Raw genomic sequence first — 72089 nt, 5'->3', positions numbered from 1 at the left:
CGTCAAACAGACTTACAGCACGCACGGAGATGAAAAAGGTATGTATGGACTTATCTAACTCGGGGGGCTACGGTGAATAAGCTAAAGTCCCAAAAAGTCGAATTGTTCCTTTAATGTCATGAAGATGATTTGTGTTATAAGTCCCTAGTTTGGTCATGAAACAATGTAAATCTGGTGAGCATCAACATGTCATAATAATGAGATACTTTCTCATAATGAAAATTTTTTGTAATGATGAAATACTTTGGTAACACTTTATTCTGATGGTCCCTTTTGAACATTATGTTGACTATAAGTAGCTACATGTCAACTAACTTTCATTAGAGTATTAGTAGAGTGTCTGCTTAATATCTACTAACTCTTTATTGTGATGCTCCTCCAACAGACATTCTACTGACTATAAGTAACTTTACAACTACATGTCAACTTATTCTAACCCTAACCCTACCAGTCTACTAATACTAGGGCTGGGCGATTTAAATCGCGATATGGTTATGCGCATCTCGTCAGTAAAGCCGGTTCCCTTGATTAGTAGTAAATCACCATCACCTGCTTTCAGATGAAGCGGCATTTAGGGCTGAGGAGATAATTAAGTGATTAATTTAGTGATGATTGAGCATTATTGAAGACACCTGATGTTAACAAGCAGAGTCACTGAAGAAGAAAATCACAAATTGTAAGTTACCATTAAGGTGATGGGTGTTTGCTTTAGTTGGGTTCTAGACCATTATATGTTTTCTTTAATATTTACTGATGTTTGTCTGCTGTTATTGATTTATAACAGATTTATAACAGTTAAATGAATAAAGTAAAATGTTATCTTATAGTGTTGGTTATGTTTAAACATAATCATGCTGTGATCTGATAAATGAAACATATTAAGATAGTTTGGTTTAACTTGTTAGCAGCAGTTTAGTGATATTTCAGCCTATGATTATCAGTACTTTACTTATAATTTAAAATATTTAATAAATATTGTTCTGATCAAAAAGATGTTCAGACATATTTATTTAAAACACAGATATCAATAATCAGCCTGTGAATCTCAACAATGGTGACAATAATAAAGCATGTTGCAGTGGCTGCCACCAATCACAACTCATTAATGGCTCCCATCATGCATTGCGGTATGAATAAATTATGATCTGAATTGTCTATGTAATTTACTTTTCCTCATTGAATATTCTGCTCCTCACCATTGTTGAGATGCATAGACTGAATCTTGACATCTGTGTGTGCCTAAAAGAATGATTTTTTTTAAAACAACTTTTAAGAAATCATTTATATTATATCAAAAATTCTGGCCATTTATTCAGATTCACAGTTATGCTGTAATCAACAACATAAATCGAAGTCAGAATGAAGGATTTTAATGAGTTCAGTGATCAAGGTCAAATGATGATTGTCATAATATAACCAACACCATCAGATCACTTTTTATTCTTTGTTCAACTGGCAGTTTTAACCCAGATACAACCGCCAAACAAAATCTAAAGTACATATAAAAGGGTCAGAGCCCAACTAAAGCAACTACCCATCACAATAATGGTAACTTACAATTTGCGATTTTCTCCTTCAGAGATTCTACTTGTTAACATCAGGTGTCTTCAATAATGCTCAATCATCACTAGTCTAAATTAATCACTTAGTTATCTCAGTAACTTAAGCACTCTTGAGTGTGGACTCATACACTCCCAGGAGTGTTAATTTAACACTGGAGGTTTTGCTGTGCCGTAGTTAACTGACAAGCTGAGCCATATCGCATTAAATATCGCTGGCGATTCGTCCGCGATATTGATGTGATTTGGCTCAGCTTGTCAGTTAACTACGGCTCTTTGTAGTAAATGCCGCTTAATCTGAAAGCAGGTGATGGTGATTTACTACTAATCAAGGAACCGGCTTTACTGATGAGATGCGCATAACAATATCGTGATTTAAATCGCCCATCCCTAACTAATACTCTACTAACACTCTAATGAGAGTTAATAGACATGTAGGTGCGACGCTACTTATAGTCAACAGAATAAGGGACCATCAAAATAAAGTGAAACCGATACTTTCTTATAATAATAACTCAGTACCTCATAATAATGTGAAAAATGTGAATCCAATAGCAAGCAATCACCAAGATGTCCTGTTGCTCATCATGGCTGTTAGGAAACTAACTTACACAGAAGAGACTTTAATGCTCAGCACATAAAGATGAACTACTTACTGTGATCTCAGACTGTGATTGTTTTCCATTTGAGTGAGTCACTGAAGATAACTGAAGGAAGCTCTCTCCACATGGACCATGGTGATCCGGTTTCTCCACTGCATGGATCTTCATGTGTCGCTTCAGGTGACTTTTAAAAGAGAAAATCTCTCCACACTGATCACACGTGTGCGGCTTCTCTCTGCTGTGGATCCTCTCATGGGTTTTCAGATGTCCTGACTGACTGAATCTCTTGTCACAGTGTGAACACTTGTAAGGTTTTTCTCCAGTGTGAATTCTCTTGTGTCGTTTTAAACCGTCCGCTGAAGTAAAAGTCTTCTCACACTCAAAGCACATGTACTCTCTCACACCAGTGTGAATTTTCTGATGTACTTTTAAATTGTGCAGCACTGAAAAACACTTTCCACACACAGAACATGAATGCGACTTCTCCTTCGTATGAACTCTCAGGTGGGTCTTCAGGGCTGATGCACAGAGAAATGTTTTGCCGCATTGATCACATGCGCAAGGCTTTTCTCCCGTGTGGATCCTCATGTGAGACTTAAGATGTTGTTTTTGTGTGAAATCCATCCCGCATTGATCACATGTGAACGGCTTCTCTCCGGTGTGGATCCTCATGTGAATCTTAAGGTATGATGATTGTGTGAAACTCTTCCCACACTGATCGCATGCGCAAGGCTTTTCTCCTGTGTGGATCCTCATGTGAATCTCAGTGTGTTGTTTGCGTGTAAATCTCTTTCCACACTGAGTGCAGGTGAAAGATTTATTGTCTTTTCTTTTCTTTAAAAATTTATTTTTAGTCTTTGAGCAACTCGAAGGTTTTTCTCCAGGTTTGACATGATGTTCCTCCTCCACTTCACTCAGTTCTTCACTCTCCTCCTTCACTTCACTCAGTTCTTCACTCTCCTCCTTCACTTCACTCAGTTCTTCTCTCTCCTCCTCCACTTCACTCAGTTCTTCTCTCTCCTCCTTCACTTCACTCAGTTCTTCACTCTCCTCCTTCACTTCACTCAGTTCTTCTCTCTCCTCCTTCACTTCACTCAGTTCTTCACTCTCCTCGCTCTCTTCCATCAGGTCTGAAGTGAAACAAAAAATATTATTATTCATCAAAATAATACAAGAGAAAATAAATTAAGTGAAAGAACATTAAAGTAGACAACTGCTATAAAATATTACCATTTTTCTGTTTTTATTTTTATTAAAAAGTTAAATAAAGTGAGTTTCCCTGTGTTCCAGTTCGAGTTTGGCAAACTCATTTCCCGCTCTGCTCTCTTTCAAAGTTATTTTTTAAGGAAATATAATTAGAATAACTTCTATAATTTATGGAAAATACAACTTTAACAGTATGAATCATATTTTGCTTAAGCTCACAACCCTGTCAGCCATTTTGAAAAGTTAATTTACTTGATAAAGTTTACTGTTTATTGCAACAACAAAAAAAATTGCTAAAAAGTTTATTGCTAAAATGTTGAAACTATACTGAGAAATATCCAACATTTGGGTAATACATTTGGTTTTTGAAATTCATAATTCATAAAACATTTGGTGTATTCCAACATAGTTGCAAAAAAAAAAAAAAAGTGAACCAGAGCTAAAATTATTCTTAGTTTGACCTCATGTTGACAATCAATATGAAAGTTTCTCAAACCTCCCACTACTGAACATTTGTTGAAAATTCAGTTCCTATTCGATACTTGAACTGTTTATCTAAAAGTGATGAAGTGCTTGAATGTTTCTAACATGAATGTTCTTCAGCATCATGAATGAATGAAGAATAAACACCAACCTCTTTGTTCTTCAGGATCTTCAGTGTGTTTCATTCTGCAGGGTTCTGGATCACTCATGTTCTCACTGTCCTCTTTAATAAACTCAGTCTTTGCAGCTTTCAGCTTTTCCTGATGCTCTGATGCTCGTCTTCACTTGCAGCTGATGGGAATTTGCAGCATTTATTGGGGAATTACTGTGGGAGGAGCTTCACTGATGATGTAATTGCTGTGGGCGGGGCTTCATTGTCCATGTGACTGCTGTGGGTGGAGCTTCATTGACTGAACTGCAGATTGGTAGGAGGAGATGATCTGCAAAAAAAAAAATAGGCTTGTTTGAGATGAGCAAAATCTGTGCAGAAGCGATCACCGGTGATCAGTGCGAGATGCATGCCGGTTAGAAAAGTGTCCGAGTGCGGTCCGCCTTGCTCTGATGTCATGCTGACGTATGCCCAGACTTCCCTCTCCCTAGACACTTCCTCCAGCTCTTCCTGGGGGACACCGAAGCGTTCCCAGGCCAGCCGGGAGACATAGTCTCCCCAGCGTGTCCTAGGTCTTCCCCAGGGTCTCCTCCCGGTGGGACATGACCGGAACACCTTCCCGGGAAGGCGTCCAGGAGGCATCCGGAAAAGATGCCCGAGCCACCTCAACTGACCCCTCTCGATGTGGAGGAGCAGCGGCTCTACTCTGAGCTCCTCCCGAGCTCATTGGTTTAAACAACTGTGATGTATTGTTCTCTTTTAAAATGTTTGATTTTAAAACTCTGATTTCATGTTTTATGTGCATATGTTATGTGTGAATATTCCCAAACTATCTGACAGTGCGATCTCTTTGGGTTATGCAATTTAATTTTTATAAATAAATAAAAAAACATATGTCTGTATTAAAGAAAAAAATATTGATAAACATGTATTTGGAATGGAATTAAATAAGTACTATGGGTGTCTTGTTCATTTTATTTATTTTCATATAAAAGCAACAGAGCTTGAATTACATCCAGTTTATAACAACACTGTGCACGAGCGTGAATCCCGCGATATCCATCTTTGATCTCACAGATGTCAGATCCACTGCGAGAAGAGAGATCTGTCCGGCTTGCCTGCGCTTTTTTCACTCCTCCTCTCACTGCAGCCGCTCCCACTCTTCCATACATTTCAGGCGAGGCAAGGCGCATCTCAAACAAGTTTATTTTTATAGGGTTATTTTTAAATATATAGAAAAACACATTCAATGCAAGTAAACTGTCCATTTTAATGTTAAAAATATATTTTGTAAACAAATTCAAAACATCGGTTAAATAATGTTAGCGTAACAGATATACTTGTGTAAAAATTAAGCAACATATTTATTTTGCCCTGTGCTTATATAACATATATCTAAAAGATTAAGAGTTCACTCTAAAATAATTTAAATGATTAAAAACTTCTAGCTGACAAATGGGTAAAACCTAGTGTTTTGAAGGATAGTGGGAAAGTATAAGGATAGTGGGAGTGGCTAGTGGGAAAGATTTAAAATGACAATGAGTATTTTTGGGTCTGCACTATGATCCTTAAATACAATGTTTGAATATGTCATCAAATGATTTTTGTTCTAAATATGCCTAAATATATATCTTTTTTTATTTTATTTTTTGCTGTATACTCTTTTTGTCTTTTATCCATATGCTAATTGGCACAATTAATAATGTATCTGTCTGTCTATCGTTAAACAATATATGCAATTTCACACATTTTTATTTATATTTCTAATATTATTCCGTTTCTTTATTTAAATAAGGGAAAATATCTAGAAAGTAGTAAATAACTGTAAGAAAAGCATTTGACCAAAAAAATACATTTGTATTTGTAACCAACAAATCCCCTCAGTCTGCTGACACCAATGAAATGAGCTTTAATTGTCAATTTACAGGAGATCTGAAGACATCAGCATAATAAATGAGGTGAAAACCGGAACTATTGTCATGAAATAAAGAGTGTTTTCAGCAGATCTGTTAATATTGATGAGCCTCAGACTATCAACACTCATTCAACAAGCCATTCAGGATCATCAGCAGATCATCTCACTTTATTCTGAGTGTTTGCTGTTAGAAACACATTATTTGAGTCAGGATACATGATAAAAGCCTGTTAAACTGCTCTAATGAAAGAAAATACTGTAATTTCTTGTCAAAAACACACTAATGACACTCATCTTTATCCTCCACTACAGCAAAATAACTACAGTGGCATATTATCACCTCTGTCAAATTCTGACCACAATACTGTTCACTTGATCCCTATATCCAAGACCGCCCTAAAGAGCTGCAAACCTCTGGTTAAATCTATCAATGTATGGTCAGAAGCCAGTGTAGAAGCACTGAAAGACTGTTTTTTATGCACAGACTGGGACATTTCTCTAGTGAGCGAAGCCTGGACCTTTCCTCAGAAGATACCACGTTACATATAATTCTGTCCTGACGCTGTGATCCCAAAACGGAATCTAAAAGTCTTCCCAATAATAAGCCTTATATTACAAAGGAGGTAAAGGATTATATTAAGAGCAAAAAACAATCAGGCATTTAGGATCAATGACCACTTAAAACTTAAAGGGACACTTCACTCATTTGCATTAAGCTTTGTATCGTTAGAAACCCAGTCATATTTTTGAATGGTTGTGCATTATTCCCTCATTTTCCCCTGAGACGGGAGAAATACGGATTTCAGTGTTGCAGTTCCTGCTTATAATGTTCTTCCATATCATATTGAGTACCCTCCGCCATTGTCGTAACTTCACATCTGGCTCCATAGCGCCTGTTAGCTTAGCTTCCAAACAAGATGGCGGATATTGCTTTTATGGAGCTAGATGTGAAGTTATGAATATGGGGGAGGGTACTCAATATGATATGGAAGAAGAGGATTTCGAAAGTCTGATGCTCGAATCAGGTGTTCGTGTCTACTTTAACGAGCCGCGATATAGCGAAGAGCAGCGGATGCTGATGGAGGAACAGGAGGCAGAAGACCTGTCGCGGATGAGGAGCCCGGATTGGCTCGAGCTGGGGCGGACTGGTGGTGCCTGTGCTCTCACAGAGATAGAGTCCGTCTGCTACAAAGAGTTTCAACGATGCCTATTTCTCCTGGACGAAATCTCTGAATCAGACGAGGACACGGACGTTTGTGTTGGGAACCATCCTAGTTTCGCACCGCATATGGACAGCGGCGTCCTGGAGACATGTTCTGGATTAGTGGGAGTGGCTTGCGGAGCTGTGCAATGTGGTGCATTGTGGGAGTTGTTGTCTTCCATACAAATGCACCCTAAAGTTACTTTCTGTCTTTCCTCGGTCAAGAAGGCACCAAATTCCAAATTTATGTTACATTTCAACTATATATATGACCCACTATCAATAAAGATTAATGTTCCCACGGGTGAAATACTCCTTTAAAACTGTACAAAAGGAGTTGACCCAAAAGCTCAAAGAAGCAAAGGAACATCATAGGGAGTTGATAGAGAAAAACTTCAAAACTATGAACTCTAAAAAACTTTGGGACTCAATGAGGATAGCAACAACTATGAAACATTGCATGTCATAGATGAACTGACAAAAGCAAATGAGTTGAATTATTTGTACAAGAGGTTTGACAATCGTGATTTCTCGGTTGAATGTGATATGGTGCTTGACAGCATTGTTATAGATGATGCCAGGGCTGGACTGGGACAAAAAATCGGCCCGGGCATTTTTGCCCAGACCGGCCCACTATATGATCATAAACACCACCCATCTTTGCACGCCCTTAATTATATGCATACCAACTCCTATTCATTAAAACCACTAATGCCATGTAATGAGTGAGTATACTGTAGGAACGAGTGAGAGTTAACAGATGAAATAAGTCAAAATTTGACATTTATTAATACAGTTGAACTATACTACACAGTGGTGAATCCTAAAACAAGCTATAAGCAGCTCTGGCATGGCAATACAAGTGTTACTTACAGGATTTTTGTTAAAACTATGGTGGTGTGACCTCGGTCCTTATGGGGGGTTCGGGGGCATTGCCCCCCCCCCACTCCGTGAGAAAATTTTCTGCATTTTAATGTTAAATTCATCAATCTGGTGCGGTTTGAGAGTTCAAAATTAAAAGCTCCAACCCATATTCAGTGTGCAAATTAAACAAAGAAAAATTCAAACCTCTTTTAGTTACAGTGTCTACATTACACCCACTAAATAATAATAGTTATAATATGAATCCAATGACAGTAATAGCCATATTTTGTAAAACAAGTGCACTAAAAAAATAAAGGAAACTTTCATAATTAGTTTTGTACCAATTTCTATACTTGAAAGAGATAAGCACATGATCTTTTATTTTGACGCAAACTGCATCAAGCTTTTATTTTGGCGGAAAACATGGTTTACAAATGCCTCTTATTAAATTTCTAGTGAATTGCGGTAATCGTCAACTATGCAGATGTGGAAATAATCTACACTCATGGCATGGCCTAAGTGTTTTGAAAGTAGTTCTGCTTACCGCAGGCTCTACACTCTCTCATCTCTCTCCTGTTCCTCCTCACTATCATCATCTGCCACTGGAGCTGATGAAGGGCAGAAAACATATATTTTGACACAGTTTACAGTGTCTGCTTTAAGGGCCTGGCTCTATTTTTTCACGCTATTTCTCTGCACATTCCTTGCGTTTCTTCTCCATCTCACAGACTATTTTGACAGATACACACTGACACTGCTGCATGCTCGCTCACTCGTTTAAAGTTGTGATTGGGCCAGCCCAGTGTCAATCAAGAAAAGAGCCAATGGGCCGCTGATCTACGTGTTTCATGGGCTGGTCTGTCAGAAAAAAAAACTAACACTGACTTTGACCAATGCATTACACCGGCACAAACCCAGCGCCGCCAATTAAGCAAAACAAAACAAAACGAATGGGCCGCCGATGTACAAATTTTATGGGCCGTAAAAAAAAAAAAAAAAAAAAAGTATGAGTATGAGATATATCGGCCCAAAAAGCACGTCGGCCCACCGGGCAAATGCCATGGATGATGCTGATAGGTTTGAGATTGACCCTAAATCCATCAACAAGGTCTTCAAGCAAATCAGTGTAAACAAGGCCACAGGTCCAGACGGCATCCCTGCTTTTCTACTAAAAACATGTGCAGATGAACTGATGCCCCATTATCCAGACCTATCCAGACCTTAGGCCTATTGCCTTCACTTCTGTTGGGATGAAGTGCATGGAAAAGCTCATCATGAGCAAAGTAAATCTAGATGTAGGCCCACAGTTAGATCCTCATCAGTTCGCATACAAACATCAGAGACTCATTACTCATTTTATCAACTGCGTATTGTTATAGTTCACTTTTATTTTCTGCTGATTCTACTTGAATCAGGAATAATTTTAGTTCTGAAAGCCGTGAAGTAGCCTGATATGATTGCTTTTTGAGCTTTCCATGTTTTTCCATTAATTTTCTCAAAATAGCTTTTGCCTAATAAATAATATTTCACCCACACCTGTTGCTTCTTCATCTCTGTCTGACTGCGGTTTGAACATATAAGGCTGAAAGTTTTTTTTACATTTTCTGTGCATGTCTGTGTGCGGTAAAAGGACACAAAGAGACAATGGTTTATAGTGCCTTAGTGAGGTATCTAAGGGAAACGGGATTGGTTAACAGAATATAGTTTAACATATCATTTTATTTTATTTTATTTTTTAATCAGAATTATTTGATTATTTGCTTCACTCGGTTAATGCTTCACACTCCTGTCCAGTTGGTGGCGGTAAATGCACCTTTTAGCTGGTTTCCCTACCGCCATAAAACTCTGAAAGAAGAAGAAAATAAGTATTTTGTCCAGGGGGGCAGCGTTTCATATTATGTTGAAGCTTCCCCGGGCGCCGCCATTGGCTAGCAGACCATCACCTGCTGTTAGCATCCCATTGACTCCCATTCATTTTGGCGTCACTTTGACAGCGAATAACTTTACATCTGAGGCGTTTAAAGAATCCATTTGTCCATTGTTTATTTCTAAAGAAACACGAAAATGTATAAAAGGCTCCATTACCTTGTATCTTACATTATGGCCCCGTAGAAGCAGTTTTTGTAAAAGTAGGCTAACGATTGCGTCATACCCACGCGACTCTCTGACGCACAGTAGAGATTACCGCATGGACAGGAGGAGAAGCTCGCGGGCAATCGAGGGGACGTGGAGGCAAAATGACGAAGTAATTAACCCTCTGGGGTCTGAGGGGTTTTTGGGGTCCTTGAGATGTTCTGACATGCCCTGACATTTGTGCTTTTTTCAGTTGCTTATAAACATATTAATGGCAACGGTGTAAATTCACTCTATTTAGCACAAACAGGGCTACCATAATATGTGAACAACTTGCATGTACATGTTTGTATTTTTGATAGAATAATGTTTATGCATGTTTTTTTTCAAAAACAAAAAACTAAAGTTTCTGAAATAAGGCCATAAAACACATTCTAAATATATGTAAATAAGACTTTTGACTAATGGATGACGTTGCCTAGAATTTTTTCTTCAAAATTATGTGAAAATCATCCTGCCTAATCATTCACATAACACAATACATTGATTTAAATCTTGTAAAACACTTTTTGTTTGGAAAGGCCATATGCGGGTGGGCGTGATTCACACCTGCGGAGTCAATGGGGCCCGCATAATGAGGCTGCATACGTAATGAGCCTTTCATTCAGGTGTGTGACTCAGCCACAAGAATGCAAGGACAATATATAACTGGTTTGTTGTTTTTTCCACAAATTTTGCTTGCAAATTGTACAATATCCAAGGTAAACATTTCTAGTAATTGTGCAGTTAATTGTTCTCATACTGTATTTTCAGATTTGGAATATATTCTCTTCCCAAATGTGTCACTAATAAAGCATAATAAAATTATTTAAAGAGAAGGCTCATAATGTCCTTTTAAGATTTTGTTTACATCTATCCTTATATATATATATATATATATATATATATATATATATATATATATATATATATATATATATATTTATATATATATATTTTTTTAAGGTTATACAATTACAACAACATTTAAAATTGTAACAATATTTCCAGTGTAATCTTTCTTTGTATTCGCGATTCATATTAAAACAGTATTTTTGCCAGCTGTAGTAGCTCCACAACAGCACGCATCTGTGCGTTCATTCATTCATAGAAACGCGATTCATATTTAAACAGTATTTTTGCCAGAAACTCGATTCATATTTAAACAGTATTTTTGCCAGCTGTAGTAGCTCCACAACAGCACGCATCTTTGCGTTCATTCATTCCGATTAGAACAAAGCAAACAGAACTGACCTAATTCCTCAGCGGGATCCGTTTGCTCCTCGAAATGATACTTCCAGAACTTCTGAGGTAAATTTTTGCAGGATTATTATCAAGATAGTATTATTCCTCACAGCATCGTAAAGTACATAAGTCTGAAAGTGAACTCGCGCGCAAGGGCGTAGATTTGGTTTGAACATTGGGGGGGTTGAACGTTGTATGCTGCCTGTTAATTATTTCAAAAAAAAATTTTTTAATGTGTATTGTTATTGGATAATTTATTTCTTTCTATCTATCTATCTACATGCTTTAACTGATTACAAATTCAACATATACAAATATGAAATAGACATTTTCAAGATTTGACATCAAGATTTTTACATTCCAACTTAATGCATTTCAATTTTTTAAAAAGGGAAACACATCGGCTCTTGACAACTGTAAACATGAAATTTAGATACACCACTTAGTCAAAGGCACAGAACAGTGATTATGATTACATAGTTTAAATGAAAGCTCCAAATATCTGCTTGCGTCTCTCACAACCAACAACAAATTCTTGGCACACCAACTTGTTGTCTAAGAGGTCCAACTTGTCTTGGTGGACATGACAAACTGCCACATGATTCTGTCTCTTTTGTGACATACTTGAGCGTAGCCAAGTTTTTAACCTTCTAAGGGCGCTAAAGCTCCTTTCTGCTTCAGAAGATGACACTGGTACAACCAGAAGCAACCTGACCAGAGTTTCCACTTCACTGAAAAGGCCACGGACTTCCACTGACAAACCTTTAAGAATGTTTGCTGCCTCCATACTGGATCCAAATTGGTAGTTATGCCTAAACATTGGTAACTGAACGGCAAGCAACTGGCTGTTGATCTCAGGATACTCACAACACACTGAATCAATTTGTCCACTGAGCAGAGTGTCCTCTAGTTTCTGCAAGGTCAGCAGATCTTTCTGATGAAAACGTTCATTGAGCTCTGACTCAACAACATCAAGCACCTGATAAAACTCAACTCTGTAATACTCTGTTGCAGTTTTTGGCTTGTATGTGCTTGCATCTGTACTAAAACGCTTAGGAAGTCCCCTTGGTTCTGGAACTTTGATAGGCTCTAGATTTAGAGAATCCACAATCACATTTGCTTGCTCAAAAAGACTTTGAAAGGCATCTTCATTTCTTTTGTCTTTCAAGACAGACTGAACACAAGAAATGGCAGCTTTCATGCCAGATATAGTCTGTGTCTTTCTTTGGAGAGAAGCATTCAAACACTCCAATTCTCCAATCACAGCTCCTGCCAACACAAGACCCAGTAAGGTCTGGCCTTTGAGAAATTGTTGGTGCAAGCCATTGGCGGTGGCTGCACTAGGAGCATTACTGTTTGACATTTCCTCTATGGAAGTAAGCACAGAATCATACTGCTTGAGAACAGATGTTACAGCTTGGTGTCGTACTGTCCATCGTGTTTGACAGAGAGGCTTTAGAGGGCTTGCGATACCATGATCTGCCCTAGCAATCTGGTTAAACTTTTCTTTGAATTTACCAGACAGGCTATACAGATTTCCTAGCTGATGCACCCAGTCAAGAGAATTTCGCAGCAGTTTTGAAGCTGTGCATGCCTTTTGGGTAACTAGGTTTACACAATGTGCTCCACAGTGCACATATAAAGATAAAGGCTGTTTCTTTTTAATTACAGCCTGTGCTCCTGAGTATTTGCCAGACATATTGGCTGCACCATCATATGTCTGGCCACGCAATCCAGATAATGGCAAATGTAATCGAGAGAGTACATCCATTGCCATTTTTGCAAGACTCTCTCCTGTAGTTTCTGTCACTGCATAAAAATCAATGAATTCCTCATGAGGAATCAAATCATGGTCAACATAACGAAGACAAATAGACTCTTGCTCTGTACCTGAGACATCTTGTGTTCCATCAACAATTAAGGCAAACTGAGTAACAGTAAGGGACTGAATGTTATTAGCTATTCCTCTGATGATGTCATTGCTCATTATGCCAAGTAGTTCATTCTGAATTTGAGGATTTGTGTAATTATGCTTTTGTGCTAGCCACTTGTCAAGGGCTGGATCATCTGCTCCCATGCATTTTAGAAGTTGGGAAAAATTCCCTCTCTCTTCAGCATGGCCTCTCAATGCAATACCTTGTCGAGCCAAATACTGAATACACCCTACAATCTTTAGCAATGCATTTCTTGCTTCCTCCTGTTGTCTAGAAACAACTGAGGAAAGCTGTGATGCTATGCTGTTTGTTTCCTGAGCATACACAGTTGTTGCATGGCAGTGGGATTGGCTTTTAGCATGGGCTGTAAACTTTTCAACTGCCTTTTTCCAGTTCCTAAAACCAGTACTCACAAAGGCAGGATCCATCTTAGAGGCAAGCATTGTCTTCTTTGAGAGGACTTTTGCACAATAAAAGTATAAAACCCATTTTAATGTGGTACTGTAATGCAGCCATGGGAACATCTGAAACCATTTTTGCTGAAAGTGTAGCACATAGTTTGCTCTAGTCTGTACTTCTATAAACTTGGGATCAGGATGTACAGGCTTTAAGCAAGTGACGATTTCTGAATCTTCTCTGTCCCTGTTGTCTGTGCTCAGCTGGTCTCTAACATTAGGTTCATTCTGAAACTGACATTACAACACTGTTACACACCAAATAGCTCCCTAGTATATTGTGTACAGTATAGAAAATTGTACATTTAGTTTGTCATATCAAAAATTCTTCCCTATCAGAAATGTTTTATTCTTACCTGCTCATCTGAAATTGCTGTTTGACTATTGTCCTCACCCTGTCCCTCACTCTGTCCCTCACTGTAATGTACACGTATTACAGTTTTAGCCAGTTTTATTGACAGAATGAACTTTTCATTAGTGTTTTTATGTCATTACCTGATCAGATGTTCTTCCTGTCCTTCTTTTGATTGGTTTAATCTGCTGCTACTTTCACATTGGATCTGATATAAGAACAAAACCACTAAGGCATACAACTAAAACACCAAAAACTAACTGATTATTAAACCACACTGTATACAATCTATTCTTAATATCTATTTAAAAAAAAAAAAAAAACATTTGACTATTTTTAATTGACCAATCCTCATTAAAAAAAAACTTTTAAAGATGTATAATAATCTGATGATCAAACATTTTTGAACATTTCTGTACCCCTCCCTGTTTTCTTACCCGTTTGTCTGAAAGAGCTGCCTGTCTGTTGTCTTCTCCTTGTTGCTCACTGTGATAGAGACAAGCCGGAATGTAAAACAGTTTCTTGACAGCCTTAGGAACTTGACTTAGTATAAAGCTGTTTACTGGAGTCTTTAAAACATTAAAGGCATTAATGTATAGCCTATCTTTACAAAGCTGATGTTTTTCTATACTGTTTCCTATTTTATTTTATTGATTGAATGGCATCTTCTTTACCTGATCACCTGCTCCTCCTCTCCCTCTGCTGACTTTTCTACCCTGCTGCTATATTTACCTTGAATCTGTTATAAAAACATGTTAAGAGATTATACACCTCATAACGTTATGAAATTTATGTATAATGATCATTCATAAAATTCTAACATAGTAGAGAGTATCAAAAGAAAGAAATTAAGTATTGAAACCGCCAGTAGGCGGCAGCGTTTCACTGTTTTAATGAGTGAGCCACTTAAATCGTTCATTCATCCAATTCGTTCAAAAGTCAGATTAATTTAGGAAGAAAACAAACACCGATGTGAATACTTTTGTCATTGATAATTACAGACACTATTGAAAAATAAACTAGCAAAACAGACAGCTGCTTTGGTAACTTGTTATACTGATAGTTATAGCTAAATACATTGCAATGGATTAGCTAGCTAAAATATATGTGGTGTGTACTTAGCTATTACACAATATTCTCATACCTCATTCTCAGTACATGCTTTATTTTTTTTTGCATCCCTCTCTGACCAGCAGTTAAATATAGTCCGCTGTGCAGCGCTTCTCTTCATTTTTGGCGCTAACGTTACCCGTGTGCTCTCCCATTCAAACACCACTCGCGTCGCGTTGTTTTGGTGAAAGTGCGACTCATTGGTTGGGCGTTACCAATCGGTTCAATGGAGGGGGAGTATTTTTGTCTGATTTATTATGACAAACTCATATTTGATTAAGAACAAAATTATTGTTACAAAATAAATGAATTTTACACATTTTTCATTTGATCTACTATGATTTTAATGTTGAAATATTGGGGGGGTTGTAACTGATGGATTTGAATATTGGGGGGGTTACCTCCCCCCCATCCCCCCCATAAACTACGCCCCTGCTCGCGCGTGTTATCCAGCTGATGTGGGCGTTTCACAGGTTTGTTTGGATCGCCTCACATTTGCGTTTGAATAGCGCGCGCTCTCCGTGGGCGGAGCACATTAAAACTTAATTAGCTGAGATGAGAACGACTGACATCTCTCTCTTTGCATACATATTACATAAACTGTGAATATTTGTTTTTTATAAAAATTACTTCATTTAAAAGAAGAGAATTCAAGCTTCATGCCTGTGTGACTGTATGCCTGTTTGACTGAGTATTCGCTGAGTTACAGTTCATTTTCGGACGCGTTTCAGAATTGACTTCACTGACGGAGAGTAGGCAGAACTCGCATCATGTTTATTTTTCTTTATTTGGCGAAAAGCACAACACTTTGTTTTTATTATGAGCATACACAAAAAAATACACACTAAACAGGATTGATTAATGTACAACAAAAGCATATAAGATAAAAATTAATATTTTTTTTTTATTTATTTTTTTCACTCATACGGAAAAAACGAGCCTATCGCGCCGGCGCGATAGCCGACCTCAGGGGGTTAATCAGAATACTTAGCAAAAGTTTTTCCTGCTCCTAGCTCATGGACAGCTCCTACTCACACTCTCCATCTCTGCAAGATTCGGAAGGGAATGATTCAGATTTCTCTTGGCACAGCTACTAGAAGACAGACGGCTTGCTCACGTCACATCTACGTCGTCAAGCTCAGTTTGAGTCTGCGCAGTCGCTCGACCATCAGGAAGTGAGTGCTTCTAATTGACTTCACTTGTCTCCGTTGAATCCAATGGGGTCGCTGTGTCCAGTTTATATACTGTCTATGATTTTGTCAGACTGTTGTTGTGTGTACTGCAATTGCCTTCCTTGCCTGACTCCAAGTGCAGTTTTGTTTTGTTTGTTTGCATCTTTATTTTTGTCCTGCTTCCACTCTCTCTCTCTTGTCCTGCCAGGCCTGGTTTCCTCGACTGCCTGCCCAGGCGTTCTCTGTTCTTTTGGGACTCGGATGTACCACCCCAGAACCTCTCTGTACGCTCATCACTCTCACCAGGGATCTCAGTTTGACTTGGCCACTGCGTCACTGGTGACGCTTTAATTGGTCCTTTTTGAGAAGTTCTCTCCTGGCCCAGTGGACATTTATTTGGACTTCCTCTTTTCTTTTGTGTTCCTGTTATTTTTTTCTGGGCTCATTGAGAGCAAAATAAACTTTTCTGTTTCCTGCAACTGAATCTGTATCTCTCCCTGACATTACCCCTTTCACACGTAAGTTTAAAATATTCTGGCTGACCCCCCAGCGTGAGTTTTTCAAGGCGACCGTTATTTAGAATGTGTCACTTTATGGTTTCCATGGTGACACGTCATTGCTTGTCACGTGACACACCGCAACAACAACAGAGTTGAAAGAATGATGATCTGCTTTTATGTCATTTTTCCTTTTTTATTCAACATATTCACAAATTTGTTAGATATGGCACAAAATATCTGATATTCCGATTGTCAAATATATGCAAGTGGAAGTGTTTTGTTTTTTGAACACCATTATAACGATCGCGTTAGTTGAGCTGTATGCGCGATGGGCGCCGCCATCTTAGTTTGTGCCGCAGACGCAGTTCAGAGAATCGGATCTGTTGGATTTACAACAAGTGAATTCATCCACTTCTCCCGAAATACATAAAAGTAAGTGGCTGGTGAACTGGGAGAAGAATAGAGTAAACTTTAAAGTAAAACTAATTATAATGGAAAGGATTATCATTGCCTCTTCCTTTGACATCAGTGTGTATTTTACAAACTCTAAATGTATTGTTTTTTTACTACTTATATGTCTGAAACCTAAAACAAACATTATGTGGATGAAAACACTGAAAAGTTGTGATTTATGACAGTTGTGAGCGCGCCTGTCTCTGGCTCAGTGCCAGCCAACGCACGAAAGCACATTGGTGTGATCGTACGCTACAGGGAGCAGCCTAGACTGATCACACCGGTGTGATCGTACATGCGAAAGGGTTAAGCGCAACTGTACCTTTTAAACAAACCTTTTTAATTTCTCTGATTTTCAGTCTCATGCATATTATCATATTTTTTTCCTCCTTGTTGCCATTTTGCAGCCCTTTACAGCTGGATCTGAACACTATCTTCTGGCCTCGGCCCAAACATTTCAACTCTGAGTGTCTTTTACAAAGAACTGCTGACTTTCTCCTAACAGAAGCAAACAGCCACACTGGACTTTCTTCATGTTCGGCAGCAGCGTCAACTAATAACAAAACTATGTTTATCTTCACCTCACTAGTGAGAAACGTCATGGCTTTTTAAGCTGCTAAAATATTTTACTGATAAAATCGTCAGAGCAGTGCTGAGTGGAAGAGAGTACACGAGAATGAGATATTATTTTCCAATAATTGGTCGTTTTGTGTCAAAGGCTTTATAATCAATAAATTGACTTCTATTTTTATAACAAAAATCAGACCACAGAGAAATGTTCTGTCCAACTGTCCAACAGAGAAGCTTAGATACACATGGCTAGAATCATTAGAGTATTCGTTCAATACACTTTATTCACTTTGATATTTCTGTCGGAAAAAAAAAAATGAATTAAGAGTTATAAAAAGAATGAATGAAGTGTGTGTTTGTACTGGCGTTTTCCACTAGAGGACAGTAAAACTCTCTGAAATACTGATGATACATGAAAAACTGTGTATTAACAAACAATGAACAAAACTGTATTTGTATTAAATAACTTTACCAAAGATACAATTATGTAAGAAATATATTGTTAATTGTGTGTTAATATTTCAACTAATTTTAACAAATGAAACCTTATTGCAAATTTTGTGAATTAGTCAGGGGGCCAAAACTGATATTAAAACTTTGTTGGACACTTTTTGGTACAAGTATACAACCTATCCAGTATTAATATTTAACCCCTCAACATGTGTTCTAGCCAGGTTGTCAGCTTAGAAAATGTTTTTTTGTCCATTTTAAACACTATATTCTTAAAAGTGGAAAAAGCGGATTTTTTCCCCAAAGTGCTTCCATTTTCTTCCATGTTACCTATTGTAATTTTGGGCAAATGTCTAATATAATCCAACTTATGTGCAAGCATGATCATTAAAAAATAATAATCAATAAATACCACAAGAGTATCACACCCCAAGGGGCACTGTTGTTACAGCACAGCTGTGATTTGGCAGCAGACTGAGGCAGCAGATCCAGAGAAGATGATCACAGCAGGTGTCAACAGTACAGTCTGAACAAAACTTTATAAAGGAGTGAATCACACAACAGATTAACTTGATCTATTTGTCTACACAAACATTTACCTCAAGATTCTACCGTTCTACCATCAAATGTTGCCAGAAACAGGTAAGCTAAACTGTTTTCCAACTAGCTATATACTTACCAGACAGACACTCACCTAAAGGATTATTAGGAACACCATACTAATACTGTGTTTGACGCCCTTTAGCCTTCAGAACTGCATTAATTCTACGTGGCATTGATTCAACAAGGTGCTGAAAGCATTCTTTAGAAATGTTTGCCCATATTGATAGGATAGCATCTTGCAGTTGATGGAGATTTGCGGGATGCACATCCAGGGCACGAAGCTCCCGTTCCACCACATCCCAAAGATGCTCTATTGGGTTGAGATCTGGTGACTGTGGGGGCCATTTTAGTACAGTGAACTCATTGTCATGTTCAAGAAACCAATTTGAAATGATTTGAGCTTTGTGACATGGTGCATTATCCTGCTGGAAGTAGCCATCAGAGGATGGGTACATGGTGGTCATAAAGAGATGGACATGGTCATAAACAATGCTCAGGTAGGCCGTGGCATTTAAACGATGCCCAATTGGCACTAAGGGGCCTAAAGTGTGCCAAGAAAACATCCCCCACACCATTACACCACCACCACCAGCCTGCACAGTGGTAACAAGGCATGATGGATCCATGTTCTCATTCTGTTTACGCCAAATTCTGACTCTACCATCTGAATGTCTCAACAGAAATCGAGACTCATCAGACCAGGCAACATTTTTCCGGTCTTCAACTGTCCAATTTTGGTGAGCTCGTGCAAATTGTAGCCTCTTTTTCCTATTTGTAGTGGAGATGAGTGGTACCCGGTGGGGTCTTCTGCTGTTGTAGCCCATCCGCCTCAAGGTTGTGTGTGTTGTGGCTTCACAAATGCTTTGCTGCATACCTCGGTTGTAACGAGTGGTTATTTCAGTCAAAGTTGCTCTTCTATCAGCTTGAATCAGTCGGTCCATTCTCCTCTGACCTCTAGCATCAACAAGGCATTTTCGCCCACAGGACTGCCGCATACTGGATGTTTTTCCCTTTTCACACCATTCTTTGTAAACCCTAGAAATGGTTGTGCGTGAAAGTCCCAGTAACTGAGCAGATTGTGAAATACTCAGACCGGCCCGTCTGGCACCAACAAACATGCCACGCTCAAAATGGCTTAAATCACCTTTCTTTCCCATTCTGACATTCAGTTTGGAGTTCAGGAGATTGTCTTGACCAGGACCACACCCCTGAATGCATTTAAGCAACTGCCATGTGATTGGTTGATTAGATAATTGCGTTAATGAGTAATTGAACAGGTGTTCCTAATAATCCTTTAGGTGAGTGTATAGCTAGGCTAATTTACTTTTATAATTACTAGCTTACTTACTAATAGGTAAATTAAGTTTTGTGCAGATGTATAATGGAAATATTATGTTTTTAATTTATTTGCTGCACAACAGCCTATTTTACAGTCTGCTATAGCTAAAAGTGTTAATAAGTTTGTTAGATAGCAAAGCCCTCAGCTTATGTCAGAGGACATTGTAGTGATCCACTCAGAAACCAATCAGACTAGTGTAGTGAAAAATGTATTTGCCTTCAGATGAGATAACATGGATCCAGAGGGAGCTGTAAGCCTAGCGTCCAAAGAAAAACAAATAGGAAGAGATATTGATTGGGAAAAATGTTTCATTTGTCAAGACAAATATGGAAAATACAGCCAAGATAAAGCCCTTTGATTGAAGTGATTTTTCAGGAAGTGGTGTCTTTGTGCTCTTTCGGGAGATTATTGTAGTATAATATTGTGCAATATTTTTGCAATATAATAGACACACACCATTATTTGCATTGCGCTTAGCTTGACCTTGCTTATTCAATCCATTCAGTCTCAAAGGGATGAGACTGACAACCTGAGAGCCAACCTCTGCCAACCTGAGAGCCACTGCTTTGATGGGGAAAAACATACCTTTGCCATACGACTATTACATAGTTATTACTACTAACTAGTTACTAACCCCTAACCCTAAAGTAGTGAGAGAGCAGTTTTGTTAGGATGGAATTAATAACTATAGTGATATGTGAATTAAATATAATTTGTGTTACAACCTGGTACACTAATTAAGTCAAATAGCACCATAGACCATCATCTACAGTTCTAAATTTCCACCTTGACATTAAAGTATTATAACTTGTGCAGCATTGCACTGTCTCTCCCTACAAGCTTTAAACTTGGCTTGACTCATTCCCATAGATATGGGTACTGATTGATAGAGGTTTTGGGATACTAGGTTATGTTTCCAAGCTGATATTCACTTTGAAAACTGGTTCTCTTTAGGCGGAGATTGTTTTTTTCATATTCTAGTTCTGTTGACTCTTACACTGTACAATAAATGTTCATTTCATCACATCAGCAGATATCCCATGAGTGTTGGCTTTCATTTGATACCATTTTTATGAATATGGTCCTTGTGGTTGTGGAGATATTCAACATTTACTGTTGGCATGTCGTGTTGAGCAGGAATCCAAAAAAATTGCCTGAAATTGCTAGTACAAGTCACAAAAAAAAAAAAAAAATCAGCTTGACAACCACCCTAATATCTTACCTATGGGTGTCTTCTAACTAAAAAAATAGGGTGACAGCTTGTACCAAAACATGTCCGCAAAAGTCTTAACGGAAGCCCTTTTCAGAATTGGCCCCCTGACTAAATTACAAACATAGTGCATGTAAAAAGGTGGGCAAAAAAAAGATATGATCAGAACATCTGATCTGTGCATTAAGACTTGCAGTGTAAACGCAGCCTAAGTGGTTTCTCCACTGCATGGATCTTCATGTGTTTCTCCAGGTAGTGTTTTAAAGCAAAACTCTTTCCACACTGATCACATGTGTACGGCTTCTCTCCAGTGTGGATCCTCTCATGTGTTTTCAGATCTGCTGATCGACTGAATCTCTTGTCACAGTGTGAACACTTGTAAGGTTTATTCTCCAGTGTGGATCCTCTCATGTGTTTTCAGATGTCCAGACTGACTGAATCTCTTGTCACAGTGTGAACACTTGTAAGGTTTTTCTCCAGTGTGGATCCTCTCATGTCTTTTCAGTTCTGTTGACTGACTGAATCTCTTGTCACAGTGTGAACACTTGTACGGTTTTTCTCCAGTGTGGATCATCTCATGTCTTTTCAGTTCTGTTGACTGACTGAATCTCTTGTCACATTGTGAACACTTGTAAGGTTTATTCTCCAGTGTGGATCCTCTCATGTGTTTTCAGATGTCCAGACTGACTGAATCTCTTGTCACAGTGTGAACACTTGTAAGGTTTTTCTCCAGTGTGGATCCTCTCATGTCTTTTCAGTTCTGTTGACTGACTGAATCTCTTGTCACAGTGTGAACACTTGTACGGTTTTTCTCCAGTGTGGATCATCTCATGTGTTTTCAGATGTCCAGACTGACTGAATCTCTTGTCACAGTGTGAACACTTGTAAGGTTTTTCTCCAGTGTGAATTCTCTCGTGTGTTTTCAGAGTTGATGACTGACTGAATCTCATGTCACAGTGTGAACACTTGTAAGGTTTTTCTCCAGTGTGAATTCTCTGGTGCAGTTTTAAATGTTCAGCTGTAGTAAAAGTCTTCTCACACTCAAAGCACATGTACTCTCTCACACCAGTGTGTGTTTTCTGATGTGTATGTAAATTACACCGCTGTGAAAAACTCTTTCCACACACAGAACATGAATGTGGTTTCTCCTTTGTATGAACTCTCAGGTGTGTCTTCAGGTCTAATGTCCTAAGAAAGGTTTTTCCACACTGATCACATGTGAACGGCTTCTCTCCGGTGTGGATCCTCATGTGAACATTAAGATGTTCTTTTTGTGTGAAACTCTTTCCACACTGATCGCATGTGAACGACTTCTCTCAAGTGTGAACTCTCATGTGAACATTAAGATGTTCTTTTTGTGTGAAACTCTTTCCACACTGATCGCATGTGAACGGCTTCTCTCCTGAATGAACTCTCATGTGAACATGAAGACGCTGTTTGCTTGATAAACTCTTTCCACACTGAGTGCAGGTGAAAGATTTCTTGGCTCTTCTTTTCTTTAAAAATGTCTTTTTAGTCTTTGAGCGACTCAAAGGTTTTTCTCCAGGTTTGACATGATGTTCCTCCTTCACTTCACCCAGTTCTTCTCTCTCCTCGCTTTCTTCAATCAGGTCTGACATGAAATAAAAAAAAATATATATATATTTCAGTACATCAAAAATAATTCAGTAATAGACAATTGCTATTAAATATTATGATCATGTTGATGCATTTTTATAAATTATTGTCCCTGAAACCTTCCATGAAAGATGTACATTGATCCTCCAATTATTACTTTTAAAACGTAAATATATTTCATGCTTCCGTATTTATTTTACTAAAGACTTTTTTAATGTGAATGTGGGACACCAGAAACTCAAGATCAAGTGAATTTCTCTGTTATAGTTCAAGTTTAAAGTGTCCGTAGAAACTTCACATACTGAAAGTCTAGACTGACTTTAACTAGTGTTGAATTGAAATGTTTTATTAGAATTATCGGGATTTAGATTCTAAAAAGTTGTAAAATACTTACAGTATAAATAATTTATCAAATCTCCTGGTTGTTCCCCCTTTATTCCCAAAACGTTACATATTGTTTGCTTATACTTACAAGTAAGGACTTTATAGGTACTTACAGAATTCATTTGTAAATTTGTCATAAATACGTGTACTTTGCGGGCTGTAATCTAAAGCGTTACCAAAATAAACTTTTTGTGCAACATTTTGGCCAGGACTCCCTGGAAGAGATTTAATATCTCAATGGGACTATCCTGGTGAAATAAAGGATAAATAAAAAATGATTTAAAAAAATTATTTTCCTCTTTTAAAAACAGAGCATTTCTTAAACCTGTGACATTCAGGAAGTGACATCATCTGGACTTTTTCTGCTGCATGATGACACGACAAGAAAATAATCTAAATCCATTGTCTCAGTTTTGACAGAAAATGTAGCGTGTTTACCACATTCATCAACCCTGTTATCAAAGTTATTATTAAGAAATATAATTAGAATAACGTCTTACAACCCTGTCAGCCATGGAAAGTTAATTTACTTGATACAGTTTACTCTCACTATACTGAGAAATATCCAACATTTTGGTAATTCATTTGGTTTTTGGATTTCATAATAACATTTGGTATATTCCAACAAGGTTGCAAAAAAATAAATAAAAAATGTGAATCATAAACCAGAGCTAAAATTATACTTAGTTTGACCTCATGTTGATAATCAATATGAAAGTTTCTCAAACCTCCCTCTACTGAACATTTGTTGAAAATTCAGTATCTATTTTATAGTTTAACTATTTATCTAAAAGTGCTGAAGTGCTTGAATGTTTCTAACATGAATGTTCTTCAGCATCATGAATGAATGAAGAATAAACACCAACCTCTTTGTTCTTCAGGATCTTCAGTGTGTTTCATTCTGCAGGGTTCTGGATCACTCATGTTCTCACTGTCCTCTTTAATAAACTCAGTCTTTGCAGATTTCAGCTCTTCCTGATGCTCGTCTTCACTTGTAGCTGATGGGAATTTACAGCATTTATTGGGGAATTGCAGTGGGAGGAGCTTCATTGATGATGTAATTGCTGTGGGAGGAGCTTCACTGTCCATATGACTGTTGTGGGTGGAGCTTCACTGACTGAACTGCAGATTGGTTGGAGGAGATGATCTGCCAAAATCAAAAATATATCAGTAACTAAAGCCCTATTCGGACGGGACTAGTTTCACAGGGGGATGTTAGAGAAATTTCTGTTTCACAGACGTACTTTGAGATTTTATTCCTGTCCGAATCTGCCATGTCTGTCTTTTTCTCACACGACCTCTGTAAATATTCCAGAGCAAATGACCTACTGTTTTTCGTCAAACTCTGCGGTCCTCAGAGAAATCTAATCCCGTCTGAATGCGAATGTCTGTGATTTTTCTTGTGTGTTTTGGTCAACGTGAACTACCGTACAATCTCTCGCTATCGCGTCGGTATTCAAGTTTCAGCTTTTTGCACACCGATAATAGATGTAGATGTGTTCGACACTGCGAAGAAATAAAAAAATGAAATCAACAAGAAGAGCCAAATCACGTAAACTGTTAAGACTGGCTACTGTAATATCAGTTTCAGGTAAGATTACTTTCATTTCTGCACTTCATTACATAACGGGTAAATTATATAAGTTAAAACTTTTTATTCCAGTTGGTTTATTATAAGAACCCAGTTCTATAAAATCATGATGATAAATGTATAGTTTTTTATACTACAATTTTTATAAAATGTTTACAAAACACTAAATATGTTAGGACACATAGGAAAACACATTAAATGCAAGTAAACTGTCCATTTTAATGTTTAAAATATATTTTGTAAAAAAAGTCAAAACATAGGTTAAATAATGTTAGCATAACATATACTTAAGTAAAAATTAAGCAACATATTTATTCTGACCTGTGCTTATATAAAATATATAAAAGATTAAGAGTTCATACTAAAATGATTTCAATGATTAAAAACTTCTAGCTGACAAATGGGTAAAACCTAGTGTTTTGAAGGATAGTGAGAAAGTGTTAAGATTTAAAATGACAAAAGTATTTTTGGGTCTGCACTATGATCCTTAAATACAATGTTTGAATATGTCATCAAATGATTTTTGTTCTAAATAGTCCTAACTATTTTTTTATTTATCTATTTCTAACATTATTCCGTGTCTTTATTTATATAAGGGCAAATAGGAAGTAGTAAAGAACTGTAAGAAAAGCATTTGAACAAATAAATAAAAGTAATATTTGTAACCAACAATTACACTCAGTCTGCTGACACCAATGAAATGAGCTTTAAGTGTCAATTTACAGGAGATCTGAAGACATCAGCATAATAAATGAGGTGAAAACAGGAACTATTGTCATGAAATAAAGAGTGTTTTCAGCAGATCTGTTAATATTGATGAGCCTCAGACTATCAACACTCATTCAACAAGCCATTTAGGATCATCAGCAGATCATCTCACTTTATTCTGAGTGTTTGCTGTTAGAAACACATTATTTGAGTCAGGATAAAAGCCTGTAAAACTGCTCTGGTGAAAGAAAATAGTGTAATTTCTCACAAAATGACATAGATAAAACGTCAAAAACACATTCCACTACAGCTAAATAACTACAGCGGAATATTATCACCTCTGTCAAATTCTGACCACAATACTGTTCACTTGATCCCTATTTCCAAGACAGCCCTAAAGAGCTGCAAACCTCTGGTTAAATCTATCAATGTATGGTCAGAAGACAGCGTAGACGCACTGAAAGACTGTTTTTTATGCACAGACTGGGACATTTCTCTAGTGAGCGAAGCCTGGACCTTGCCTCAGAAGATACCACAGATTACATACAATTATGTCCTGACACTGTGATCCCAAAACGGAATATAAAAGTCTGCCCCAATAATAAGCCTTATATTACAAAGGAGGTAAAGGGTTGTATTAAGAGCAAAAAAAAAAAAAAAAAAAAAGCATTATTCCCTCATTTTACCCTGAGACGGGAGAAATACGGATTTCAGTGTTGCAGTTCCTGCTTATAATGATGTAAAAATCTCATATCTTTGTAGAGTAACATACTGTACACTCGTTCCTCATCTTTCCCAGGGGGTGGGAACCGCTCACACTACAGACCTATTATAGATCAGTGGGTGGGACTTAACTTGCAGAAACTAAAAGCAATATCCGCCATCTTGTTTGGAAGCTAAGCTCGCCTGTTAGCTTAGCTTCCAAACAAGATGGCGGATATTGCTTTTATGGAGCCAGATGTGAAGTTACGACAATGGCGGAGGGTACTCAATATGATATGGAAGAAGAGGATTTCGAAAGTCTGATGCTCGAATCAGATGTTCATGGCTACTTTTACGAGCTGCGATATAGCGAAGAGCAGCGGATGCTGATGGAGGAACAGGAGGCAGAAGACCTGTCGCGGATGAGGAGCCCGGACTGGCTCGAGCTGGCGGACTGGTGGTGCCTGTGCTCTCACAGAGATAGAGTCCGTCTGCTACAAAGAGCTTCAACGATGCCTATTTCTCCTGGACGAAATCTCTAAATCATGGACACCAGGCGTCCTGGAGACATATTCTGGATTAGTGGGAGTGGCTTGCGGAGCTGTGCAATGTGGTGCATTGTGGGAGTTGTTGTCTTCCATACAAATGCACCCTAAATTTACTTTCTGTCTTTCCTCGGTCAAGAAGGCACCAAAATATGAAATTTATGTTACATTTCGACTACATATATGACCCACTTACCATTTTTTTGATGAAGTGCATGGAAAAGCTCATTATGAGCAAAGTAAAGCTAGATGTAGGCCCACAGTTAGATCCTTATCAGTTTGCATACAAACATCGGAGAGGCACTGATGTTGCAATCAACAGTTTAGTTCACCTAGTTACTAAACATCTTGGGAATTCGAGGGTCTAGGGACTGGTGTTTGAAGATTTTAGTTGGGCCTTTATCACTCTGCAGCCTCACATTCGTTTGGAAACGCTGCACCAGATTAATGTCAACCCCTTTGTTATTAAGAGATTCATTCACTCATTTCTGCCCAGTCTTTAGTCAGCCGGTTAGGGTGAACAGAACGTTGTCTGAAACTTTAACCATCAGTACTGGTGAGTCAGTTCTCCAGTCTTCTTCAAATTATTCACCAATGAATGTACATGCAGTACTGTTGATATTTATATGATTCAGCTCTCTGATGATACAGCTATCATGTGTCTCATATTAGATACATCAGATGTAGTTAATTATAAATGTGAGGTTCAGAATTTTGTCCAGTGGTGTGACACCCATTTTCTTACCATTAAAATGAAGAAAACAGTGGAGACGGTGTTTAATCCCAAGTCTATGGAGACCACAGTCCTCTTCACATTATTCACCAATGAACAGTGGCGTGCACAGACCCCTCAGGGGCTGGGGCAGAAGGACCAAAAAGGGCACACACACAAACACACACAAAAAAAGAACATTGTTTTTTTTTTTATCCTTTATTTCCTTTGATACAATTATAATACATTACTAAATAGTATTTACTTTTCCAAACAAAACAGTGAGAATCAAGAAGGTAATTATGAGGAATTCATGTTTAGTTGTGTTGATGTTGTAAATTGTATGTATGCATTAAAGTGTTAGCCATCATGAAACTTTACAATAAGGTTTCATTAGTTAAATTTGTTTAAAACTAATAATGAACTGCACTTCTTCAGCATTTATTAATCTTAGTTAGGCTAATATTAATTTCAGCATTTACTAAAAACTTATTAAAATCAAAAGTTGTATTTGTTAACATTAGTTAATGCACTGACTGTGACATGACATGAACAAACAATTAACAGGTGCATTATTATTAACAAATACAGTAACAAATGTGTTGCTCATGGTTAGTTCATGTTAGTTAATACATGAATAATAAACAAATTAACCGAGTGAAATTCTCAGACTCAGAATGCGTCTGAAATCGAGTTATACTTATATTTTAGTTAATCATAACTCGCATGCTGCCGCACCTTTTACATTTTGAAGAACAACTCTACTCCCAAACCTAAACATAGGCCTACCCATTTTGTACAGAATATAAAAAGGATAAAACGTAATGGACAAAGACATGTAGGGAAATGGAGCTTTATTAACAATATAGCATTAAAATATATTTTGAGCCACTACTCCTACCCCTAAACCTACATATAACCATTTCTTAAAAGTACGTAGGCTAAGAAAAACAACAGGCGTGTAATCACAGTCATTTATTTATTGCGAAAACGTCAAAACCGGTACCAGAAGTTGTTCACATGACGATGTGCTGCAGTCGCAGTCCTCTCTGGCAGAATATAATAGTTTTGTATGAGAGCAGAATTTAAATGAATTAATTTCAAATGTAAATGCTGCTTTGCTCTGTGTGAAGGCGCGCACGCTTCTCCATTTCAAATGTAGCTCACCGATTGAAACGCGGCATGTCGCAATCTGTGACGAAGCAGGCGAGAGCCAATGAGCAGTCGATATCACTGCCATAAAACATGTCGTAGATTTGGATTACATCAAGCTAATTAAATGTATGTCTTTTATGAATTTATGTTGTGGTTTGGTGTATTATGGTTCTATAGGGGAAAAAAACGGCTTTTGTCTCTCACGGTAAATAAACTAAATATTACAAAAAGGTTAAATGATTGAAGAAGGTATTTTTAAGGTTTTAAAGTGTATTCTTGTTTAACACCATGTAGGCTAATCCTCCGAAACGAGTTTGCAGCAGAAGGCACGAAATGTTATTATTTCTTGAGTAAACTGCATTTAATAAATGCGACTGAAAACGTAATTGATAAGACAATTGACTGCAATCGAGTCAAAACATTAATGCCACGATTTGAATATGCATAAATAGGAATACGTACAAATTTGTACGTCGGGAGTTGTTCATATAATAATTTATGTTTTTTGCAATTTAAAATTTGAGATGTTTTTCATTTGTTTTTAGACTTTTGTTTTTTCAGAATAAAACTTGTTTTACAATCTCGGTGAAACAACATCACAATATCAACGTTGATTCAATTTGCAAAACCGAAGCATAATTCAACATTGGTTCAACATCGACATAGGCTACAATCTTTATTCACCCATATTGAAAGAAGAGACGGTGAAACAACGTCACATAATCAACAATAAAACAACGTCACGACATCAACGGTGAAACAACGTCACGATTTCAACGTTGATTCGTTTTGCACAATCAAAATATAATCGAAAATTGATTTGACCTTGGTCCCTTATGTTCACTGCTGGTGAATCAACGTTGAAATGCCGGCTGTTTTTTTATAAGTAAATGTTCAAATCAATGATCCAGGCAGCGCCAGCGCGTTCTCGTCTCCCTCCTTCATTTTACCGTCGAATGGTGGCTAGAACGGCTCCAGGTTCAAAGGTCAATGCGGAATGGATTAATCTGTGGGGGTTTTTTTTAACGCATTATTTTTTCTCAGATTAATTAAAGGTCCCATGACATGAAATTTTCACTTTCTGAAGTTTTTTAACATTAATATGAGTTCCCCTAGCCTGTATATGGTCCCCAAGTTTCTAGAAATTTTAATCGGTGTAAATCGAGCTTTTGCTATCTTTCTCTGCCTTTGAGAAAATGGACGCTCAATCGCGCTGATCTTGAATCTCCTCCTTATGACGTTATAAGGAGGAATGTTACCTCCCCTGTCTCTGCTTTGCCCGCCCAGAGAATATTTCCGCCCATGAGAAAATGAGCTAGGAAGTAGGAACGCGCGTGCGCGCGATTTTAGTTTGTCCACGAGAGATATAATGGCTTTTGAGCGAGCGAAGCATAATAATTGCTCAATAATTGGATGTACAAATGAACACCGAGGGGTTAATACAGAGCTGGGCTTGCTGAACGTCTGAAACTAAAGTCTGGATCAGTACCAACTCTCTTTGGCTCAGCTAACGTTACACAACTCGGACAAGTAAGTCAACTAATGATACAAGTTGTTGCTTTACTGTTTATGGTTACCTAGCTTGTTACACGTAGAATGTGGCTGTAACATTAGCTATGCAGTTACTTGCGCTAATGTAAAGGTAGACAGCATCAAGTATGTGTGTGAATACACACACTGTAACGCGAGTGTTGTACACTTCTTTGTTATTTGGATAGCGTTTTCCTGTTGGTTATACGGCGTGCGCGATATCCGCATTTCAAGATTGCAGAGCTTGATGTAATTGTAATAAGATAAATTACAGACGTTACAGATCTCTCGTGAAAAGGCTGTTAGGTTAGCGTTAGCTACATGATAATAACTAAACCATCTGAATAAAGTACCGTATCCAGACATAATATTTTAAACTAACCATTCGGAAACGTCCTGCTGGAGCTGCTGAGTTGCAACTTCTTCATCCGTTGCTTCTCCATCTGGATCAGATTCTGGGTCAAACTGAAATGCTTGAACGATTGCGTGTCTCCGTGCCATTGCAATATATCCAATGTAAACATGCATGGTCTACCATTGCCGCAGATGGTCAAGGCCACACCCACCCTCCACCTTACGCCGCCTTTCTCCTCCTCATTAACATTTAAAGCTACAGACACCGAAACGGCCTGTCTGAAGGAAGCTCATTCTGGGACTGGCTTGTAGTGGCTATAATTCTGCACCGAGGCTGAATTTTTGGAAAGAGATTTCAGATACAGTACTAGGGACCACTAAGGCCTATATTAAAGCCTACAAAAAGTAGCATGTCATGGGACCTTTAATCGAAATTAATGCGTTAATGTCACAGCCCTACTATTTATTATTGATTAATAACTGGATAATAAATCACTCAAATTTTTTTATATATATATCCCCCCCCCACCCCACAAAAAATGGTTTTAAGTCAGTTATTTATAATTTTTTAATTAAATACCAGTTTACATTTCCAAACATTCTTTTTGCCATTAATTGTAATAATCCAGTGAGATTTCTGTATGCACAAGGAATCTGACAACGGTATGATCTGATCTCACCATCAACCACACGTGTGCGGTTTCTATCCAGTGTGGATCATGTCTTTTCAGATGTTCTGACCGACTGAATCTCTTGTCACAGTGTGAACACTTGTAAGGTTTCTCTCCAGTGTGGATCCTCTCATGTTTTTTCAGACTTTCTGACTGACTGAATCTCTTATCACAGTGTGAGCATATGTAAGGTTTTTCTCCAGTGTGGTTCCTCTGGTGCAGTTTTAAACTGCTCACTGAAGTAAAAGTCTTCTCACACTCAAAGCACATATAAGCTCTTACACCATGAATTTTCTGATGTGCATGTACATATAGCAGCAGTGAAAAACTCTTTCCACACACAGAACATGAATGCGGCTTCTCCTTCGTATGAGTTGTCAAGTGTGTATTCAGGTTTGATGCACTAACAAATGTTTTGCCACACTGATCACATGCGAACGGCTTCTCTCCAGTATGAACTCTCATGTGAACAACAAGATTTTGTTTTGATGTGAAACCGTTTCCACACTGAACACACGTATATGCCTTTTCTCCAGTGTGGATTCTCGTATGAACATCAAGACGCTGTTTGGTTGTGAAACTCTTTCCACATTGATCACATGTGAACTGCTCTCTGGTGTGGATTCTCATGTGACGCTTAAGAATTTGATTGGTTGTGTAACTCTTTCCACACTGAGTGCAGGTTGTAGATTTCTTGGCTCTTCTTTTCTTTAAAATTGTCTTTTTAATCTTTGAGCGACTCAAAGTTTTTTCTCCAGGTTTGACATGATGTTCCTCCTCCACTTCATTCAGTTCTTCACTTTCCTCACTCACTTCCATCAGGTCTGACATGAAAGGGATAAAAAAAAGTTAATTGCATTTTCAGTACATCAAAACAATTCAAAGAGAGAAAAAAAACGTAACTTCCGGTAGACTTTCGGAAGAATCAAAAACAACCGAGGCTGTGTTATCTTTCTTATGCGTTATCATCTTACATTTCAATTGTCCAACATTATCTTAATGAGGACATTGTCAGCAATGCTGGTGTAAATCAGTAGTGATATCTAATTGAAGAGCTGCTCAGACCTACTGCCATGATACAACATGCTATTTTAGTGTGTATCTCTTTAAATGCAAATGAGCTGCTGCTGTCGGCACAGAGAGGCGGAGCCTCATGTTCACGATACGGAACGCGTGTCCTTGGAAAAGGTATAATTGGTGTATGATTTTTATGTAAAGTAGAGTTGGCTTGCGACCTCCTCGTGAGACTTTGACGCTGGCTCTACCAATTTAACTGCAAACTATTCTTCAGTAAATTTTTACTTATTTGATTGAACTTCACGACTCCTGGTCTTCTTTCATCATATCTGGTCCTGGGTCTGGCAACTGTACCCCCCTTACAGGAGTTACTGACAGCACGGGTTAGACCCGTGAATATTAGACTTGATAATATAACAGACTTTGTCAGAGGAAAGATAGAGGTTATCTGGAAAACAAAGCTTTGCGGTATATGCACCAGAAAGTAATGTAACTGGAAAATGTGCAGTAGGAACTTTAAAAAGTTTCTTTAGAGCAAATCATAAGGACATAAGATGGGATGAAAAGATTGAGGAGATAACTAATGTAAATCAAAAAGATAATAAGTAGTTAACTACTAAATAGTGTTACTAATAGTATTACTAATATAACTGTAAATAGTGTTTTCGTTTCTGTTATTATTTTGTAATTGTAATATGATATGCAACTGCAATCGCTCATTTCTTAGACTGGGCAAATGTATATTGTCCATCTAAGTATGAACTGATTGTTTGTTCTTTACTGTTATTGTGAAGCGTCCTTGGAGCAGAGCAAACTCATTCTAGCGCATGTGTGTGTGTGTGTGTGTGTGTGTGTGTGTGTGTGTGTGTGAGAGAGAGAGAGAGCGAGCAAGAATGCAGATTTATGGGGTAATAAAACTACTGATAGCGTGTCTCTGGATGGAGCAAAGTTAAAGAGAATAAAATAAGCAAAGTTGAACGTGAGTAAAAGTGTTCAATAACATCCGTCATATATGATACAAAGATAAATATGAAACGAGACTGGACATGGCAGAGCAAGTAAATGAGGCTGTAAACAAATAATGTAAATTTGTTGGCAATGGCTTGGATATCTAACACCGTAAGTATACAAATTAAGAAAACCCTTAACAGAAGGGGAATATGTGTTAGTGGAGTTTTAGAAGGGGAATAAAGCCCAATTTAAAGAGAAAAATCTTCTAACACAGAAAACAAGAACTTGCAACTTCAGAAGCAAATACTGAAGAGTGTTTAAGAAGGAGCCGAATGATTAATGACTAAGATGTTATTCTTAAAGTTAAATCTTAGAGTTCTTAGAGTTATATCTTTCAGGAGATAGAGTCTGAATCGAGATGTTGGGCTAACAGAGTGCTCCAGAATAACACAATGACAGGAGAAAGGCTTGTTTAAGTCAATTGTTGTAACATTGACAAATATATAAGTAGTCATGGTGGTGTTCTGGGTTGTAGTCAAAAATTTAATAACAATTTGGCTATAAAAAAATCAAGACACTGTGGAAAAAAGGTGAGACATATAGATCCTGGCTACAAAATGGATGCAACCTTTGTGATAGTGTCACGGGTGACAAAATGCTGGGAAAAGCGGAACCTTTGTTTTCTTTCCATGTTCCCCGAGGGGAATTATTTTGATGTAACACCTCACTCCGGTTCCGGGTGTAGCGGAGATATTGTTCAAACCATAGACATCATATAGGTAGACGCCCTATCGACCGCTACTGCCTATTGGCACGGACGAGCCGTGGGGCCGCCATCTTAAACCGGTCAACCGCTCCGCTCAGTGTAATCTGTTTGCCAGGTGTCAGCACATTTAATTAATCATATCTCACTGAATACCGAACCGATTTTCACGCGGGTTTTTTTGCTGCAAACGTCATACATGTAGCTATGATACAGGACACATTGCATATTTTATTCACAAAATACAATCAATAGTATGGTAATGTTAAATGTTAAATCTAACTTGTGAAAAGTAATCCCAGAGCGATGGTCCGCCGATTTGAGCAGGAATATGTTGCACAGTGCTCTGGCGTCTACTGCTGCTATGCAACGCAAATAGGAGTATGACCGGTTTAAGATGGCGGCCGCATTTCTTGCGCCCAGCGGCCAATAGGGCGTCTAGCTATATATGATGTCTATGGTTCAAACTAATTACCGCCGATGCACGGCAGGTGTGAGGGAGAGAGAGGAGCGGTGTTTGCACAGGCTTTCCGCTTCACAAGAGGAGGATAAAAGAGCCATTCGAAGTCGAGTTGAGGTCGAGGTTGGAACTGGTAAAAGTCAATCGGTGTTCAGTTGATCAGTGGTTTGGCTGGGTCTCTGTCGTTGTGTTTTGGGGTAGAAGATCTCCTGTTTGAGTGCTTACATTTGATGTTGTGATCCTGGAAATTTGTGTAAGTGAAGAACTGTCATTGGAGTCTGTCGTTTAGAACTGCTGGTGGAATACTACTGGATTGAACTGCTGCTTGGAACTGCGCTGGAAGAGGAAGGAAGAAAGATAAGTGAATTAATTTCATCATTGAATCAAATGTAAAGCTTGAAGAAAAGACTGTGGATGTGAAATTTACTGTTGGGGAGGACATCTGTTTCAGATACATTGGAGAGGAATTGAGAGTTGAATATTCCTGTTGAAATGCATGGATGAAGCGAGGCTTCTGATCAGCCCTACTGTGTGAGTGATTTGCAGTTGTTTGCCTTACCTGATACACGTTGAATTAATGCTGTGGATTTGTAGCGAACACGAGTGCTGTGTGCTATGCTGAGAAGAGTCTTCCAACGCCTGCTTTCATTCTTGTGAGATGATCTAGTGGTCTCCATCTAAATCCCAGAACGATACATTTGAACTGGTGAAGTAATGCTTTGTATTGTCCTCTCTTCCACTGAATATTGTCGTGAAGTAATTCCTCATTAAAGGCTTCTGTTAATCCTCTCCCTCTCTCTGAAAGTACAAGTCCCGTGAAGAACCGTATGACTGTGGAAAAGTCTGAACCGTTATACTTACTGATGGAGCGCTGAAGATGTACAACATCGCTGGTAAAGCTGCCTATTGAGTTTGAGAAACCTTACCTGTTATCTACTGTCTGAGTCCTGCAGATGTGCAGCAACGCTGTGAAGTGAGTTTTAAAGTCACAATTTCCCTCTCACGTCCTGTTAAGAGAATCTGCTGTTAAAAGAAGAAACCTTACCTGTTACCTACCGTCTGAGTTCTGCAGATGTGCAGCAACGCTGTGAAGTGAGTTTTAAAGTCACAATTTCCCTCTCACGTCCTGTTAAGAGAATCTGCTGTTAAGAGAAGAAACCTTACTTGTTACCTACCGTCCGAGACCTGCAGATGTGCAGCAACGCTGTGAAGTGAGTTTTAAAGTCACAATTCCCCTCTCACGTCCTGATAAGAGAATCTGCTGTTTGGACGAAGAAACATTACCTGTTACCTACCGTCCGAGACCTGCAGATGTGCAGCAACGCTGTGAAGTGGGTTTTAAAGTCACGATTTCCCTTTCATGTTCTGATGAGAGAATCTGCTGTTGAGAGAAGAAACATTACCTGTTACCTACCGTCTGAGTCCTGCAGATGTGCAGCAACGCTGTGAAGTGAGTTTTAAAGTCACAATTCCCCTCTCACGTCCTGTTAAGAGAATCTGCTGTTAAGAGAAGAAACCTTACTTGTTACCTACCGTCTGAGTCCTGCAGATGTGCAGCAACGCTGTGAAGTGAGTTTTAAAGTCACAATTCCCCTCTCACGTCCTGTTAAGAGAATCTGCTGTTAAGAGAAGAAACCTTACCTGTTACCTACCGTCTGAGTCCTGCAGATGTACAGCAACGCTGTGAAGTGAGTTTTAAAGTCACAATTCCCCTCCCACGTCCTGATAAGAGAATCTGCTGTTGAGAAAGTGAACATTACCTGTCACTTACCGTTTGAGTCCTGCAGATGTGCAGCAACGCCGTGGAGTAAGCCTCCCTAGTCACTATCGCTCCATTGTGTCCCGAAGACAGTGGAAAATCGTTCCAGCGGCTACTCCGGTCCAATAGCCCGAGAAGACAGGAGTTGCTCATTCTTTCCTCAAGTTGATTATTATTCAATAAAGATTGTTACTTGTGAACTCAATTACTTGCCTCCTCCTTTGTCCATCTGTTGCGTGCCTGAGGTGTTGGCTCCTCACGGTGGTGTCTGGAGTCAGGGGCGGCTGGTCATCCCGAGTCCGCCCCGGCCTGCACCGGTGACAATAGACAAAGAGATTGAGGAGGATCTAAAAGAAAAAACAATTGATTTAGAACCTAATGAATCATTATGATAGGTGGGAAAATGTAAATGTAAGACATTTAATGAAGATTTCAAGGTACAAGAGAAAAGTATACGTTATATGAAACTTTGCAGAAATTAAGAAATCCAATTCCTAGTTTAAAATGGTATAGAGAATCCAATACAATGCTGAAGTAACTTTAGGAGGTGAAAAGTACTCAGTAAATACTTTTTTTTAAATAAGTTAGTATTAAAACAGATAAGTTTTGGGAAGAATGTCTAGATGACAATCGTATGAGAGTGCTAAATGAAATACAATTGGAAATTGCATATAATATGTAGTAGTAAGATATTAAGAGAATTAAGCAATCAAGTTAAAGATCAAACTTGAAAAGCTGGAGAGATGAACTGGATAGGCTGTACATGTGTGTATGATATTGGAAATGTGAAAATAACTATAATGAAAAAACAAGTACAAAGATGAATGTTTATGTCATGTATTTGTTTCTTGTTTTGTGTGCAAACACATGGCCGGTTATTTTGACTATGTGTTTGCATTGTCTTGTGTTTTGCCTCATTTCCATGTTGTTAATGTTGTATTAGTGTCACCTGTGATTGTGATTATGTGTCCTTACCACGTCCCTTGTTCCCTTGTTAGTATTGATGTTCATTAGTGTCACCTGTACCTTTGTAATTATGTATTCTATGTAAGCTCCTGGTGTTTGTTCCTCAGTGCTGGTTTGTCTTGTTAACATTCGGTTCTGTGAGTATTGTGGTCTGTCTGTGAATGTTCCAGTTCCGTTTTATTGTCAAGTCTAGTTATTGTTTGTTTGCCCCATCGTGGGTCTTTGTTTCCGGTTGTAAATAAACCGTGTTTTGTGAAAGTTACTGTCTGCGCTTGGGTTCTATTTAACATAACGTGACAGAACGAACCAGCCCAGGGGTATGTTCCATAAAAGACGCTTAGAAAAGCGGGGATTAAACTCCAAAACCGGACTTGAATGAGCCTAACAAATGAGTTGGGGCTAAAGTGGTTCCATAAAAGGTAATTGAAGCTCACGCAATCTCACTAATTTGATCCAGGTTTATCTAGTCAAGATAATTGCGTGTGCACGCGTTTTTTAAGCAGCCCTAGGTCGATCGTGGATCAAATCGATCCACCCATCAAACAGCGTATATTTTGTGCTGTTTTATGCGTTTGTGACATGTTTTTTTTCCCCCCTCAGTTCAAAACTTACATTTTATAGTTATATTCTCCATCTGTAAATGTTCGAAAGTCATGCAAATGTATCCATTTTGCTGCTAATCTTCATATTGAACGAGCGCTGCAAATAGGAGGGCAATAATTCTGACTAAAATATACATTTTGCTTGGAAAATTAATATGCGATATTTTATAACACTAGAAATATCTTCTAATTATAATAATTTATCTTTAGGATGTTGGATAAGTTGCACTGAACTTCTAGCGAACAGAAGTACTTCAGTGAAGTAGCCTATAATTCAGGGAAGATTTTTTTTTAAGCAGAGGTGTCAAAAGTATTCACATTCATTACTCAAGTAGAAGTATAGATACTAGGGTTTAAAAAGACTTCTGTAGAAGTTGAAGTATCAACTCAAGCTTTTTACTCAAGTAAAAGTATAAAAGTTCTGGTTTCAAAACTACTTAAAGTATAAAAGTAAAAGTAATGTAAGGAAAAAAATGCCATTAAGGACAAAAGCTTAGCTTCTTAACTACCCCAGCTCCTCAAAAAAACACATTTTCTAAAGGCCGTATTTGACTATAATTATATTAAAATGTTGATGTTGAAAAATTTGGGATGATGCACTAGGCTACCTGTTTCAGCCGTATATATGCCCATAGAAAATTAATTTTCTAAATAAATAAGCTAAATAAGCTGAGGAATCAGGAAATTAATAGGATAATGTATTAAGGTTTTTAGTCTATATTGACCTTAACAATACATAAATTATTTAATTCTGTAATGTTACAAAAAACTAATAAAGACATGGTGGCAGTTTAACAGAGACTTAACTTTACTCCGCTCATAGTGCAATGCAATAGTGCAATACTGTCTTGTTCCTTGCTTTTTGAAGAAGCCAAACACATGTCTGCATCTTTCATTAAAGGGATATAGTTCACCCAAAAATGAAAATCATTTACTAACCCTCAAACTGTTTCAGTCCTGTATGAATTTCTTTCTTCTGCTGAACACAAAAGAGTATATTTTGAAGAATGTCGATAACCAGACAGTGGATGGACCCCATTGACTTCCATAGTAGAAAAAAAAATACTATGTAAGTCAATAGCTACCATCAACTGTCTGGTTATCGACATTCTTCAAAATATCTTATTTTGTGTTCAGCAGAAGAAAGAAACTGGTTTGAAACAACTCAAGAGTGAGTAAATGATGACAGAATTTTCATTTTTAACTAAGTGAACTAATCATTTAACAGAAATTAACTGTTGGCATATGTTTAACATCAATACTGTCCAGTTTGTCCTGTTGGACACGACACACAGCAATACTGTCAAGTGTCACTTGTGACCATTGCTCTGAGCCATGTGTTCAGTGTCCTAAGAGCACTGAAACTTCTTTCAGTCCAGCTGATGAGACTGGGATGATTTGATCAACAGGCCTCTCATTTCAACAAGACCAGCCTTCAACAGACCAAGCAATGTTATTTTTTCATGTTTTATGGGGACTTTCCATAGACATAATGATTTTTATACTGTACAAACAAACTGTGTACTCTACCCCCCATAGCCTAACCTTACTTATCACAGAAAACTGTCTGCATTTTTACATTTTCAACAAACAAAAGTCTGATTTATAAGCTGTTTTCTGAAGAAGAAAAAAATCCCCAAAAGGACAAGGATTTCGGATATTGACATCTTTGTGGGGATATTTTGACCCTATAATGTAGAGTTGCTCTCTCTCTCTCTCTCTCTCTCTCTCTCTCTCTCTCTCTCTCTCTCTCTCTCTCTCTCTCTCTCTCTCTCTCTCTCTCTCTCTCTCACTCTCTCTCTCTCTCACGCACACAAACGATTGTTAGTGTTATGTTACGATTGCCAAATCAATATTTGATGCGATTTGCCCCGTATTCTTGAGCACAGAACTGTTGATTTCTCCCTCGCTTACCGCATCTAGGTTTCCTTAGGACTCGGAGGAGTTTGGGCGGTTCGCACAACCAAATATGACGACAGCCCGATCACAAGTTAGAAAGAAAACGTACTCGGTTACTAACGTAACCTCGGTTCTCTCTAGAAGAGGGAACGAGTACTGCGTTTTATCAAAACGCTACGGGAAAAGTCTCTTTTCACGAAACACTGAAGCAAAAATTATCCTTTAATTTTTCATATATGTAAAACGCGTTGCGGCAGCAGCAGACAGCTGAAGCAAGACGGCTTGTCTGCTCATTGGCTGCTCTGCGGCAACTGCATAAGCCTATCGAGCGCAGGCTGATGCAACATCAGACTAATGAGGGCGCTTCGCGCCCTCCCCGCCACTTCCCGCCGAGACGGGCGTGGCTTACCTCTATAAAACGAGCTCGAGAAGGCTGACTCACTTGATTTTGATCGCCGAAGCGAACCAGAGTGAACCAAACGCACGGCAAGGGAACGCAGTACTCGTTCCCTCTTCTAGAGAGAACCGAGGTTACGTTAGTAACCGAGTACGTTCTCTTACGAGAGTTCTCTCGTACTGCGTTTTATCAAAACGCTACGGGAACCCCTTGCAAAACGCCGTGCGTGCTGGGATAAAAACACTGATCACCGGAAGCTATTTCAGGCATACAGTGCATAATCACCAGATAGACTCACACAGAGTCAGGGAATAAGGGGGGGAAGCCTTAATTCCCTATACTGTAGCGTCCGCAGGCTTAACATGACCTCACAGGGAGAGTCTACAGGACAGGAGGGGTCTCCTCCGTCCTTATATAGACATGTCCACAGACGCGAATATGACATCACATAGCCAGGGTAGGGAGCCTGCACTAATGTGGGAAAACGTGGGTCTTACACAGTTCAGCCCAGTATAGTCGGTATAGTATTACACCGACAAAAGCTTAGCCTGTAAGGCGGGAACCTCTAGGTTATAAAACCTGATAAATGTAGACGGAGAGGCCCAGCCTGCCGCCGTACATATATCCTGTAAGGAAATCCCGCTGGACCAAGCCCACGAGGAGGCAACGCCTCTCGTAGAGTGCGCTCTGACTCCCAACGGGCATTGAATGCCCTTGGCAGTATAAGCCAGCGCTATGGCGTCAACTATCCATTTGGATAGACTTTGTTTCGAAACAGCCGTTCCTTTGGAACGTCCGCTGAACGAGACAAAGAGCTGCTCTGTCTGTCTAAAGGCAGCAGAGCGGGACATATAAGTTCTTAAAGCCCTAACAGGGCAAAGAAAACTCGAGTCCCCTTCCTCACTCGACGCCGGCAGGGCAGCCAGGGAAATGACCTGAGCCCGAAAAGGCGTGTTGAGGGATTTCGGCACATAGCCGTGCTTAGGTTTGAGTAGGACTTTAGAGTCATTAGGACCAAACTCCAAGCACGTCGGGCTCACGGAGAGCGCGTGCAGATCGCCTATGCGCTTCACTGAAGCGAGAGCCATCAAAAACACTGTTTTGAAAGACAAATGTTTGAGGCTGATTGACTGGATAGGCTCGAAAGGGGCACCTTTCATGGCCGCCAGGACCGTAGAAAGGTCCCACATAGGGACTGACGGAGGTCTGGGTGGATTCAGTCTCCTAGCTCCCCTGAGGAAGCGGATGACTAAATCATTCTTTCCTAGTGACTGACCCAGCGTTGAACCGGAGAACGCTGAAATAGCCGCCACATACACTTTGAGCGTGGAAGGAGATCTGCCCTTATCCAACAGCTCTTGTAGGAAGGAGAGAACCTCCGTTACCTCACATTCGAGGGGTGAAAGGCTCCGAGCTGTACACCAGCCGGAGAAAACCGACCACTTTGAAGCATAGAGTCGCCTGGTCGACGGCGCTCTAGCCTCCGTGATGGTATTCATGACTCCCTCTGCGAGACCAACGGGTGTCCGTTGAGCGCCCACACATGAAGGGACCATAGTTCCGGGTGTGGGTGCCAGATCGAGCCCCTGGCCTGCGAGAGGAGATCTCTCCTCAACGGCACTGGCCATGGAGCGATGTCTGCTAACTGCATCAGAACTGGGAACCATGCCTGGTTCTTCCAGAACGGTGCTACAAGCAGCACTGGGCATTTCGTTTTCCTGACCCGTTCCAACACCTGAGGCAGGAGGGAGATGGGGGGAAAAGCGTATAGCGGGCAGCGCGGCCACTTTTGGGACAGCGCGCTGTCGGTCTTTGAAAAGAATGCGGGGCAGTGAGCGTTTTCGCGGGACGCGAATAGGTCCACCTCCGCTATGCCGAATCTCTCCCACAACAGCCAGACTGTTTGTGGGTGTAGAGACCATTCGCCCGTAGGAACGTTGTTCCTGGACAGTCTGTCCGGGCCCACATTCAGCAGCCCGGGCACATGTACTGCTCTCAGCGAGCGCAGGTTGTGCTGAGCCCATAGCAGGAGGCGTTTCGCCAGCCTGTACAGGGGTATGGAATTCAGACCGCCCTGGCGATTTATGTAGGACACCACTGCCATGTTGTCCGAACGGACTATGACGTGTTGGTCCTTGATGTGGGGACAAAAACGCGTCAGCACGTTGTGCACTGCCAGCATTTCTAGGCAGTTTATGTGTTGGAGCTTTTCCCGTTCCGACCATAGGCCGAAGGACGGTCTGCCCTCGAGCAGTGCTTCCCATCCCGAGGTGGATGCGTCCGTAGACACCATCCTCACCCTCGAGGAAGTCCCCAGGCTTACACCTGATTGGTACCAGTCGTTCGCCATCCAAGGCACCAGGGCTGTGACACAGTCCTGATCGACCTTGAGGCGTAATGACCGGACACCCACACTCTGCGTGGAACCCGCGCTTTCAACCAGAACTGCAGCGGGCGCATGCGGAGCAAGCCCAGCCGGAGAACTGACGATGCTGAGGCCATGAGACCCAGCATCCTTTGAAATTTTCTGAGCGGGGTGAAAGCGCCGCGGCGGAAAGACATCGCCGCGCGCTGAATGTTCAGCACGCGCTGTGGCGACAGCCGCGCTGTCATAGACTGTGAGTCCAGAACTATACCCAGAAACGGAATCGTTTGGCTGGGGTTCAGTGAACTCTTCGCCCAATTGACCGTGATACCAAGATTCTCGAGGTGATCGAGTAAAATGGCTCTGTGCTCTATGAGCTGAGATCGTGATTGGGCTAGGATCAACCAGTCGTCCAAATAGTTCAGCACTCGCATGCCTCTGAGTCTGAGACGAGCGAGCCCTGCGTCCATGCATTTCGTAAATGTACGAGGTGCCAGGGACAAGCCGAAAGGCAGGACTGTATACTGGTATGTCTGACCCTCGAAGGCGAATCTCAAGAATAGCCTGTGATGTGACGCTATCTGTATTTGAAAATACGCGTTGTTCAGTTGTCTTAGATCCAGAATGGGTCTGATACCGCCGTCCTTTTTGGGGACTAGAAAGTATCTGCTGTATATCCCCTGTTCGCTTTGAACTCGGGGAACAAGCTCTATCGCCCCTTTGCTTATCAGTTTTGATATTTCGGCGCGAAGTAGGTGTGCTACATTCAGCGGAACCGAAGTTTCGACGCGCGCTGTGAAGCGCGGAGGGCGTCGACAAAACTGTAGCGAGAAGCCTCTCTTTATAATGCCTAAAGACCCAGTCCGAAACCCCTGGAAGCGCTGCCCATGCATCTGCATGGTTGGCTAAGGGCCGGATACAGAGCACGCTCTGTTCGCCGTGCGACAGAGGTGCTATGGGGCTCACAAACATAGGCGTTATGCCTGCGGCATTTGAGGCGGGGGGCGCGCTTAATACAGCGGGCGGAGCGCTCGCCCTCGACCTTACAACAGTGTTTGGCTGAGTGAGGGGGGGCTGCGCGAGTCCCGTGGGACTCATGTGTGCGAGTAGATGTGGGCTGTGAGCGGGCACATTTACTGCTTGGGGCGCGCTGCTTGTGTAAGCAGCGCGCGCGCTCACAGGTCTCGTTTTTACAGAGAGCCTGTGATCTGATAGACATAGTGTTCGTGGGCACTTTTACTATGTGGGGAGCGCAATCGACCTGAGTCGATTTTATTTGCGCGAGCCCTAAGTGCAGGGCTGTGCTTGTGTAGGGATGTGCACTGAGAAGTGGGCATCGACACTACATTTATAGCACCATCGGCCGTGGCCGGGACACCAGAAATACCGTGAGTAAGTGTGGGCGCGGGAGAGTGGGCACAGTTACTGCAATGAGTGCACTGTCTGTCTGAGCAGAGTGAATGCACACAGGTTTCGTCTTCACAGAAACCACAAGGCATGCAGAACATAGTGTTTGTGGGCACTAGGCAGTGGGCACGTTCACTATGTTGCGTGCGTGATCGACCCGAGTCGAATATATGAGCGCGGGCCCTGTGTGAAGGGCTGTGCTAGTGTGTAGGAATGGGCACTAGCAGTGGGCATCTTCTCTACACATATAGCATCATTGGCCGTGCTCGTGGGCAGCAAAAAACACGTCTGCATTTGCCTCTCGGGGAACAAACAGAGTGATTTGCATTCGGCGGCATAAATATTTTCTGCCGGCCGGCCTGGGGTTTGAACCTCCGATCCCCCGCGCGCAAGTCTAAGAATCTACCACTGGATCACAGTGAAGATACATTGACCAAGTCAGCGCGAGTATTATCCGCACTGGCGTTTGCTTGTCAGGCATGCACCACGTGCTTGTGGGCAGCAAAAACCACGTCTGCAGTTGCCTCTCGGGGAACAAACAGAGTGATTTGCATTCGGCGGCATAAATATTTTCTGCCGGCCGGCCTGAGGTTCGAACCTCCGATCGCCCGCGTGCAAGTTTAAGAATCTACCACTGGACCACAGTGAAGATACATAGATAAAATCAGCGCGAGTATTATCAACACTGGCGTTTGCTTGCAGGCCTGTGCCACGTGCTCGTGGGCAGCAAAAAACACGTCTGCAGTTGCCTCTCGGGGAACAGACAGAGTGATTTGCATTTTCAGACGCCTGCAAAATGCCAGAATGTGAGAAGAGTGGAAATCGCCCAGTTTCAGCGGGGCTGAAAACACTCCATTCTCCTTTCGCCAGTGACGCGCGGGAACCATAGAAACGGTGTTCGGTTGCAGGCAAGCGGGTACTACGCGCTCGCAGGCTGCAAAATGCATCTCTGCAGTCGCCTTCAGGGGACTTACAGAGCAAAGCATTGGCGGCATAAATATATATGCCGCTAGACCGGGATTCGAACCCCGGTCTCCCACATGAAGAACCTATAATTCCACCACTGAGCCACGGGGCTCATTTTCTTCAGCGTTTGCTGGCAGGCAAGCGTGTAACAGACTCACTTGCTGCAATAATATTTCCAGTCGCCGAACAGGGAACTGAGAAATGTGAGAGAAAAGAGGTCAGACCGACCAACGGTGGGACTAAGAACACTCTTTTCTCCTTCGCCGGTGAATGACGCGTGCAGAGGCAGGGTAGCTTTTCTTGTAACGTAAAGAAAAACTAATCCCGCCCTCCGCTTCCAGGAAGGGCAGCCTCGGAAGGATGCCCGGTGAGTCCTCAGAGTCACCGTAGGCAATTGGCTCGGAGTGAAGGCGTTCGCCGTCAGCGAGCGCGAGCACTGCATGAGAAGGCATCTTGAAAAAGACGCAGCTCTTTTAGGGGTGTGTGTTGCAAAGCAAACACACACACACAAACACAAGAACAAGAATGTAAAGGATATGGCGTCGGAAAGCGCAGCAGGTACAGCGGTAGAAGGCGGCGTTGGCCAGCGGCTTCAAGGGCTCGTCCCGCTGAAGTGCTTGCATCAGACGACGCGTGCTTCCTCGTGATCCAGCGATGCGTGCGCTTCGCTGAAGAGATTAAAATCAAGTGAGTCAGCCTTCTCGAGCTCGTTTTATAGAGGTAAGCCACGCCCGTCTCGGCGGGAAGTGGCGAGGAGGGCGCGAAGCGCCCTCATTGGTCTGATGTTGCATCAGCCTGCGCTCGATAGGCTTATGCAGTTGCCGCAGAGCAGCCAATGAGCAGACAAGCCGTCTTGCTTCAGCTGTCTGCTGCTGCCGCAACGCGTTTTACAAAAATTAAAGGATAATTTTTGCTTCAGTGTTTCGTGAAAAGAGACTTTTCCCGTAGCGTTTTGATAAAACGCAGTACGAGAGAACTCTCGTAAGAGAACACAAAGCCAATCAGTTTAGCGATGTGTGTTCAAGAGGCGGGACTCGGATCTATTAACCGTTTGTGTAATTGGCCAATTTTTTTTTTAACGACGACAAGCCGGAACGAAAACAAGCCGAAATGAACTAGGAGTAACGAGGCTATTTTTAAAATGTAAGGAGTAGAAAGTACAGATAATTGCGTGAAAATGTAAGGAGTAGAAGTAAAAAGTCGTCTGAAAAATAATTACTCCAGTAAAGTATAGATACCCAAAATTTCTACTTAAGTAATGTAACGAAGTATTTGTACTTCGTTACTTGACAGCTCTGTTTTTAAGAAACTAAATATAGAGATACAAAATATAGTTTTGGGTATAGGACCTATGCTACTTAAGAAAGATGATGTATACTTATTTAGAATGCTGAGAATTACAGCTTTTAATGCAATTTTTTTGGAGAAAGCAAGAATCCCCAGTTTTAAAGTACATTATGGAGAGGATAACATGAAATTAAGAGCAAATGTATACATTTTGAAAAGATATGTGCAACTAGAAAATCAAAGAATATTCCATAAAATAAAGGAATATATATTAGCCTACATTAACTACATTTTTATATAACCCTCCCTCCCTTTTATTTCTAGTTAGGCTATTTGTTATTTTATTTATTTACTTATTTAATATTGAATTTCATACTATTTATTTATTGTTTTTTTGTCTTTTCCCCCTTAAATCATATGTAAAAGTGTCTATGTACTTAATATTGTTCTAATCATGTGTGTTTTTAGGCTATGTGTTGGTGGGTATTATCACAAAAGAAAAAAGTAGAAGGAAAAATAAGGAATATTTATTGGGGGGAAATATTATGTCTTTAAAGGAACTGTCAATTTGTATAATTGTGTTAAATGTGTTTGAATTGAAAGACATAATAAAGTATATATATATATATATATAATATACTAAAATATTTCTTATTTGGACATTAGATGTGCCTTATTTAGAAGTTTAAACCTGTGTGTCTATTTTTATGATAGCAATAACTGTAAAGGGACTATTGTAATGGGGTAAATCAAATGTAGGCTAATACTGTCAATTACTAAGCTCAGATTCATCTTACCAGTTAAAATTTATACTCTGCTTTTGTAATTATTTATTTTTAATTTTGTGATTTTAACTTAAAAGCTTTTTTCAGATTGTGTTCTAATGTTCTTCTAATCATAAACATGTACTACAGCTGCCAAACAAAACAGAGAGAAATGTATTCATAAATCTTTAAAACAATCTAATTAAATCTTGGGCACAAAACATTCAGCCATAAAAAAAGAAAACCTGTAATATATATATATATAGTGTATTTAGGCCTATCTATCTATCTATCTATCTATCTATCTATCTATCTATCTATCTATCTATCTATCTATCTATCTATCTATCTATCTATCTATCTATCTATCTATCTATCTATCTATCTATCTATCTATCTATCTATCAATCTTGTCTAATTTATCATTGTAGCCTTATTTAAGTTGATTTTAATACTCTGTATACTCTGTATTTATTTTTGGACTAATAGTAGTTAATAAAGTCCAATAATGGTATGAGAGAGTGTCAGTGGTAATATCATTGTGTTCTTGTCGGTCAGTGTTAGAGGATCTGTGTAACAGCTGAGGCTTAGCCTGACAGTTAGCCTGCCCTGGACCAGGCTAGTTTCCCAGCATAAGTTGCCAGGGTAACTGAGTTTGAACTATTTTAAGTTTGCTTTATGAAACAGAGGCTGCGTTCGAAAACCGCATACTTCCCTACTATTTAGTATGGGAAAAAGAGTAGGCGAGCGAAAAAGTATGTATGAATCCAAAAGAGTAGGCGAGAATTACCTGGGTGACGTACTAATTATCGCGAGATTCGGACTTAAGTGCGTTCGAATATGCCTACTTTCCTACTATATAGTAGGCGAAAACAGTACGTGAAGGAAGCAGTACGTTCGAAACATCAGTATTCATAAAAGAGTAGGCGAGAAGTTCCCGGATGGCTTACTCGCTTCCGCCCAGATTTTTGAGTGCTCAACGATGGATACTCTTCTATCCCAGGAGGCCACGCGAGAGGATACGTCATAAAAAAGAAGAAGAAGGATAGGTCATACTCGAACGTGACGGAAAGGATGACGGACGAGACTGTTTTCAAATGTGAGTATTACAAATCAAATGATCGCATGTGTTGAACTACTGTACAATAAACTGTTGAATTGTTGAAGATGTAAAGACGCTATATTTGTGATTTTGCTGTAAATCACATTTTATTATGTAGCTAACAGAGAAGCTCCAGTAAGGACACATACGTCTCCAAAGTGGATTTGCATACATTTTAAACCGTATACATCTTAAATACAATTACTAAATGTCTATTTAATATCTGACAAGAAAATCTTCTATAAGAATTGCAGATTACTACGTCTAATATAGATATGAAATAGGCATCTCTGAGTGATGTATGTGTGCTATTATGTAGAACAAATCTATAAAGTAACTAAACATAAGTTATCTATTTTATTTGTCCATTAGTACTGTTGATAAATTAAGGAACATTTATGTAGGATAAAAAGTTAAAACAACCTCAACATGTAAATGTAGTGTTGAGCTCATAAATCACAGAGGTAACGTGAGTCTGGTCTGGATGTTACAGGGACAGATGAACAGATGTGTGTTTATCCGGTGGAGAGTGGCTCATGAAGCTGAATGCTACAATCAAAGGCTCTGTGACATTACAGAAATGAATACAACAACTATTTAAATATTAAGTTGTAGTTTATTTTAATTATTGTAGTTTCAAACAGAGCTATTACAGCACTTTTCTGATTCTTGATTTCTGTGCATTTGCTGCACAGCTTTTGTGGTGGAGCAGGACCTGCAAGGAAAGATGATGTGGCGGCATTTGTGGAAAAAAAGCTCTATTGCCTCAGATTGTGAAGCACAACACATCACGCAACAACCTCCGGCACGAAGGCACGGCTCACCTCTGGCGGTCAGCTGATTCATCAGAGCCGCAGAATGGGAACCGCTGTGTTGAGATGGCAGAAGGATGTGGTTCAGCGCCTGTAGCCTACATACATACATGATTGACTGTAGTTTTAATAAAGCTTTGTTTCATGTGTTGACTTGTATATGCATTTGTTTATTGTGTGATGGTGACTTTGATTCATTCTTTTACTAATTTATTAATATTTCTCATTGTTGTCAGTAAATAAAATACAATTAATTAATGCTTTATTTATTGTTTGAATGAAAATGTAGATGTTCACTATATACACATCTAGAGTGTATTCATGCATAGCTATTTCAAATGACATACATTACATTTTGTTTGTTTTATTGAATTATATAATTTACAGTAAAAAGTAATATAATTAATTGATCAGCATTTATCGTTGTTATTATTGTATGTTTTGGGGCTGGAATAGCAATGCAATTCATTCTGGGGTAATATTAATTTTTAATAATGATACTTAAATTTTTCGAGTATAAAATCAACAGTTTTCTCCAAAGGTGAATCTCCCTTTGTGCAGACATTACAAACGCTGAGGAAAACCGTTCTAGGTAGGGCTGTCGAGTTACTGATGTTATGAGGTATATCATGTAGGCTATGTATGTATATATATATATATATATATATATATATATCAATCATGGGTTTGCAAACATATTATGATATTTTATACACAGGAAAAAACCTATAAGGTTGAATATCAATATTTATTTTCTTAAATAATTAATTATATAATACATTTAAAAAAAAAAACATTTTCTGTTATTTATAGGCCTGAGGGATGAAACGAGAGTTAAATTTAACAAGAAAAAGAGGAAAACAAAGCAGTAAGCCACTTTTGCTTATGGATGAAAATGTTTGGATATAAAATAAAGAAATTAACAACATATTCAAGAGATGACAATTTTGGGATTTCGTAATAAAAATAAATATCGTTAAGGATAAAACGGTGGGTCACATTAGTAGGGTTAAATATAAGAACTTAAATCAACCCTAAATGTACTCACAAAATAAATGGGAAGCAGTTTTTTCAAAAAGACCACAAAATGAGCAAGTTTAATCAATATCATGATATTTACAGACAGATTAATTAAGCGTGTCGTTCAAATCTTTTAAGTTGTTGCGCTTGTGATAACGCGTCGTAGGTCACATGATAACGTCAACATGGCAGATGTCCGGTTCTCATTCATACTCAACGAGATCTGGCTATAAAGTATCTACTCTTTTAGCGCTCGTTAAGTAAGTACTCATTGAAATTAAGTACCTACTCATTGAGTATGCGGTTTCGAACGCAGCCAGAATCCACCGACAATAAGTCTGACTAACCAAAATAAGCCTGGCTTATACTCTAATCTTGTTTTATGGAACAGCCCCCAGGACTGCAAACACAGGGAGACTAAATAGTGAAGCAAACAAAGGAGGGTAACGAGATGGACAGGTGGGACAAATTAACCAATAATCGGATAACAAGATGGGAGGGGCTAGACAATAGACAGGAGAGCACATGGCACAAGGAAACAACATGACAGCCATGTGCTCACAACAGACCAAACAACACAAACACATGACAAACCGGGAGTGTCACAACTCTGTCACAAACCAAGAGAAAACCCAGAACAAGGGTGACAGAACTGTGACAGTTTAAGGCTAAAATTTTCAGATGAAAATTAAATTAAAACTCAAAGATAGAGAGATAACGGATAATAATACAGTAACTGATCAGACGATAATACAGTTTAGAGTGTGTGATGTGCTGGTAGATGTAAAATCAAGGGTCTGATAAAAGGCTCATAATTAGGGCATTATAGTAAGAGTACAGTAAATAATACAGAATGGGTCAAATATTATCCTGTACCTTTAGTCTTGATAAGATGAAGTAAAAACGATGAAGTAATAATTACCTGGGAGATTCCTAAAGAAATTCCAGAGTATTATATAAGACAAAAGATCTGCCATAACAAGCATATAAAATAACATGAGATTTTACTGATAATTTGGCAGAGGATGAAGAATTGTTCAATTTGAGTAAGTTCTGGACTGTGAAGTATTTTGAAGGAATGAGTCCAAGCATATATGCAGGATGGGCACGTTTGAATCAGACATTAGACAGTAATATTAGAAGGAATGATATAAATCAAAGGATAAGCAGATTATTGTCTGACCCTATTGTGAATGTATGCCACCATTTCCATTCTTAGAAAACATCAAGAATGAATGGAAAGAATGGAGAGCCAGAGAAAATCAAAAGAAAGTGGTCATGTGTTTAATGATCAAGCAAGAAAAAGCTTTTTGCTAATTGGAGAAAAAAAAAAAACACACACATGAGACACTGAAGTGGTTAGTAAATAATATTCGAATGGAATTAAATATAGTCACAATAGTGTTTTGTTTATTCTTGAGTTGTCTGGTTTAGGACGGATTTTCAGAATAATATGTAAATTATTAAAGAAATGTGAAAGGGGTGTGAATAAAGCCTATGACATTGACTTACGTCCAGTAAGACCTTAATCTAAGAGAGCAGGTGTTGTGAGACTGTACAAAGCAACATGTGTCTAATAACAGACGCAGAGAACTAGAGACTGGAGATACCAGCACATCTCAACATGATATACAGCAGACTGACCCTTACACAACCTTTCATAGACCTGGAGGAACATGACATGCACAACACACTGCTAGATACATATATGTTCCCTGTACCCATTGCTTTTCTAAGCGTGTAAAATGGATAACTATATTGTATGGCGGAATACCATAGCAAGTGCTTATGAGCACTTCGTCTTGGCGCAGTAATATCTTCACTAGAGGGAGCGGGGGCCGGTGAGAGGATTTTTCACGAGTGAAGATATTACTGCGCCAAGACGAAGTGCTTACAAGCACTTGCTATGGTATTCCGCCATACAATATAGTTTTCCATTTTACACGCTGCTACTGCTTTCGCTCTCTTCTCTCTCTCTGGTCTACGAGTGTGCGCGCACGCCGAGAAGTGCCCTTAGGACCCATATAAGGAAATTCCGCCCTCTCTTACGTGAGACAGAGCCATACTCGAAAAAAACTTTCCGAAACTTGTGACAAACCGGAAGGACAATTTTTGGCACAGAAATACTCCTTCAAACGTACAATTTAATTTTTGAAACTTTGTCCATGTTTAGCAAGGGAATCCAACTCATTACCAGTGTAAAAAACTCAGTATGCATGAAATAGAATTTCACCCCCCCCCCCTTTAAGAGCCCCAAAAGTGCCCGAGAAGTAGAAAAAAATAATAATAATAACAAATAATCCTAACGAAAACAATAGGGCATTCGCCCTTTCAGGGCTTGGGCCCTAATAATAATAAACAGAGCAATTCCAAGAGGGTCCTCTCACCATCGGTGCTTGGGCCCTAAATATGCAAGTCACAATAATAATAAATGTTGTCATAATTAAGACTTAGTATCTTATAATAAACTTTCACAAAATAATGAGCAGTGCTTAATTTGTAAAGTGGGAGATCCCGGAGCGCAGAGGGGGGGTGGATCCGGCGACTCAAAACGGGGGTTGGAGGTAACGGAACAAAAAAAAAATATTACACTGCCTACGTAGCTTCTCTGCAGGGGCGGCACCAGAGAATTTTTAACGCATGTGCTGAGGAGGTGCTAGATCATTGACGGGGGGAGCTGCGCAAAACTTGGCCACTAAATATTTATTATTCAGTTATGTTAATGATCACAATTAAAGTTTTAATTTTATTAAATTGAACAAAGCGATGATGTAGGCTATTATTAATAATAATGTTATTTCAACATAATATCTTGTTATTTCGACATAATATGTGTGCGTGCAACATGCAAGATGTGCATTTGTAAATCCGGTGACGCGTGTATTGATTTGTATTAATAAACAAGTGTTTTCTCTGACAGTGTCGACTTGGCTGCAAAGATGAAGTTGACGATCGCCATCTCCGTGTGAACGCGCCTATAGAGAGAAATGCACATAAATAGGCCTAATGGATTACATAATCAGAGAGTAGCTTTTTTCTTTTTGAATTATTTTGTTTAAAGACATTTTAAGCTTTGTGTATTTGATGTATTTTTCATGTCTGTGTGAGGCATACACTGAGTTTCATCAAGTTAGGATGAGATGCGCTCCAGCTGACGTGCAATGCAAGTGACCGCGCAATGCAAGTGACCGCGCAGGTGCCTCGATTATTGTCTGTTATATTTGTTCTTCTTATTCATTAAATCCAGGCAATTGGTTGATGAAAAATGTATTAAAATTAAGATACAATTTATACAAAACGAAATTCACTTTAAAGAAAGGCTTTCTACAAAACAAATTGATGAAGTGGTCAAAATCATGTCTGAACCACTTTTGCACATCCTATCACTCGGTCGTGCTGTTCACTTTTCATAAATCAACAATAAATGGAAAAAAATAACATTCGAAAATTTTAACAAATATGAAACTAAATGCGCTTTTTTTAATGGCTACAATACTCTCTATTTGTACAAATTGCTGCACATTCGTTTAATTCTGAATTTTGCGCACACAAGTTGAAAGGCATTTGTTCAAATCAAGTTCACGGATAATTGTGCGTGCACTTATTAATCATTATGATACTAAAATCATAACAGAAGTAGGCTATGCTATGTACAAAAAATCAGATGAGCCCATAATATGAACGCAATTACACGTTAAGCATTTTCCTCCCATAGAAAACCATTATAAGAACGCTTAATGTGGCTTAATGCAGATTAGAATGTCCCCTTATTATGTCGAAATAACGAGATATTATGTCGATACTAGGCCACTGTGTCCACCGTGGTCTCCTTCTTGATCAGCAGAAACGATTTTTGCTTGTTTGGGATCTGACTGGCCAGTGTATTTGAAAAAGTTAAGCAAACTTTTCTGTCTTTTTTACATTTTTCCCGAGTGAAACGATCGAGGCTAACAGCAATCTCAACTTGTACAACAAGCGTGCAAGTCATGTGTCACAAACATTGAACACTACACAAACAGTAATTTTATTTTTTTCATTTAGGCAATTAATTTTAGTGACACAGGAGGTGCCGGATCCAATAAAAAAGGTTCCGGATCCAATGTTTGAGGTGACGGAACATGTTCCGGCGTGTTCCGGCTGAAATTAAGCCCTGATAATGGGACACTTTCCTGCAATAAGATACCTTCTCATTATCAAAACATACAGTAAATCCCATAATAATCAGCTACATCATATTAATGACTTACAACTCATAATAAAAGATAATTTCTCATAATCAAATACTTTCTTGATACTTTCTCATAATGATGAACATCTCGTAATGAGAAACTTTCTAGTAATGACTGTTTTTGTAATAATTAGATAGCTTCTCAAAATGATGACTTAATACCTAAAAATAATTAGAAACATTGCATAATAACGAGATGCTTTATCATAATAAGGACTAAACATCTCATAATAAGAAATGTTCTAATAATAATGAGATACTTTCTTATAATTATAACTCAGTATCTCATAATAATGTAAAAAATGTGAATCCAATAGCAAGCAACCACCAAGATGTCCTGTTGCTCATCATGGCTGTTAGGAAACTAACTTACACAGGACAGACGCATTCTCTCTAGTGTGGATCCTCTCATGTCTTTTCAAATCTGCTGACCGACTGAATCTCTTGTCACAGTGTGAACACTTGTAAGGTTTTTCTCCAGTGTGGATCATCTCATGTCTTTTCAAATCTGTTGACCGACTGAATCTCATGTCACAGTGTGAACACTTGTAAGGTTTTTCTCCAGTGTGAATTCTCTGGTGCAGTTTTAAACTGTCCGCTGTAATAAAAATCTTTTCACATTCAAAGCACATGTACTCTCTCACACCAGTGTGAATTTTTTTATGTTTATGTAAATATGACAGCAGTGAAAAACTCTTTCCACACACAGAACATGAATGTGGCTTCTCCTTCATATGAACTGTCAGGTGTGTCTTCAGGTGTGATGCACAAAGAAATGTTTTGGCGCATTGAACACATGAGAACGGTTTCTCTCCAGTGTGAACTCTCGTGTGAATCTGAAGTGTTTGTTTGTCTGAGAATCTCTTTTCACACTGATCACATGTGTACGGCTTCTCTCCAGTGTGGATCCTCATGTGTCTCTCAAGGTTAGTTTTTTGTGTGAATCTCTTTCCACACTGATCACAGGTGTGCGGCTTCTCGCCTGCATGAACACTCATGTGGATCTGAAGACTTGGTTTGGTCGTGAATCTCTTCCCACACTGATCACACTTAAACGGCTTCTCTCCAGAGTGGATTCTCGTGTGAGTATTAAGATGTTGTTTTTGTGTAAAGCTCGTCCCGCATTGATCACATGTGAACGGCTTGTCTCCAGTGTGAACTCTCATGTGAATCTCAAGACTTTGTTTGGTTGTGTAACTCTTTCCACACTGAGTGCAGGTGAAAGGTTTCTTGGCTCTTCTTTTCTTTAAAAATGTCTGTTTAGTCTTTGAGCGACTCAAAGGTTTTTCTCCAGGTTTGACATGATGTTCCTCCTCCACTTCACTCAGTTCTTCACTCTCCTCCTTCACTTTACTCAGTTCTTCACTCTCCTCCTTCACTTCACTCAGTTGTTCACTCTCCTCCTTCACTTCACTCAGTTCTTCACTCTCCTCCTTCACTTCACTCAGTTCTCTCTCCTCCTTCACTTCACTCAGTTCTTCACTCTCCTCCTCCACTTCACTCAGTTCTTCTCTCTCCTCCTTCACTTCACTCAGTTCTTCACTCTCCTCCATCACTTCACTCAGTTCTTCACTCTCCTCCTTCACTTCACTCAGTTCTTCACTCTCCTCCTTCACTTCACTCAGTTCTTCACTCTCCTCCTTCACTTCACTCAGTTCTTCACTCTCCATCAGGTCTGACATGAAAGAGAAAGAGTTATTTTCTTTTCACTACAACAAAAATAATTCAAAGAGAGGAATATGAAGTGAAAGAACATACAAAAGAGCTCTGATGTAATATCAAAAAAGTACTTTCCATAAATGAGGTACATTGATAATTATTTTTAAAAACATTATAGACACATATCCCATGTTGCTGTAGAAATAACTATTAAATATATTTGATTAATGACACAATTATCTAATGTACAGCGGCTTTATCTATTCAATGGTCATGAAGAGCGCTATGTAGAGTGTGTAGAGAGCGGACCACTATTAAATACTAACCCTTCTTAAACTAACATTAACAACTTTATAACACAACAATAAATAATACAAAAACTAACTCTCTTTAATACTGCAAATACCATGTAGAGCATTTGATTCCCGAGATGCAGAATCACAGAATCCAGTCACTAATGGAACTTACTGTATAAAACAGAACGTCACACAAACCAAATATAAAACAGATAATGACAACGGGATGGTTTTGATTCTGAAGAGACTGCCGGTAAGAGGAAATCTAAGCACTAATAACTGTGTTTGGTGGCTTCGTGTAAATGTTCATGTTATGGACTTGGGTATTTATCATTGTTATTTTGGTATCTGTGATTAGGTTAGTGTTTAAATTGCTGAACCTAAACGCCTAGTATTGTTAACAATCATTTTAAAAAGTATATTATCAAGAAATGATTAATATATTGGCTTTTTGCTAAAATTAATGCTCTCTCTAAAATTCACTGTCTTAATGTGAAATCAATTCATTTGTTAGAATATTTAGTATGGTAAACATGGTTAAATTCCCTTCAAATGAAATACAAATCTGGTGATAAAAGCTAGCTCTTTGAAAACTTATTTGCTATGGTGTAAAATAGTATTAATAAAAAGAAATTGTATTGTGCTAACACTTACTAAATTAAACCTGTATAAATTATGTACATTGTGAAATTGTGGTGGTTCAATTCATGTGCATTGCTGTAAATATTTACACTGCTTTGTTGTGTGTGGTTTTAAAGGTTTTTCACCTACTGAAAATACTACAATAAATTGAGAAAAGGCAACTTAAGTCTCATTCTTGTGAGTGGAACCCAGTGTTCAATTCAGAAGTAAGGAACCGCTTTCAAGTGTGGGACCCGTGCAACTTAGAACATTTGACAATATCAACCTCCCTCTACTGAACATTTGTTGAAAATCTGTACCATTTCATAGTTGAACTGTTTATCTAAAAGTGATGTTCTTCAGCATCATGAATGAATGAAGAATAAACACCAACCTCTTTGTTCTTCAGGATCTTCAGTGTGTTTCATTCTGCAGGGTTCTGGATCACTCATGTTCTCACTGTCCTCTTTAATAAACTCAGTCTTTGCAGATTTCAGCTCTTCCTGATGCTCTGATGCTCGTCTTCACTTGCAGCTGATGGGAATTTACAGCATTTATTGGAGAATTACAGTGGGAGGAGCTTCACTGATGATGCAATTGCTGTGGGAGGAGCTTCACTGACTGACCTGCAGTTTGGTTGGAGGAGATGATCTGCCAAAAGCAAAAATATATCAGTAAATAAGTTTATTTTTATGTAAAAAAAAAAAAAAAACGCATTAAATGCAAGTAAACTGTCTATTTTAATGTTTAAAATATATTTTCAACTATAAAAAGCCATTATCAATGGAGCGCAGATATTGAGTCACCATGGCAACAGCGCCAGACAAAAAGAGGTCTTCAGATTTCTCACCAGCAGAACTGGATGAGCTTCTGCAAGCATATGGAGACTACGAACATTATTATTATTTTTTACATATCAGCTCCAGCAGCGAAGGGCAGACAGTTAGCTAGGGAGAAAATAGTTGCTTGTGTCAATGCGTATGTTTACATTTTAATTAGTTATACAGTGTTGGGTGTAATTAATTACCAAGTAATCTAAATACTGTAATTTAATTAAAGGGATTACTCTTAATTCTGATGTAATTTAAAGTAAAATCTGATGTAAATGCATTAGACTATAGAACAATTCTGTATATTTAACATACATTTTTAAAAGGTATATTTTTAATGTAACCTTCTCCCTCTACACACTTTGGTCAGTTCAAGAATAATTCATGCAATTGTATATTGTTTATTTGAAAGCATTAAAAGTGCAGTTTCTTGTCTCTCCTTGTATTGTTCAAGTGTTTAAGGTTGATATGGGATTTAGTAATTAGTAATAAGTAGACCAATGCCTTATAAAGATAGTCATTATTACATTAATCTAATTACAGTGATGAATGTGTCATTTGTAGTTAGCAATACAAGTAACTTACCCAACTGTTATAATATCAGAGGTGAAACTAGAAGAACAGTTATTCAACCTAATTTTAATTTTCATTTAGATGCAATCCAGCAGACATTAAAAGAACATGGCAGCAGCTGAAAATTATATATATATATATATATATATATATATATATATATATATATATATATATATATATATATATATATATATATATATATACTTTTTTTTGGCTGTACTCTTTTTTTTGTCTTTTATCCATATGCTAATTGGCACAATTCATAATGTATCTGTCTGTCTATCGTTAAACAATATATGCAATTTCATACATTTTTATTTCTATTTATAATATTGTTCTGTTTCTAAGGGCAAATATCTAGAAAGTAGTAAATAACTGTAAGAAAAGCATTTGACGAAAAAAATACATTTGTATTTGTAATCATCAAATCCCCTCAGTCTGCTGACACCAATGAAATGAGCTTTAAGTGTCAATTTACAGGAGATCTGAAGACATCAGCATAATAAATGAGGTGAAAACAGGAACTATTGTCATGAAATAAAGAGTGTTTTCAGCAGATCTGTTAATATTGATGAGCCTCAGACTATCAACACTCATTCAACAAGCCATTCAGGATCATCAGCAGATCATCTCACTTTATTCTGAGTGTTTGCTGTTAGAAACACATTATTTGAGGCAGGATACATGATAAAAGCCTGTACAACTGCTCTAATGAAAGAAAATACTGTAATTTCTTGTAAAAAAAAAACACATCAAAAACCACTAATGACACTCATCTTCATCATCTACTATAGCTAAATAACTACAGCAGCATATTATCACCTCTGTCAAATTCTGCCCATAATACTGTTCACTTGATCCCTATTTCAAAGACAGCCCTAAAGAGCTGCAAACCCCTGGTTAAATCTATCAATGTATGGTCAGAAGACAGTGTAGAAGCACTGAAAGACTGTTTTTATGCACAGACTGAGACATTTCTCTAGTGAGCAAATCCTGGACCTTGCCTCAGAAGTTCCCTACAATTATGTCCTGACACTGTGATCCCAAAACGGAATATAAAAGTCTTCCCAATAATAAGCCTTATACTGCATTACAAAGGAGGTAAAGGAGCAAAAAACAAAAAACAATCGGGCATTTAGGATTATTGACCACTTAAAACTTAAAGGGACACTTCACTCATTTGCATTAAGCTTTGTATCGATAGAAACCCAGTCATATTTTTGAATGGTCGCGCATTATTCACTCATTTTACCCTGAGACGGGAGAAATATGGATTTCAGTGTTGCAGATCCTGCTTATAATGATGTAAAAATCCCATATCTTTGTACATGGAGGAACATACACTCGTTTATTTATGTTACGAAATTTATTTTACATTTCAACTACAAATATGACCCACTATCAGATAAAGTTTAATGTTCCCACGGGTGAAATACTCCTTTAAAACTGTACAAAAGGAGTTGACCCAAAAGCTCAAAGAAGCAAAGGAACATCATAGGGAGTTGATAGAGAAAAACTTCAAAACTATGAACTCTAAAAAACTTTGGGACTCAATGAGGATAGCAACAAATATGAAACATGTCAACATGCATGTCATAGATGAACTGACAAAAGCAAATGAGTTGAATTATTTTTACGAGAGGTTTGACAATCGTGATTTCTCTCGGTTGAATGTGATATGGTGCTTGACAGTATTGTTATAGATGATGCTGATAGGTTTGAGATTGACCCTAAATCCATCAACAAGGTCTTCAAGCAAATCAGTGTAAACAAGGCCACAGGTCCAGACGGCATCCCTGCTTTTCTACTAAAACATGTGCAGATGAACTGATGCCCCATTATCCAGAGGTCCCTACAGTCTCACACTGTACCAACACAATGGAGAAAGGCCATTATTATACCTGTCCCTTAGAAGCCCTGCCCACATGAGAATAATGATCTTAGGCCTGTTGCCTTCACTTCTGTTGGGATGAGTGCATGGAAAAGCTCATTATGAGCAAACTAAATCTAGATGTAGGCCCACAGTTAGATCCTCATCAGTTCACATACAAACATCAGAGACTCATTACTCATTTTATCAACTGCGTATTGTTATTGTTCACTTTTATTTTCTGCTGATTCTGCTTGAATCGGGAATAATTTTAGTTCTGAAAGCCGCGAAGTAGCCTGATATGATTGCTTTTTGAGCTTTCCATGTTTTTCCATTAATTTTCTCAAAATAGCTTTTGCCTAATAAATAATATTTCACCCACACCTGTTGCTTCTTCATGTTGTCACTTCTTCTTGAGTCTCTCCATCTCTGTCTGACTGCGGTTTGAACATATAAGGCTGAAAGTTTTAAAAATTTTCAGTGCATGTAAATTTTAAAAGGTAAAAGGACACAAGCTGTTGAAGCTCCGCCCCCTGTGCCGGGAGCAGCAGCTCATTTGCATTCAAAGGGTCAGACACAAAAACTCTGTGTTTTTGCTCACCCTCAAAAAGTGACGTTTAACATGTTATATAAAAATATCTGTGAGGTATCAAAGACCAGAGAGGGGAACTAATCATTTCTGTACCTGGGTCTGGGCCCTCAATATTTCCTGAATATTTTTCCCTTAATCACTATGTCATTTAGTTTATCTTTCAGTTTATTATAACATTCATTATCAAAAGCTATTTCTGCATTTAGTTGTCTGTTAGGATGTCTGGTAAATTCCTTGTTCCTCCTGTTTTTGATGCCATTGAAACTGATCCTGCAACTGACGTCCTTATCTCTAACCTGTTTGTTCACGGTCTTAAGTGTCATGACTTGAGTCTGATCTGCTGTGTTTTTGTCTTTTCTCTGTGTCTGTGTGCCTTTTTGTCTTTGAGTACATGTGCTTTGTTTTGACAGCTCGCCATGTGCTCCGCTGTCATTGTGGCGTTCCCCCCTCCCACTCGTTTTCCTTAATTATCTATTGATTTCACGTCACACCTGTTTCCAATTAAACTCTCATTAATCTCCCCTATTTTAGATCCATTTGTGTTCAGTCTTTTGTCAGAACAGCGTTTTGGTGAACCGAGAGTCACACGATCGGAAGGGCTAGGGCGCCACGTGGGACTGGAGGAAGGACGGAGTAGGAAATGATGGAGGTAGAGGGTGCGGGTGTGAGTGGAAATAAGCGGAAGAAAAAGAAATCATTGGAAATATCAGATGATTATTCTGAGGTAAAAGATAGGGAAAAAGTAAAAGAGTTTAATGTGTTTATCACACTGGTGCAGGAGGGGGTGAATTTTGATGGATGGAGTCCAATACAACTTTCGAAAGCTATAGGCTACATAAGGAAATAGGGGATGTAAATAGTGTGAAAAAATTAAGGAATGGATCATTATTGGTAAAGTCTAAGGATGAGGTGCAACAAAAGAAGGCAGTAAGGACAAATGCATTAAATGGACAGAAAGTAAAAGGGGAGAAAGTTCAAAGCCGAATCAGAGGAGTAATAACAGGAATCCCTGAGAAGGAATCAATGGAAGGAATGTGTACAAATATAAAGAATGTAAAGGTGAGTGAGGCAAAAAGATTAAAAACAAAAAGAGATGGTGTAGTATGTGATAGTCTCTCAGTACTGCTTACCTTTGAAGAAGAAAGATTTCCAGAGAAAGTTTTCATAGGGTACATGAGCTACGATGTTAGGATGTACATACCACCCCTTTGATGTGTTTCAACTGCCAACGATATGGGCATGTGGCAGCAGCATGTAAAGGAAAAATAAGATGCAGTAAATGTGGCGGTGAACACAAATATGATGAATGTGAAGAAGGGGCAAGGAAAAAATGTTGCAATTGTGGTGGAGAGCACAGTGCTGCATATGGTGGGTGTGAAGTGTACAAGCGAATGCAAGAAGTTCAGAAGGTTAAAGTGAATCAGGAAATCACGTATGCTGAAGCAGCCAGAAGAGTACCAAAGATACCACAAAATGCAGTGAACAAGAGTAAACACAATGACGGATGTGAAAAGTGTAACAGGATTCAGGAAGAAACATTGATAGTGAGCAAAATAGGCTTTGTGCTTTTTTTTATGGCAGAAATCATTAACTGCACAGCCCAGACGACTAGCAGGACTGAAAGGATTAAGATTATAGTAAAAACTGCTGAGAAGAATTTGGATGTGAAAGGGTTACAGTGGGAAAATATTAGAGAAACCCTTGAGGAAACTCAACAATCACAGTCATGGGTTGGATCCTCTTAATGGTGTTAATAATACTCCAATGGAATGCCAGGAGCTTAATTGCGAATGGCCAGGAGTTTAAGAAGTATGTGGAAGATGTTAAGGAAAAACCCAATGTTATATGTGTCCAAGAAACGTGGTTAATTCCCAGGCTAGATTTTATCATAAAAGGGTATAATGCAGTAAGAAGGGATAGAGAGAATGGGATAGGTGGAGGGATCATGAATTTTATACAGAAAGGGCTGCAGTACAAGGAAATAAGGAAAAGGAGAGGAATTGGAATAAGTCACTGTGGAAGTGTGGGCAAAAGAGGGTAATATTAAAATTATAAATTTTTACAACCCATGTAATCAGTTAAAAAGCAGCCAGCTTGAGGAAATTTGGAAAGATTTGGAGGGCAGAATTATTTGGTGTGGGGATTTTAATGCACATAGCACTTTATGGGGTGATAAAGATGATGTAAATGGGAATGTGTTGGAAAAATTTATAGAAGAGAAGGAACTAGTATGTCTTAATGATGGAACTTGGACAAGGATAGATGTATCTAGGGGAAAAGAGTCAGCAATAGATTTAACCTTGGCCACGAGAAATGTGGCAGACAAATGGGAATGGGAGGTGTTAAGAGGAAATACAGTGGGTAGCGATCACTACCCTATAAAGGTACACATAGGTGTGGAGATGGAGAAAGAGAAAGAAGTGAAAGTAGAGAAGTGGTTTGTGGAGAAAGCTGATTGGAATAAGTTTGAAGAGCTAAGCGAGGAATGGCTATCATGTGTTGATGGTAGTGAAAGTATTGAAGTGTTAACTAGAGAAATAAGGTCAAGCGTTATAGCAGCAGTGGATGCCACTATTCCAAAATCCAAACCTAAACGCTTGAATAAAATAGTGCCATGGTGGTCAAGAGAGTGCAAGGAAGCTGTTAAAGAAAGAAATAAGGCATTTAGATTACTTAAGAGGACACACAATTTCCAACATTTGATAGAATACAAGAGAACGCAAGCAATGGTAAGACAAAATGTCAGGAAAGCAAAAAGGGAGTACTGGAGGACGTTTTGTGACTCTTTAGGACGTACTACTCCAATAGAGAAGGTTTGGGGGATGATTAGGAAAATGAAAGGAAACGGTAGGGAATATGGATATCCTGTGATAATTGATGGAGATGACAGTATAACTTCTAGTAAGGAGAAAGCAGAAGTTATAGGAAAAACACTAACTAAAGTACACAGTTCAGAAAACCTTAGTTATGAAGAGAGAAAAGGGAGAGAAGAAACTGTGTCTAAATATCAAAGGGTGTTTGAGAATGGGAATGGGGAAAATGATAGTTTGAATGAGAAATTCACAAAAGGAGAATTGAATAGAGCACTGAAGAAGTTAGGAAAGTCAGCTCCAGGAAAAGACACTATATGCTACTCAATGTTAGAGAATCTGAGTGATAGTGGTAAGGATGTCCTGTTGAAGTTGTATAATAAGATATGGATGGAGGGAGTTATCCCTAAAGAGTGGAAGGAATCTATCATTGTACCAATTAAGAAGCCAGGGAAAGACCCTCATAGTCCAAGCAGTTATAGACCTATAGCATTGACATCGCAGATGGGTAAGACAATGGAGAAAATGATAAATGATAGACTGATGTATTGGGTGGAGTCAAAAGGATTGTTGCAATGTTACCAGAGTGGCTTTAGAAGGGGAAGGGGTACTATGGATCCAGTGGTATGCCTGGAGGAAGCCATTAGAAAGGCTCAAGTGAATAAAGAGACTGTAGTGGCAGTGTTTTTTTGACATAGAGAAAGCCTATGACATGATGTGGACAGAAGGACTATTAATTAAATTAAATCAGATGGGAGTTAGGGGACGGATGTATCAGTGGGTCAGAGACTTCTTATCTGAAAGAACAGTGAGAGTTAAAATTGATGGGGAAATAAGTGAGAGTTTTAGAGTAGAAAATGGAACGGAAGGTGGGTGAGATGCCACTGCATTTGTGGAGGGACCAGCTAGCACTGGTATACTGGGCAAATATCAGGGGTCATAAAGAGAACCACATGTCTCAGACAGTATTAAGAGAATGTCAGGAAAAAGAAAGTATGAAAGTTAAAAGTTATGGGTGGGTTATAAAAGATAAGGTGAATAACATGGGAATTGGGTCACTGAACATCAGCCCTACAGTGGCATATCCAGTAGTGCCTCCTTGGATGTTGGAAGAATTGAGGGTTGATTTAGGACTGTTGGAGGAAAGAAAGAAAGATGGAGTGGATAAGTATGGGGTAAGAAATTATATAACAGGAAAATACAAAGAGTGTGTAAAGGTTTTTACAGATGCGTCTAAAAATATTGAAAAGAGAGTAGGGGTAGCTTATGTAATCCCTGAGATGGGAATAGCAAAGGCAAAAAGGATAAATGATGACCTATCAGTGTATACTGCTGAACTGGTTGTCATATGGTTAGCACTCGTGTGGATAGAGTCTAACAATTGTCTGCAGGCAGTGATTGCCTCTGATTCAAGTTCAGCAATGTTTAGTGTTCAGAATTATCGGTCTGATTCAAGGGAAGATATTTTAATCGAAATTTTACAGCTGGCAAGTGGAATACAAGCATCAGGAAGGAGGGTGACATTCTTATGGGTTCCAGCCCATATAGGAGTAGAGGGTAACGAACTGGCCGATGAGCATGCAAAGAGAGCAACAGACAAAAGCAATATAGATGTAGATGTAAAGTACAGTAAAACAGAAATAAAAAGTATAGTAAAGGCGAAAACGATTAAAAAGTGGCAACATATTTGGGATAATGGGTACACAGGAAGACATCTTTATAGGATACAAGGGAAAGCGGGGAAAGACACACAAATAACCAGATCAAGACAGGAAGAAATTATACTAACAAGGATGAGATTGGGTCATACAAAGTTGAATAGTACAATGTTCTTAATAAAAAAGCATGGAGATGGAAATTGTGAGTATTGCCAGAACAATATACCTGAAACAGTAGAGCATGTAATAATGCACTGTCATAAATACAATGAGGCAAGGCAGAGGCTTGTTAATGAGTTGAAAACAAAGAAAATGTCTTTAGAAATTAAAACACTATTGAAAAGAAGCTCAAGGGAAAATTTTTTTTTTTGAAAAGTACAGGCCTGTTAAAAAGGATATAAGGGTTTTTTTTTTATTTTTTTTTATTATTATTATATTAGTTTAACGTGCTGGTATATTTAGTTTGGGAATAGCTAGTAACTCCCGTGCCTACTCCAGTCCAGTGGTGGCGGTAATGCACAAGAAATAGTTGCAAACCGCCAATCAAAAAGAAGAAGAAGAAGAAGAAGAAGAAGAAGAAGAAGAAGAAGAAGAAGTCTTTTGTCAGACTGTTGTTGTGTGTACTGCAATTGCCTTGCCTTGCCTTGCCTTTAGTGATGGCAAAATGTATGGAGCGAATTATGTGCCATAATTTAACAAACAAATCCAGCATTTTGCAAACAAACTCAATCTACTTCGCAAAGGAAAACTCAACTCGCAAACAAACTCAATCTACTTCACAAAGGAAAACTCGACTCGCAAACAAACTCGATCCGCTTTGCAAAGGAAATCTCGACTCGCAAACAAACAGAAAGCAATGTGCAAGCACAAAGGTCAAAGGCAGATTTTCTCACAAATGCGCCCAGGCAGATTTTCTCACAAATGCGTCCTGGCAGATTTTCTCACAAATGCGCCCAGGCAGATTTTCTCACAAATGCGCCCAGGCAGATTTTCTCACAAATGCGTCCTGGCAGATTTTCTCACAAATGCGTCCAGGCAGATTTTCTCACAAATGCGCCCAGGCAGATTTTCTCACAAATGCAGTTGAGCAACTTCCTCTTCTAAAACAGTAGATGGCGCTAAACTATAGGCTAATTTAGCGCTAGTCTCCCGGGAGAAGCACTGATTTGAAACTTGCCTTTGCCTACAGCTGAGGAAAATGACCGGTGAACGGGTGTGTTTCTGTCTTATTTGATCTATAATTAACCTTTTTGAGGTTTTCTCTTGCCAAACGTTTATTGCATATCTAGACAGAAATCCACATTAGCACTTAGTAGCAGTAGCACTTCACTCTCTCTAGGATCGGGGAATCTGTAAGCTGAAAGCTCTGCCATCTTGTTGCTTTTTGTCATTTTTTTCTGCATCGGACTCATGTGAAATTACTAAATTAGTGATTATGTCTACACTGAACAAATCTATTTCTTTCGTTCTCCATAAATGAATGAGAACATTTCATTTAATTGAGAGGCGGGTTTCATTTGTGTGTCCAAAATAATAATTTGGGCACTGCATAAGCACAGGCAAGATAAGAAACAATTGTATATATATTTTTTTTTCTCATTAATTATTTTATTACATTAACTGTTAAGCTGACTGAATTCCAACTAAATAAATAAATAAGTGAGAGCCTCCTTTCAATTAAATTAAATGTTCTCATTAATTTATGGAGAACGAAAGAAATAGATTCGTTCAAGTGTAGACATAATCACTAATTTAGTAATTTCGCATGAGTCCGATGCAGAAAAAAATGACAAAAAGCAACAAGATGGCAGAGCTTTCAGCTTACAGATTCCCCGATCCTAGAGAGAGTGAAGTGCTACTGCTACTAAGTGCTAATGTGGATTTCTGTCTAGATATGCAATAAACGTTTGGCAAGAGAAAACCTCAAAAAGGTTAATTATAGATCAAATAAGACAGAAACACACCCGTTCACCGGTCATTTTCCTCAGCTGTAGGCAAAGGCAAGTTTCAAATCAGTGCTTCTCCCGGGAGACTAGCGCTAAATTAGCCTATAGTTTAGCGCCATCTACTGTTTTAGAAGAGGAAGTTGCTCAACTGCATTTGTGAGAAAATCTGCCTGGGCGCATTTGTGAGAAAATCTGCCAGGACGCATTTGTGAGAAAATCTGCCTGGGCGCATTTGTGAGAAAATCTGCCTGGACGTATTTGTGAGAAAATCTGCCTGGACGCATTTGTGACCTTTGTGCTTGCACATTGCTTTCTGTTTGTTTGCGAGTCGAGATTTCCTTTGCAAAGCGGATCGAGTTAGTTTGCGAGTCGAGTTTTCCTTTGTGAAGTAGATTGAGTTTGTTTGCGAGTTGAGTTTTCCTTTGCGAAGTAGATTGAGTTTGTTTGCAAAATGCTGGATTTGTTTGTTAAATTATGGCACATAATTCGCTCCATAAAAATGAGGCTTCCTGAACCACTGAGACCTCGCAGGCCATTGCTTCAGCTAAAGGTTCATTACTCGAAGCTTCATTCATCATTGCTCACTAGTGACACCTAGCTACTGTGCAAAGAAATAGGAGACAAAAAATTAATTCATTCTGAACCAGTGTCGCGTCCTCCCTCCCTCCCTCCCTCCCTAATTTTATAAAAAAGATTTTTTTTATTAAAAAAAAATATATTTTATAAAAAAAATATTTATTTGTAATGTAAATATATTTATATTTAAATGTATATTTTATAAAAATATTTTTATAAATAAAAAAATATTTATTTATTTATTTTGTACTCACTGTTGATGCAATAATAAAAAGACATGATCAGACATTTGTCCATTACTGTGTATAATAAAAAAAATATGTATCTTTCTCTGTCTGAATTTACTTGTCCAGAGTAACACACACAGTTCATTAATTATTCATAAATTGTTTGGATAGGGACAGTATGAACAACAACAGTGACACTGTTGAGTGCAGTGCTTATGTTAGAGGGAGTGTAATAAAGTACATTTATTAATTTAACAGATTATAGATAACAGATTAAAGTAAACTGCAACAGAATAGTCCGGAAGGAAGGATTACAATAGATTTTTTATTGAGAAACAGAATTATTTCAAGTGTGTTGGGGTTTAGATGATTCCTCTTCTTGGACAAAATCTCTCTAGCCTGGGAAAAGATCCTTTCACAAGGAACAGAGGATGAAGGGGAACGTAAAAATGGCAGTGGTACAAATGAGGACACTGATGCTTCTGTTGAGCCCAGACAGGGGAGGATTCCCTCTTTCTTGCTGCTCCATTACCAGGAAAAAGGAAGAGTCACAAAAAGCAAACAAATCCAAAAGGGCAATCCAAATCCAAAAGCAGTCCAGTCCAGATCCAAAAATCCAGAGCAATCCAAATAATCTTATCTAATTAATATAACAAGACTATAATATAGGCCTACTATAATAATAATATTCTATAACTATTCTAACCTGATAATGTAATAATATACAGCCCTCACATATGACACAATAACGACAATGACAATGATAGTTATCTAACTCTCTGACTCTCTGACACTACTACAACTGCTTCTACTACTGCTGACAACACCCACAAGGAGGCGCGAGTTTCGAACCGGCTTTAATCCGGAAGCCACACAAACCGAGGCCTCGTTTGTCATTAGTCACGTGATTTTCACGTTAACAACACAAGCCTCGAATTGCGGCTTCATCTGGCACGCCCACTTTTTCTCGACACACGCTCTGACGCCTCGGTTCAAATGTCACATCACTACTTGCCTTGCCTTGCCTTGCCTTGCCTTGCCTGACTCCAAGTGCTGTTTTGTTTGTTTGCATCTTTATTTTTGTCCTGCTTCCACTCTCTCCCTCTTGTCCTGCCAGGCCTGGTTTCCTCGACTGCCTGCCCAGGCGTTCTCTGTTCTTTTGGGACTCGGATGTACCACCCCAGAACCTCTCTGTACACTCATCACTCTCATCAGGGATCTCAGTTTGACTTGGCCACTGCGTCACTGGTGATGCTTTAATTGGTCCTTTTTGAGAATTTCTCTCCTGGCCCAGTGGACATTTATTTGGACTTCCTCTTTTCTTTTGTGTTCCTGTTATTTTTTTCTGGGCTCATTGAGAGCAAAATAAACTTTTCTGTTACCTGTAACTGAATCCGTGACTCTCCCTGACATTAAGCGCTACTGTACCTTTTAAACAAACTTTTTCCTTTCTCTGACTTTCAGTCTCATGCATATTAGAAGATAAATATTCCTCTTTTTATTATAATTTATTTAATTTCGCCTCCTTGTTGCCATTTTGCAGCCCTTCACAGCTGGATCTGAACACTATCTTCTGGCCTCGGCCCAAACTTTTCAACTTTCAAAGTGTCTTTCTCCTAACAGAAGCAAACAGCCACACTGGACTTTCTTCATGTTCGGCAGCAGCGTCAACTAATAGCAAAACTATAATTATCTTCACCTCACTAGTGAGAAACGTCATGGCTTTTTAAGTTGCTAAAATATTTTACTGATAAAATCATCAGAGCAGCGCTGACAACACGCGAGTGTATCTGAACTGTGTGTTTATGTGTTTGAGTGGAAGAGAGCACACGAGAATAATATATTCTTTTCCATAATAACTGATACATGCTTAATACATAATAAAATTTTATTTTGTGGCAACAAACTTGAAAATAATTGGTCGTTTTGTGTCAAAGGCTTTATAATCAATAAATTGACTTCTATTTTTATAACAAAATCAGACCACAGAGAAATGTTCTGTCCAACTGTCCAACAGAGAAGCTTAGATACACATGGCTACAATCATAAGAGTATCAATTATAACAATTATGTAAGAAATATATTGTTTATTGCGTGTCAATATTTCAACGAATGTTAACAAATAAAACCTTGTTGCAAATTTTGTGAATTAAATATAGCGAGAAAAAAAAAAAAAAGATATGGTCAAAACATCTGATCTGTGCATTAAGACGTGCAGTGTAAACGCAGTTTCTCCACTGCATGGATCTTCATGTGTTTCTCCAGGTAGTGTTTTAAAGCAAAACTCTTCCCACACTGATCACACGTGTGCGGCTTCTCTCCAGTGTGGATCCTCTCATGTGTTTTCAGATCTGCTGATCGACTGAATCTCTTGTCACAGTGTGAACACTTGTAAGGTTTTTCTCCAGTGTGAATTCTCTGGTGCTTTTTTAAATCGCCCGCTGTAATAAAAGTCTTCTCACACACAAAGCACACGTACTCTCTCACACCAGTGTGAATTTTCTGATGTGTATGTAAATTACACCGCTGTGAAAAACTCTTTCCACACACAGAACATGAATGCGGCTTCTCCTTCGTATGAACTCTCAGGTGTTTCTTCAGGTTTGATGAACTAAGAAATGTTTTTCCACACTGATCACATGTGAACGGCTTCTCTCCGGTGTGGATCCTCATGTGAACATTAAGATGTTCTTTTTGTGTGAAACTCTTCCCGCACTGATCGCAGGTGAACGGCTTCTCTCCAGTGTGAACTCTCATGTGAACATCAAGACTACGGTTGCTTGATAAACTCTTTCCACACTGAGTGCAAGTTGTAGATTTCTTGGCTCTTCTTTTCTTTAAAAATGTCTGTTTAGTCTTTGAGCGACTCAAAGGTTTTTCTCCAGGTTTGACATGATGTTCCTCCTCCACTTCACTCAGTTCTTCACTCTCCTCCTTCACTTCACTCAGTTCTTTACTCTCCTCCTTCACTTCACTCAGTTCTTCACTCTCCTCCTTCACTTCACTCAGTTCTTCTCTCTCCTCCTTCACTTCTCTCAGTTCTTCTCTCTCATCCTTCACTTCACTCAGTTCTTCACTCTCCTCCTTCACTTCACTCAGTTCTTCACTCTCCTCCTTCACTTCACTCAGTTCTTCTCTCTCCTCCTTCACTTCACTCAGTTCTTCACTCTCCTCCTTCACTTCTCTCAGTTCTTCTCTCTCCTCCTTCACTTCACTCAGTTCTTCACTCTCCTCCTTCACTTCACTCAGTTCTTCTCTCTCCTCCTCCACTTCACTCAGTTCTTCACTCTCCTCCTTCACTTCACTCAGTTCTTTACTCTCCTCCTTCACTTCACTCAGTTCTTCACTCTCCTCCTTCACTTCACTCAGTTCTTCTCTCTCCTCCTTCACTTCTCTCAGTTCTTCTCTCTCATCCTTCACTTCACTCAGTTCTTCACTCTCCTCCTTCACTTCACTCAGTTCTTCACTCTCCTCCTTCACTTCACTCAGTTCTTCTCTCTCCTCCTTCACTTCACTCAGTTCTTCACTCTCCTCCTTCACTTCTCTCAGTTCTTCTCTCTCCTCCTTCACTTCACTCAGTTCTTCACTCTCCTCCTTCACTTCACTCAGTTCTTCACTCTCCTCCTTCACTTCACTCAGTTCTTCGCTCTCCTCCTTTACTTCACTCAGTTCTTCACTCTCCTCCTTCACTTCACTCAGATCTTCACTCTCCTCCTTCACTTCACTCAGTTCTTCGCTCTCCTCCTTTACTTCACTCAGTTCTTCACTCTCAGCACTCTCTTCCATAGGGTCTGACATGAAAGAAATTAATTTTTATTTACAGTACATCAAAATAATTCACTAATAGACAACTGCTATTAAATATTATGATCATTTTGATGCATTTTTATAAATTATTTTCCCTGAAACCTTCCATGAAAGAGGTACATTGATCTTCCAATTATTACTTTTAATGCTGGACCAGCGGTCAGCATAAAGGATGCACGGCAAGAGCGCGCAAGTGGTTTTTCAGAATACTCAGTCCTCCTGTTATTTCAGTGCTGTATTTGACTTAAGGTAAGCCTATCTTCGATTCTCTGCTTATTTTTGTTTCTTTAACTTCACATAATTCTGTATTTTATTTAGACGCGTTGCTACATTAATAAACAGCCGCGTGTGGCGATAATTATTTCAGTTTAATCGCACTTAAGTATTGGCTCCTAGCTGGTTTCGATTTGGCCCATTTTCGCTTTATTGACTTAATTGCCGGA

The 72089-nt window shown here is 38.9% G+C and overlaps 1 protein-coding gene across 1 annotated transcript; it reads right to left on the bottom strand.

The window, feature by feature from the left end:
• Positions 1-53952: 53952 nt before the first annotated feature.
• LOC308690864 (uncharacterized protein) lies at positions 53953-57268 on the bottom strand. Its single transcript, XM_081365609.1, has 3 exons — positions 57149-57268; positions 54552-55853; positions 53953-54119 (listed from the first exon to the last, which is right to left on the bottom strand). Coding segments are annotated over exons 1-3 (1362 nt in total). The 5' UTR covers positions 57207-57268; the 3' UTR covers positions 53953-54117.
• Positions 57269-72089: the final 14821 nt, after the last annotated feature.

Source organism: Scardinius erythrophthalmus (assembly GCF_964197995.2).
Source record: "Scardinius erythrophthalmus genome assembly, chromosome: 1".
In the NCBI taxonomy this organism is placed as follows: domain Eukaryota; kingdom Metazoa; phylum Chordata; class Actinopteri; order Cypriniformes; family Leuciscidae; genus Scardinius; species Scardinius erythrophthalmus.
The sequence above is the reverse complement of the archived record's forward strand: the minus strand, read 5'-3'. Positions and strand labels throughout refer to the sequence as shown.

Bases quoted from the DNA above. Each gene is read 5' to 3' on its own strand.
- LOC308690864 (XM_081365609.1), bottom strand. From the start codon at position 57,206: ATGAGTGATCCAGAACCCTGCAGAATGAAACACACTGAAGATCCTGAA. The intron at 55,854-57,148 runs GTTGGTGTTTAT...CTTTCATGTCAG, and splicing joins AGATCCTGAAGAACAAAGAG to ACCTGATGGAGAGTGAAGAA.